Source organism: Ricinus communis, chromosome 4 (genome assembly GCF_019578655.1).
Source record: "Ricinus communis isolate WT05 ecotype wild-type chromosome 4, ASM1957865v1, whole genome shotgun sequence".
Lineage (NCBI taxonomy): Eukaryota > Viridiplantae > Streptophyta > Magnoliopsida > Malpighiales > Euphorbiaceae > Ricinus > Ricinus communis.
In genome coordinates, this window is record NC_063259.1 from 26443152 (window position 1) to 26512889 (window position 69738).

Sequence of the window (69738 nt, forward strand, 5' to 3'; positions counted from 1 at the left end):
AAACAATAAATATTATCTTATAAATAAATAATGAATATAATATAATATAATTAGCTGCCTAATATATGTTTGATAATTTAAAAATTAAAAATGAAACTTTGAAAAATTTATACTCCTCTATAAACTCTTAAATTATATAATTTTTTTTTTTTTTAGCGAAGTAAAAAAGATGGTTTTGTAAATAGATAATAGTTGGTTTATTAAGCTCCCAAGTTGAGGTAAAAAAACAAAACAACCATAAACCAAGGAACAACACAAAATTCACACATTTATTATCCTAAAATAATTTGTGATAGAATTTTAGAACAATTTTACTTTCGTGTACGTTCCTACTTTCTCTCCTGAAGTTGATCATTATCGTTGTAAAACACAGACAATAGATTGCAAGGTTTAATTTTTTCAAATAAAAGGGAAAAGAAAAACATGTTTTCTGTAAAAACGAAAAGAAAGCATTGACCAGATAGACAGTCAAAGAAGTAAAATAGTATTCAATGAACATCAAGTTTCCTTTAATCGGCTGCTAGCTTACATTAGCTTAGTTAACAATGCCAGGACCAGGAGCTCACCTGATGTACGCGATGGGCTCAGGTGTGGCTCTCACCACTATGACCAAAGGCAGGTTCAGCCCTCACCACACCCTCACCTACACAATCAACGCATTTTTCGGACCAGATATTGGTTCATTCTCCGAGTGGCTTGGGTCAAATCTTGGATCCTCAGCTCAGCAACTGGGATCTGCTCTAGCTGAATATATTCACGATCCTTTCTTCTATGTCTTGATTCTGGGTTTTCCTTTATCTGTTTTTTATTCTTGGGTTTCTAAAGTTTTGCTTCAAAGAAAGTTTCTTGATTCAGTTTCTGGGGTGAGTCTGATTTATTTATGTTAATCTTATGTGTGAATTAATATGGAAAGTAGTTGGATCTTTTGGAATCTTAGTTTTCCTTTTATTCTTTTAGCTTTCAGTTAACTTATTACATTCTCTGAGCTTTCCATTTATGTGCTCATCATTCAATCCTCTACACTGGTAGTTTTTTTTTTTTCCCCATTCATTGGGTTTGAATTAGTGATTTCGGTTCTATGATTGTGCAATCTAATTAATATTTCAAAGCACATTAATGATGATTTAGTGCTATGGTTTAACTCAATGAGATTTTGTTATGCTGGCTTTTCTTTAAAGTTTAATGAGTTCTATTCGTTACTTGGTTCTTGCAACTCCATAAGCAATTCACTTCAACTGTTCTAGTACTGTAGTTTATTCTTTCTAATGTGAATTCTTTCTGCGTTTTTGCCGTCTTATATTGCAGGTGCCCCTTTCAAGGAGGCAGTGCTTCTTATTGGTGTCTGCTGGGTGTTTATCACACTTTTTCCTAGATCACCTGTTTGAGGTAAATTTAGAGATTTACTTGCTATGCTGCCCAGATTAGCAGGATATGCGCTTTGACCAAAAGAGATGGATATGGATAAATGTCTTGTTTGAGTGACCATTTTTAGCTTTTTCTTTTTTTATTGATTTCCACAAATTCTACAGATGGGATGGGGGTTTCAACATAAATACATTTAGAGATGTTCGCAGGAAGATATTACTTAAAATAAGTTGTTCAAGGAGATAAGAGTAAGACATTTTAGTCAAGGTGTAATTAGAGAGAGAAGGTAGGAAAATAAAATACCCCAATGGGGAGAGAAAATCATAAATATCTTTTGTATCTTTTCCCTCATAATTCAATACATTTGATAGTGATACATCACAGATATATGCACCTAATATATGTGACATGACAAGCTGTCACAAAATCTTTTTCAATCAAAATTTGAATTCTTTGGAGACTAGATTTCATGGTAGTGAATATGCTCGAAATTCATTTCTATGATTGCCAGGAGCTGTCCTACCATGCTACTGTGTGAAGGTGACAGACTGCAATGAATTTTAACGTCCTGCTATTTCTGGATTTACTGCACAATTTAGCAAGAGTAGTGGTAACTTTTGCAATAGCAATGCAAATGACTTTTTGAGTGTCTGATTAGTTGACTATAGGCCATAGTTGCTTTTTTCTTTTTTGCAAATTAATTTGATTACAGCGGCTATGAGCTGAAGTATTGTAGGATATGGCAATGATTTAGCTTTAGAATAGGTCATAAAGCTGAACTTGCATATGTATAGTCGGGTTCATTGAGATCCATCTGCGTAATTGGAGTAAGCTATTATCGTCGCAGACATGGTTATAATTAGTTAACTACAAATATATTCCATTCTCTTTGTTATGGATCTATTGTCAGCTTGAATACTACATCCAGTCTGCTCCATGTGATCTGAATGTCAATGTAAGAGATTCAAAGCAGTGACGCAAAACAGTGCGATACGGATTTCAAATCCAGAATGGGCAATCTTCACTTTGATGCCTTACACACCCAGTACAATGTTCTTCCACGACTTAAAGCAAAAATCATTAGAAGTTAAAGTTCGAAATCAATGCAAAAATAGGATAATTATAGGTCTGTTATGGGATTTCTTCTAAGTCAAATTCTGCTGTCAACAGAGGAACTTGATTTGCTTTGAGACAGGTTGTTTAAGAAAATAATTCACGGTCTTTTTAGCTGATAAATAGTTGAGCATCACCTGCAAGAAATTATGCGTACATTTATGGAAGGCCTAGTTGTGACTCTGTTATTGATAACTCCTTAATTGTGTTCTCTTTGTAACTTTGGGAGCCAATTACACCTTTGTTTAATCATTTTAGAATTAATGCGCCCGAAGTTGATCAAGCACATCTTGCCATCTTAATGTACAGGAAAATGGACATTCAACGATGTATACCTGGATATTGAGCACAGGTTGGTGGAAGAATCGGGCCGCTGTCAATCCAGATGCTGTTATAGTAGTCGGCTTCTTATGCACTTGCTTAATTGGTGGTTTTATATACATTAACAGGTCTATCTTTTTTCTTTGTTTTCTTGTGTGTTATTTTCATTTAGTTGTACTATAGGCATGAGAGTGCTCCTTGACATATATTTCGCATTTCAAAATGTTTTGACATGCAGAGTGAAATCTTTGAAGTCCACCAGAAAACAATCATATCAATCATTAAAATTTATTCTGGTCATTGCGAGCCTCTACTGTTTGTGGTGTGCAAGCCAGATGTACGGAGTAAATCCTCCTAGGCCAGCAGTTGGTGAAGAGGCTGATCTCGGAGTACTTGTATTTTTAGCAACTTACTTCTTTCTCCCTCATTCTTTGTGTATAATGTCCATGAACACAAAAGACCACGAAGCAGAGCAACTTCCAATTTAAAGAATCACATTGGTAAGATGGGGAATTCCGCCTGGTTCTGCAATTCGTAATCAGTTTCCACAATCCTGCAGGCATACTTTTTCAGTCATTCTCGTCTCCTGGAACTGGCCTATCTTGACTAGTTATTTTTTTTATTTTTAATATTCCACTTGTATTGCATGCTAGATATTCTGTATATAGAAAGAGTTTATGACTTCTGTATACGTCAACTTTTGGTAGTGCAAATGCCAAAACACATTATTTGAATAAAAAGAATATAAGGCTCCAAATTCAATGGTATTCACGACAACTTGTCACAAGCAAGCAGCACTATATTAAGAGAGAGAAAGAAGCTTTGCTGTGGTTGATTGCATTCTGCTACTTAAATCAGTGTATAAATTTTTCGTTCTTGGAACTACTTTATATTAAATGAAAACAAGGAAACTAGCTATTATCAGATCTCATTCGTCTTGTTAGTCAGATTTTGGAACCAAACATCTTCTTCTTTGCAAAAGATGGCAGACAGAACGCAGCAGTATGAATCTGGAATGGCAACAGAAAGCAGTTAACACATAAGTGATTGATAAGATGAGCAAGTGATTGACAAGATTAGAATTTCAGAACGTTTCAGGTCAACAAAGAAATACCTCAGAGTTGTAAAACATGGGAGGTCCTTTAGCCACACCATAATTCTCAGGATTTAATGGATTTATCGGGTGTTTGAAGTCCACAGGCGGCCCCTCAGTTGAGCAAAGCATGAAACCAATCATCCCACTGAAATTAAACTGTACTCATTATTAATCAAACTCGGAATGGTAACAAAAAGTTTGTCATTAGAAACAACCAGAACTTGAAGCAAAGTCTCGTGCCTGACGTATGCAGGAGTTGTGCACCAAGCGTAGCTAACAGAACCTTTAAACTCCTTGCGGCATCTTGCTATGCAATCAGCAAGTGAAAATTCTCTGCGCCACAAGCTGTCTGCTTGGCAAGACATAACCCCTCCCGATCGGAGAGCCCTCACCACCGATTGCAGGAAGCATTTATCAGCAACTTCTTCTTCTTCCGGTCCTGTATGATATATAACATAACTCTAACATTTACTATACATTCTTGAGATCTTGCCATAAAAAATGAAACAAAACACAAAAATCAAAAGAAATTATAAAAAAGATAACAAAAATAATGGGTAAGAGGAAGAAGAATACCAACGCATTGGAATGCGTCCAATATTATAGCATCATAAGTGCCTTGGGTTACCTTCTTCAGGAACTCAATTCCTGCATGTTTGAAGAAGAAATCAATTTGAAGATACAAAAAGCTAAAATTTGTTTCCTTTGTAGGACATAAAAATCAGGGTAAAAGGATCTTCTTTTCTTCTTCTTTTTTTTCCCCTTCTTCTCTAACCGTACCATTGCCTATATGCAGATTAACTCGAGGATCCTTGTACCCAATTGCTATGTCAGGGAAGAACCGCTTATAAGCCTGAAAAGATTCATACCAGTAGAAAATTATTTTGTAAATAAAAATATCTTTCTAGCTTTTAGATATTGCTCTTTTTTTAAATTTTTTTTTATTAAAACTTGGAAATCTTAAGAAAACGAAGAGAGCAAAGTAATGGAATATATTGTAGTAGGGTTTGATTTGGGTGATGTTGGAATTAGTGGCATAGTTCGCTTCACTTACATCAATCACCATTTGGTCAATTTCACATATATCAATCTGCTCTACTGAGGAATGTCGAGATATTTCTTTTAGAATTCCACCATCTCCACCCCCAATTAGCAATACCTGAAGACCACAAAAGTGGGTGCATGTTAGAGAATAATTACACTGATTGTATAATCCTAGTGGCAGACCACAATATGCAAATTGCCAACTGCATTCTTTCCCTCTTTCTTGGGGCACAATCACTGCTATTTGCACGAAGTTTTTTTTTTCCTTTTCTTTTTTTAAGAACTTCCTATTTGTGTTGTTCATACATGCACTTTGGAATACAACCTCTAGAAATGGTTGGTGCAACGATGATGGACCAGCCAAATTTATATATCATTCTCTTCATATAATACGTTTATTCGTTATATCATTAAAATCGTATTTATATTAATATTGTAATCATACTCATATTTTATTGAATCTCATTCAACGTATTCATCCCATTAGACCACTATATGAATATTTAAGTACATAATATTCGAAAAAGAAGAGATTTTTCTAACTTTTAAAGTTAGAATTCTAAGTGAGATCATTGGGTCTCTACAAGAAGTACCATTTAAGTTATAAGAGTTTATTTATTACATTTAGTGTAATGTAATTGCCTTCTTCACTTATACATATAATAAAATCTCGGGTATATAGAAAAAAAAAACTAAATATGTCTATGTATGAGATCTTACATATTATATTAGCATCTTTAGATGATCATATACACTACATCGGTCATGCTTGTTTTGCAGCTTTTTAATCAATAAGCTTTGGTTTAATAGTACTAGATTCGTTTCAGAATTGTGAAATTATGAATTTAATCTGAATTAAGCTCAAAATAAAGTGAAAAGAGATTTTGTATTCTGCTAGTTGCTCAATGACAAAAGCTCAGGAATTCGATTCTCTTGGCAGCTCCACTTCATTTTGAATAAATATTCCGAGTACCAGAAAGAAACATAAAACTTGAAAAAGATAGGGAAAATGACCTTCTTTGGATTTGGAATGGAGCAAAGTGGGAGGTGAGTGAGCATTTCTTGGTAGGCAAATTCGTCCTTCTCAGTAAGTTGAAGAGCCCCATTCAATATTACAATCTTGCCGTGGGCTGATGACTACAATCGGATTCAATAATCGAAAAACATAAATACATCAGGAAGAAATGATTTCATTTTTATTTGAGCAACTAGTACCTGAAATACATAAAGGTCTTGGTACTCTGATTTCCCATGAAACAAGACCTTTTCCATCTTATACAAGTGAGCCTCTCCTGCACACCATTTTCAACTGACAATTAATTAATGGAAACTCGTTATAATTAATGTCCTCAACTCAACTCAATCAATCTTCCAAATTTATGAAATTTTTTCTTGTTAAATGAAATGCATGAATTAATGGAATCTTGAAGGAGCAAGGAGAATTAACAAATCAAGTGGTGGATGGAATAATATTTCCTTGAGAATAAAGTCAAAAAGTATCATAATTATAATACTAGACAACCACCATTATATTTTATGATCTAAAGTTTATTTATTTAAGACCGACAAGTTATGAGGAGAAAATATTGGAGTATCTGATCAATCTTAAAAGTCATATCTAAGTCACCAATCTTGATTACTTTAATTAATACATGCCAATTGGAAATCAAAGTGTTTTATTTGGTAGGTAGTGTCTCCAAATCTTGGACCTGGTAAACAGACAAATAGAGAAGTTTTCTTTTTTCAACTGATGCAAATAGTTTGATTAGAATCTTAAAAGAAATAATTCAGTGTAATTTAATTAGTACTTTATAGCTGCCAATTCAAACCCTAATCAGAGTAATTTAACCAAAAAGAAAACGGAAATTGCCCAACATGCATACATTTTTATTATGAATATTTTGTTTGTTATGATTTAAAATTACTGCATGTTGATTAAGCAGGCTAGTTTCCTTCTTTTCTTTTTTGCTATAGATTGATTCCCTGGAAGCACATTAATATCCAGGCATAAGAATACCCAAATTTGGATGATGTCAAAAAAAGAAAACAAAAAGAAATTACGGGTTGGAAATTTTGACAAGCATGTACTATAAAAAGAATAGAATGCAATGATAAAAGTCTTCACAACAGAAATAAAAGTTAAAGCTTTTCAAGCTTAAAGAAGATTGCTGATCTGATAAAGTGAAGAGGATGAATCTGACATATGTTAAATTAGCAAAAACATCGCAGACCTGCTTCAGCCTTATTTCTTTTTAGTGCTGTGACACAAAAGATTATGTAGATACTTTCAGAATTATACACTTAGTAATAATTTGTGTTCAAACATTGTTAATATTTTTTATTATTGAGTTTTAAGTAAAGTTAGATCCCTCTAAAATTGATCTTGTTGGATAAATAGTAAAATGTAGAGCTCTCTCTAGTTTTATCTAATTATTCAAAACTCGTCGAAATTGATTAAAATTTTTTAAAAAATATAAGATTATTTTCTTTCCTTTTAATTTTTTTTTTTTAAATTTTATAAGAATTAACATGGATAGTTTTAAATAAAAAGTAGACAAACAATTGACATCGAATGATTGAGCTACAATTATAATTTTTAAGATACTAAAATATATATATATAAAAAATTCGACACCTTTTAATTTAATCCAGTTTTATATTCTTATATGGAAGTAATATTATCAAACAAAAGATAATAATAATAATAATAACCCAGAACTGAAATATTAGTGAACGATTTGGTATGCAACCAGAGCAATTGAAATGTGCGTGTTTAGATTTGATGGGAAACCAAAATGAATGGACTTAGGACATGCTAACACATGTATAATATGAATCTCTTGAATAGACCCAAAAAAAGATATATAATGGAGAAGAAAATAGAGAGAAGAATATGTATATATGAAAAAATGATATATATAATATATATTATACCTGGCCACCCGCAGGGAACATCAGCATACCAACCTGGAATGCTACGCAGAGATTTATAGCTATCCATTTCAAGAGTAGGAGCAGCTGCTGCTGGGGACAAGACAGTGATATGATCATCTCTTGCTATCTCTTTGACATGTATTATGTCAGAGATTAATCCATGATCTTGATGATCAGCACTCCCAAAACCATTGTCTCCAGCCATGTAAAAATAACAAAAACAATTTCTCTCCTTAAGCAGTGTTGCTCTATAAAAGATAAGTAATTTGAGGGAAACCAAACCTCATGCATGCACCAATAAATAGAAGAATAAGCACTTAAATTCCATAAGCATACAAAATCTATATGTGGCCCTGCATGTTGCCTAATTGTATGCTTTGCGGGTCCTGAGTTTCTAAGAGTACCACTCCAGGGTTCAGATATTCAGGACTCTAAGATGACTTCAAATTTAATTTCTTGGATTTCGTTTACAGGTGATGTTATTTAATACATTGTTTTGTGTTTTTTTCCTGTAAACCTATTAAGAGGTACGTACCTATTTATACAAATCATATATGAATGTAAGAGACAAGTAAAAATAGTTAGATACCCATGATTCTTGATTTCAAATTATATTCTTGGATTGCCTTTTAAGTGTAGTTACCCTCTTTTTTCTTTTCCTTTCTTTTCTCAATATTTTAGTAAACCTTTTCTGAAGTTGGTATTTAGAACTCTAAGTAACCATGAGAAATAAATTTTTCTTTTAATTTTTTTCTTGATAAATCTAGAAATATTATTATATTCTACGATTAAATAAATGATAATATAAAATAATTATAAGAAATTTAAAATATATATCACTCTTTTAATCAAAGATAAAATATTTGAAATAGTAAATACTCATGAAATAATTGGATGTAATAAATAGAAGTAGCCAGAAACTTTTCAGTAAATAATAACACATCAAATGTGTAAAAATGTATACAAATTGCAGATGGTGATATTTGTAATCGATGTTATGGTTTTGAATGGTAATTTCTTTTAAGTAATAATAACAATAATAACACATTAAATGTGCAAAATAATGTACGTTTCAAACTTCTAAAATTTTAAATGTGAATTGTGTTTATTTCTCAAATTATGCTAACGATGAGCATGCAACATGCTGAATGGTGAATTGCACACTAATTACTTTCGAGGATTTAGATTCGAGAATTCACAGGTTTTGGAAATAACTTTAATACTATTGAATTACACCCTTTAATCACACCAGGTCATGTTTAATTAGCTTAAAAAAAAAAAAAACATTTTACATTCTTCATTTTCCTACACTGCTGGTATCTGATTTCTTACTAATAAGCCAAGTATTTTAGGTATATTTTCAGGTGAACAAGTTTTCTGACATAAACACTGCATATAGCTACAGAAAATCGAACTAGATTCTAAATCTTGGGTTGTATCTATAATTACAGTTGTAATAATAGGACAGGATGGATGTGATTTTGCTTGCATTTGGATGTTGGGTGAGTTAAAGTTTAATTAATGATATAATTAAGAGGTAATAAGCTAGATCAACCCACCATACACTAACACGTGATTTGTTTCTTGTTTATTTTCCAAGGATGTAATTATGGTGTCATTAAAGCTTTTGGTGGTCAAAATACTCACAATCTTAATAATTGGATTGGATTTAGAACAATAAAAAGAAGATCAACACTTCAACCCCACGGAAAGCATCACCAGCTTCATTTTCACACTTGTACATCGCCATGCAGCTTCATAGATCAATCTGCTGAATTCACTTCTTTTCTTTATTAAAAAAATTAATTTAATTTAATTTAATTTATTATTTTTTTTAATGTCTTTTGGCTTATTTCTAAAGTTTTCATTCTTTATATGATCATTTACAATAATAATAGTAATGTAAAAGGGACTTTATTTATAATTTATCATATATACTTTTTAGCATTTAAATTCTGAATCATGCAATTATATGTGCATTTCTTTCTCTGCATAAATATTGTCTAATTATTATTTTATTTAACATGATACTCTAATTTACAAGTAAATAATTTTAGTAATGACCATAGTATTACTGAAACGACTGCTATGTAATTTATATATTTTCTTTTTTTGTTTCGTTAATATATCATTAATCTCATATATATTCAGTAATCTTATGCACACCACTTATACTATCACCAGCATCCCACTAGATTGGACAACACTGCGGCTGCAACCATTATTCACACATCTAACTGTGTTGTGTGGCAATGCAGCATGATTCCTGTATCAGTACAACTAAATATCCATAATTACTGATTTGAACTGCTATTGTCTAACACCAACTGTACTACTCCATTATGTACTGTACTGACAGAATAAACCCACCATTTCTAAACAATTTCTTGTATAGGTAGGGCATCATCAGTCTGACATTAGGGTGACATACTGAAGACATGATAAGATGGTGCTTCCATTGGTCACTTATTTGTGGATCCCAGTTTTCGCACCTCTATTATGGTATACCAAATTCTCTCCCTCCTCTTTCTTTCTTTTCTTGGGTTACAGGTACACCAAATTTTGAGTTCATGATTCTTTGTATTCTTATCATCTAAAGGGGAGGCCAAGTTTTTTGACAATGTTCATTACCCAATCAGATAAAGAAAAAGATGATTTATTTTCTTTGCTCATTCTTGCAAGTGGCCAAATTCAATCATTAGTTGTTGCTGCTTCAAAATGAAAACATATTAAGATACTTCTGTAGTTCTACGGACGATTAATTTGCTCAATTATCTTGTCGGGTTATTGTCTTGTTTCCTCACCAAATTTTCACATTGATGACCCTTTAGGCTATCATTAAATTTAGATGGTGTAAGACAACCCACGGTTTCTAGACTATTTGAGCGAGCAACATATAATTTTTCTTCTTTTAAAAATTAGACCCATGAATTCAGAATTACTACTCCAAAAGCCCAATAAATCTCACATATAATAATAATTTATGATTTCTTGATACGAAATAGACTCGATTCATATGTAATATAAATACACTTAAAGAAATTAGACGGTGAATAACAAATTTTTTAAATTTTTACATGATGTAAGAAATAAGATGTTACGCATTCACTAAGTCTAGTTTTATATAAGATATAAAACTGAAGAAATCGCATTATCATAAGTATAGTGTTTATGATTAATTAAATTAGTTTAACTTCTTAACCAAATTCCATATCCAAACAAACACCTTATTATTCCTTCATTTTTATGCAGAACAAGAGTCATATACATGATATTGAGCCACTTAGTTGTTGGCTGTGGGTAGATTTATATCGCAGCTCTTTATGTAATTTTCATTAAAGAAGTAAATTTATGACTAAAATAAAAATATATTATTATGTAAAAGAAAACAGTAGTATATGAACGCATGAAAGCAACTTTTCTGTAATTAGTGTAGCTCTCTGAGATGAAAATCTCCTAAATCATGCAAACTAAGAAAAAACAGAAGATATAAAATAAAACCCACTCCGGCCCGTAGCAACCCATCTTGTCATTCACTGCAGCATCTCAATTGATTTTTGCCATCTAGTCTTAGCCCAAATTTGCCTAGATTTCTAGTTTTTTTGGTGCATAAAGCAAAAAGATTTTACGTATAATGGCTTTAAATGAAATGCTAAATAAGCAAGCTTTTTCCTTTGTACATGCCTCCTCATTCCACCCTTATATTATATCTATTTCACCATTAATTATCTTCTTCTGAGAAACAATTAGCCAATTGGAAAGGATTTAATTAATAATAAAAATTACATAAAGAAATAGAATTTTATAGCAGTTTTCTTTTTATGCATGCCATGTCCCAAAGCCAAAGCATATTGGCAAATTTAAGATCCTAATAATATACATAGATGTGTGATATCTTAATAGTTGATGTTCAGAATTCTTAATTAGTAAGGATTCTGACAATAAATCCTGCTATGGAGAAGGATCTTTTTGTTGTTTACATTATATATATCCAAAAAATATATATTTCATTGATAATCAGATCAATTGTTATAAATAAAAATAATTTAAGAAGGATTCTATTTTACTTGTTTGAACCCATATATATTCCATAAAGAACAAGATCTTTCTACGCAAAAATTAACTGAAGAATATACCTATATAAAAGGCTTGTAATTTTAGCAAAATATTTAGTGCTAAAATGTTACTAAAGCCATTTTTGGAACTTCTCCGCAAATTTATCAAAACCAATAGCTCCTTCCTTCCTTCTCCATGATCTCTCTTTTCCTGTCTATATCTTTCTTTTTCTCCTTTTTCTTAAAAGAAAATGTACAACCTCCATTCTTACACCTCTGCAAGGTTTCGCCATTTTCCGACAAGATTTTCACTTAGAAAAAAAGTGTCATGGTGGAATCAAATCCTAGACCCAGGAAGCGACTTTGTCAACAAATGGAACCACATTTTTCTCGTCACTTGTATGATCGCCTTGTTTCTTGACCCTCTCTATTTTTATCTTCCAATAATAGGAGGTGATGCTTGCATGGACATTGACATTACCCTTGGCATCTGGGTCACCTTCGCTCGAACCGTCACTGACTTGTTCTTTTTCATGCACGTCGTTATTAAGTTCAGGACTGCTTTTGTTGCACCTAGTTCTCGTGTTTTCGGTAGAGGCGAGCTTGTCATGGACCCTAAAGCTATTGCTGTTCGATACTTGAAATCTCAGTTTGCTGTTGATCTTTTCGCTGCTCTCCCTCTCCCTCAGGTTAGCCCCTTTTTTTTTCTCGTTCAATTTTGTTACTAAATGTATTTTCTTTACAACGTTTCAGAATTTCTTTTTTCCTAATGTTTTCTTTGTTTTAGTGTTGCATTTGGGTTTAGCTTCGAGGATGAGATTAAATTGCAGTATAAGGAATTAATTATAATCTATATTCATACAACAGAAGTTTGAGTAGAGGAATTTTAAACAAGTATGAAATATGCATTTATATGATTAATTAGGAACTCTAATTATATGATTAATTAGTTTCAATTGTTACAGCCAGCTTCATTAAAAATTCCACAGATTCTCAAAAATCTTATTCCAAAATGGCCGTAGTCTCTATTCTTCATCTCAATCCTAGTTTGAACTCTTTTTAATAGCAAACTCAAAATTGGACTAAATTGGAAATGATCTCTCAATTAGAAAGCTTAGTAGTAATTCAAGTTGTAAGTTAATTGTATTTCAATTTTTATACTAAGCAAGTATATTACCAGCATGGCATCTAAGAAGTCGTTCAATTTGCTATGGCAGACTATAATTTGGTTTGTAATTCCAGCAGTGAAAGCTCCAACAGCTAACCATGCAAATCATACAGTGTCTCTAATAGTACTCATCCAATACATTCCTCGATTTTTCGTTATGCTTCCTCTGAATCGCCGGATAGTTAAATCCACTGGAGTGGTTTCCAGGACCGCTTGGTCAGGGGCAGCATATAATCTCCTTCTCTACGTACTTGCTAGCCATGTAAGCTCTCAACTCTCCACGTTTTCACAGCCAAGAACGCATAATTAACATCTTGTAATTCTTTTCTTACTTATATTTGTTTTAACCAGGATTAACTGTCAACTGTCAGTGCAGATTTTGGGAGCATCATGGTATCTTGCGTCCATTCAGAGACAGTACGAGTGCTGGGGAAGACAATGTAATCGTGAAAGAAACCATACACATTCTCCATCTTGTAGCCATGTGTTTCTGGATTGTACTACCAAGGATAACCCTGCACGCGATGCTTGGTTTAGAAACACTCGTCTGCTTATTAATTGTGATGCCAAAAATGATGAAAATTTTCAGTTTGGAATGTTCGCCGATGCCTTTACTAATCATGTTGCTGAATCACATTTTATTAACAAATATTTCTACTGTCTTTGGTGGGGTTTACGAAACTTAAGGTATACTTATTTTGCTTATTTTCCTCTTCATTCCTTAACCTTAAAATTAAGGGCAACAACTTGCAGCAATATGCATATATACATTTTTATTTTTATTTTATGGGACATGCATGCAGTTCCTATGGACAAAACTTGATGACAAGTACTTTTGAAGGTGAATTACTATTTAGCATTGGTATTTGCATCATGGGTCTAATTCTGTTTGCACATCTCATTGGCAACATGCAGGTATCATTTGCTTTTTACTTCAAAAATTATTGGCTTACGTACATTTTCCTATAGAGTTGTTCAAATAACAAAATTTGTTTTCCTGAAGACATATATGCAATCCACGACGGCTAGATTAGAAGAATGGAGGATTCGACGAAAAGATACAGAGGAGTGGATGAGGCATCGTCAATTACCTCCAGAACTGCAAGAACGTGTTCGTCGTTTCGTTCAGTACAAATGGCTGGCAACAAGAGGTGTGGATGAAGAATCTATCCTGAAAGCTTTACCTTTAGACCTGCGACGACGAATTCAAAGGCATCTTTGTTTAGCTCTTGTTAGACGGGTGAGTAATATTGTGGGTCAATTAGCATCATCAGAATGACTAATTAATATTGATATAATGTTCCTTCAGGTCCCTTTCTTTGCACAAATGGATGATCAATTACTTGATGCAATATGCGAACGTCTGGTTTCATCATTGAACACTAGAGACACATACATTGTGAGGGAAGGAGATCCAGTGAATGAGATGCTTTTCATCATCAGAGGAAATCTAGAGAGCTCTACAACAAATGGTGGAAGGTCAGGTTTTTTCAACTCTATTACGCTGAGAGCAGGTGATTTCTGCGGCGAAGAATTATTGACATGGGCATTGATGCCGACCTCTCGCTTAAACCTTCCTTCATCAACTAGAACAGTGAAGGCACTGACTGAAGTAGAGGCCTTTGCTCTCAGAGCTGAAGACCTTAAGTTTGTTGCTAAACAGTTCAAGCGTTTACACAGCAAGAAGCTGCAACATGCTTTCAGGTATTATTCCCATCAATGGAGAACTTGGGGAGCTTGCTATATACAAACAGCCTGGAGGCGGCATACAAGGAGGAAACTGCAAATGGAATTGGCAAGGCAAGAGAGCCTATTTGCTGATCAGGTCCTGAATGATCAAGGTGAATACAGTGGAGATGGATCGGTGGAGAATGCTAACAGCGCACAACACCTTGGCGTTACAATACTTGCCTCCAAATTTGCAGCAAATACAAGAAGAGGGATGCTTACCCCGAAGCATCATGATGTTTCCACCTTAAAAATGCCCAAGTTCTTTAAACCAGAAGAGCCTGATTTCTCTGAAGAACATGATGATCTATAGTTGAATTGTATAAAACAACACCAATCTATTCCTAAAACAGAGTACATATTCTGCACATACTAATGAGTAAAGAAAGAATTTCTAGTAGGAAATATACTACCATTTGCCATTTTCTCTTTGTTATATAACCTTTTTTTTTTTTTTTTATAAATCTTTTGTTGTATAATTGGATTAATATCAAAATAGTTCTTATATATAAAACTGGTTCTACAATAAACAAAATTCCTAAATCTACATAAATAATAATATAAAGTTTGGCCGTAAAATGCAGTTCACAGAAAAAATTGATAAATAGCACTCCTCTATATAGTTAAAACAATAACTTAATTTATTCATCTGAACACGCGAATTAAATATTACTCATTTAAAATTTTGAAATTACTAATTAGTACTCCACTAATGTATTATTAATTTGCACAATTACCTGCCCATTTTACTATTTTGTATCGTGTTGGTCAAAATTTGAGCATCATTACTCGGATATTATTTTATTAAAATGAATTTAATGTGTTATTCATATATTAAAACAAGAGTTACTTATAAATTAAATTCTCAATTTTATATTTTTTAATAATTTTATCTAATTATTTTAAAATTTTAAAATAAATATTTATTTTTTTTAATTTATTTTTAAAAATATATTTTGATGGTAATTTTAAAATTTTTACAGTAAAAACATAATGTAAAAATCTATTATACTTATTAAAAAATAATAATTATGAATCAGTAAAAATAATTTATCCTAAACTTAATAATGTAATTATTAAAAATCTCATATATATGCATTCTTTATATTTTACATCTAAATATAATAAAATTTTAATTAACTCACTAATTTTTATGTTAATAAGTAGAATTGAGTTGTCACATCATTTTCCTCGTTATAAAAATTTAAAAATTATTTTTAAAAATAAGTTAAAAATATAGATATATATTTTAAAATTTTGAAATAATCGGACAAAATTGTTAAAAAGTATAAAGTTCAAGATTTAATTAGTAATTAGATCTTAAAACAAATAATAACAAATTTGACTTTCTTTTTCTTGAAAATTATTGGCTTGGTGTTTTAATATAAAGTTTTTAAATTATATATTACAATTGTTACAATAATATGAGTGTCTCTCGGAAATACACATAAATTACAAAAAGAAATTGCAGGTAGTTGAATATATATCAATAATCAAGTAATATCATAAATTATCTCAATTTAATTTTTGTCTAGTATAAGAAGAGTCTTAATTTATTGTTATCTAACTAAGAAGTTATACTGAATTTTCTATTATATAATATAAATATTAGATTTAGCACTTAAAAGAAATTAAATAGTCATGAAAAATATTCTAATAAGTTTTTGAGCTATTATTATTTTTTTCATGATTTTTTATTTTAGTTACACCTTTTTTTCTTTCTTTAAAAATTGAATAAGACCAGCTTTACTTTTTATTTTCAATTTGAATAACATTTTTATCATTAACCTTCTAGTTATTAAATAATAGGGGTTAAATTATATTTTCTTAAATATAAAAGATTAAAATATAAATTTATTTTAAAATGGAGGATAAAGTAGATTAGAATGTATAAATTCTTAAAAACTAAAGATTATTTTTTTTCTGTCTTCGGGTAAAATGTAATTAAAATCAAAACTCAGAAGAAAATTGTAATTTGGTCTACGCTTTTCATAGTTTTCTTCTTTTGGTTGGATCCTAAAGAAAAAAAGAAGGTACTTATGCAGTAATTTTCATTTGATTGTTGACGTTTTTTTTTCTATTAATCCTTAAACCGTGGAAACGATGGCACTTGCACTCCGCTCACCAGATGTCAGAATTTAGAATTTTATATAAAGACGAAAGAGACAGAGAAACAAAAGCAGAGGCAAGTGTTTATCCCTTTTCTTGTCCACTTCCGTTCACTGTAAAAAATTATCATTTTTCCTGTGTCAGGATTTTCAAGTATAGAAGTTTTTTGAGACAGCAACAGAGGAGGCCATGGCAGCTCCAAGGATATCTTCTTTAATCTCCCGCTCTCTTTCTGCTTCTCTGCTCCTTTCTCTAGGTGACCACTATTTTCTTGTTTATTTTATTTTTCTCTGTTATTAAATTAAGAGTTGTGTTTCTTGATAATGATGATACATGTGTTTTATTTGTTCAATTATTATTGTTTTTTTTTTTTTTAAACTTGGTTTCACTTCACTGTTTTCTCGTTTAGTTTCAGTGCTAACAGAAAGTTAGTCCAGTGTTTCTTGTTCTTCCTTTTAATGCTCTTTATTTAAGGTGTGCTCGGTGATGATACCCTTTTAGTTGTTGGACAAGAAAGATGATGAAAAAGTGAAAAACGAGAAAAAAAGAATTCGGATAATTGATGTTGGGTAATTAGGATGTGTATTTCTCTTTTATCTTCTTGGAGAGTATTGAAATTCTCTAACTTCTACTTCCACGAACTTTGGAACTGCTAAAAAAAAAAAATATTCCTAACATGAACAGTTGCCTTATTCGTGTTTTATCCTATGTCTTGAATTTCATGTCCTTTCAAGATCATTTACCTTATTATCTCTTCACCTGGTGAACAGAACAAACTAAAAGAGAAAGAAGCAGGAATTTTTATTTTAATGCAATCTTGATTCTATTTCCTTCCTTTTTCTTTTTGTTTTTCTGTTTCCTATATTTATTCACTGAAAAGATTTATTGGTTTTCTCATTCTCGCTTCTTTGAACCTCAGGAAAAAATCCTAACAGGGGAAGAAGCATCTACAGGTTTAGTACTGCTGCAGTAGCTGAGGAACCAATCACCCCACCTGTTCAAATAAGCTATACTCAGCATTTTATCAATGGTCAATTCGTTGATGCAGCATCTGGTAGTCCTTGGTTCACTAAAACACCATTATGAATCCTCCTTTATATTGGCAGTAGTTAATTAATGCTGCATCAACTGGCTGCAGGGAAAACATTTCCAGCGTATGATCCTCGTACAGGACAAGTAATTGCTCAAGTAGCTGAAGGTGATGCTGAAGATATAAACCGAGCAGTAGCTGCTGCTAGAAAAGCATTTGATGAAGGACCATGGCCAAAGATGACTGCTTATGTAAGGAGTTCTGCTTTGTTCCTCTAGTGCTTTGCAATACAAGTGACTTCTTGTCTGTCAAATTACTTAATTGCTTCTGGGTTTTTGTTTCAGGAAAGGTCACGGATAATCTTGCGTTTTGCTGAATTGGTTGAAAAAAACAATGATGAGCTTGCGGCTTTAGAGACATGGAATAATGGGAAGCCTTATGAACAGTCTGCTAAATCTGAATTACCACTGCTGTCCCGTCTATTTCACTATTATGCTGGTAAAATTCATAGAATGCTTGCAGTAACAACTGGATTTGCTATTGTGTAAAGAATGATTTTCTTTTGGATTTATTCAGGATGGGCTGACAAGATTCACGGGCTAACAGTTCCAGCAGATGGTAATCACCATGTTCAAATATTGCACGAACCTATTGGAGTTGCAGGGCAGATAATTCCATGGAACTTTCCTCTTATCTTGTTTGCTTGGAAAGTTGGTCCTGCATTAGCTTGCGGTAATACTATTGTTCTTAAGACAGCAGAACAGACTCCTCTTACTGCTCTTTATGCAGCAAAGCTATTTCATGAGGTAGGATTTGGAAGATTACATGCATCATTGATTTTCGGACCAAGTGTGATATGTAGACCATGATAGTATCTCAATGATTATACATTGAAAAATGGTGAGGATTTTTATGCTCTACTTGAAAGGTTCCTCTCTAATCAATGCCATCCATGATTGGGAGAACCAAAAGAAGAAAAGGAAGAAAAAGGCTCATTTACAGCTTGGTGCTATATTTTGGATGATGAACATTGCACATTTCTTCCTTTTCCTTGAAATCTAATTTGCATTATTTGTGACAGGCTGGTCTTCCTCCAGGTGTTTTGAATGTAGTTTCAGGCTATGGTCCGACTGCTGGGGCAGCCCTTGCCAGCCACATGGATGTAGACAAGGTATTTACAAATCTTATGTCCTGTTAAAACGTTTCTGGAGTTGTATATTGTAGGGCTAGAAAGATTTCTCTACCGAGAACATCTTTAGGAATACTTGTGGAATACCACTGATAAATACGGTTTATACTTCCTCCTGTATAGCTTGCTTTTACAGGATCAACTGAAACTGGTAAAATTGTGCTAGAACTGTCTGCAAAAAGTAACCTTAAGCCAGTTACATTAGAGCTTGGTGGAAAATCGCCTTTCGTAGTTTGCGAGGATGCTGACGTCGATAAGGCTGTGGAGCTTGCACACTTTGCTTTGTTCTTTAATCAGGTCTGCTTGCAAAATTTACCCACAAACAGAATCTGAATTCATTATGAAAGCATTACTTCGATGCGTGTGCTTATTGTATACAGGGTCAATGCTGCTGCGCTGGGTCTCGGACATATGTACACGAGCGTGTGTATGATGAGTTTCTAGAGAAAGCGAAGGCCCGTGCCATGAGACGTGTAGTTGGTGATCCTTTCAGAAAGGGTGTTGAACAAGGTCCTCAGGTAGTTGGCATCTGTAGCTTATAAATCTAGCACATATATTAATCTGAATGATGGTTATATATATATGTTGATAATTGCCTAATGTGGTTTTCTGGACTTTGAAAACTTCCAGATTGACTCGGAGCAATTTCAGAAAGTTCTTAGGTATATAAAATCCGGTATTGAAAGCAATGCTACCCTTGAATGTGGAGGCGACAGGTTTGGCCCCAGGGGCTACTTTATCCAACCCACTGTTTTCTCAAATGTTCAGGTCCTAATCTACTCGATTTCTAATATTACTCCAATTGATATGTATAAGATTACACTAAGATTTTTTCCAACAGGATGACATGCTGATAGCACAGGATGAGATCTTTGGCCCAGTGCAATCAATCTTGAAGTTCAAGTAAGTCATAAACCTTACCAACTTGCTTAAAGGCACAAAACAAATTCAATTCTAACTCGCTAGTGCTTAATTTTCAAATTGATGGTGCAAGCGACATTATCCAATTCTGAGAATTGTCTCCCCTATCTCTCTACCAGGGACCTTGATGAAGTAATAAGAAGGGCAAATACTACACGTTATGGTTTAGCTGCAGGAGTTTTCACCAATAACATTGACACTGCCAACACATTGTCAAGAGCACTGCGAGCAGGAACAGTGTGGGTTAACTGCTTTGATGTGTTTGATGCAGCGATACCTTTTGGTGGTTATAAGATGAGTGGTATAGGCAGGGAGAAGGGTATCTACAGCCTTAACAACTACTTGCAAGTTAAAGCAGTTGTTACTCCATTAAAGAATCCGGCATGGCTGTAAGCTACTAAGTTCTTTTTAAATCATGGTCCAGTCTCATCTACCTTTCTGTTTTCTAGCAAGTACAGCTTCAATGTTCAGTTTCAAGAAAGAGAGAAGGAATTTGCAGGTCAAAACATACTTGTTTATATCTCTGGACTTCTCAAGGCTTGCAATTTGCATTGTAAAAAAAATTAGTGATGCGTGGTGTTTCTATCTGGTATCTGTTAGTGAAGTCTTTCTTGATTGGAAAGGTTTAGCTATCTTATTATCATGGTCAATGCAAACTGATAGAAAATGTTATGCCCTTAAAATTGGGAAGATACTAAGCAGTTGTTACTTGGTAAATTCTTGTGCCTGGCAGCACAACCTTACAGCACAAGGCACTAGAGTGAAGAGGTCCAGAGTCCAATTCCATTGACTATCAAACATGGAGAAAACTTTTTTCATTAGCAGTTGTTAGATATTTCTGGTTTATCCTGATCAGAAGTTGATAGATGCAATTGCAAGATCTGTGGATATTGCAAGTTCAAGAAAGATTGGTCCTGAAACTATATGGCAAAATAGGATCAGTTATAAAATAAATAAATAAATCCCAGCCCCATCAACTCCCAATAGGCATTAAGCAGGATCACAAGTTCAACAAGTTTAAAAAGGAAAAGCAGAAACAGGACAGCTTTCAAAAATAACCAAAACCACATCCTCAGAGCGTTGAGGAGTGAACAAGAAAGCAAGGGCCTTTCACAATCTTAATACATCAGCTTGCCCGATGAGGGGCTTTTATGGTATAAGAAACTTGAAACCCAGCAAGCAGCTTCACATAAATTTTAAAAGTGTTGTCAACATTATTTAAATTTCACAAAATCCAGCAGTCAGAGGCCTAGTTAAGATATTTAACTAAAAAACCTAAATACTAATATTTTGTCTGTGCATTATTCCATGACTGCAACAAGTGTCTGAAATCCACAGGCACCGTTGGGATTAGAAATTGACAGCTTAATTTCCTAGTCATATATATATATAGAAATTTGATAATTTATAATAATCTGAGTTTTTTACTATAAGAATATCTTTATATCGCAAGCACATTGCTTATCCGTCGCTATAATAAGATGAAAATGAATTAATTCATTTTGAGAGAAGACACGTACTAAATCCATGAACGTAAACGCACAACGTCCGCATTTACAATCACAAAATCATAATCATCATAATTATAATAAAATTAAACAACCCCTTAATTATTGCAGAAGAAGAGATAAGCAAACGCGTATTATTTGTCCACAGTTGGTTGGTCCACGTATTTAAGGATTGTCTACCGTCGGTCAATATCATGCCTTTTGTTTTTATATTATTAATAAGAAATCATCAACTAATATGGGCTGTCCTGTGGCCACAAATTAGAGTGATTAATTAGTGACATATTGGTCATGTTCATGTGTGAAAACGAGTAGCCAGGCCCGGCATGCACCAGGCAGGGCGAAATGACTCCTTCCAGCCACATTACTTGAAACCCTTGTGGAACCTTTTCAAAAAAATAATATTTTATTAAAAAATTTAAATCATTAAGCCATATGTTTTACGAATATTTTTATATCTTTTAGAAAAAATCTAAAAGAATTTTATATAGTCAGTATTTAAATCATTATAAACGAAAACATTATAGATTTTTCTTTTAAAAAATAATATATGGTAGACGGATCTAAGATTAAACTCTGACCCACTTGCAATCAGTTATAAATGTAAGTACGAATGAATTGAATTAAATTCAAATTTGGACCAAAAGTACCATATAATTGATAACAATTTTCTCCCACGCGTTGGGTTGTTGTTGATGTTATTGTCGTGAGCCGACACTTGAAAATCCCATAGCTTCCCGAGTCTCTGGATATGGAGACGTTGTTTAGGTTGACTTTGTGGAGGGTTTCAATAATTCATGCAAATAATTCATGAACAGTGAGTGTACTTTCTACTTCCTTCCAGATATTATCAAAACATACAATTTTAGACAACCAGCCACATAAATCTATGAAGGATGCCGCCGTCAATGCATCCTTACTCAAAATATCTACACCTACTTTTGCGTTAAATTAACACCGCTATATTTTTTATGTTTAATCACATAAAATATAAATTCGTATTTTACAAAATGTGAGAATTAATCCAATTTATAATTGCATATATCCATTAGGGACCACTGTATTCTTAGTTTGATGCTACGGTTGAATTTCGTTTCAATATTCAAGAACTAATTTTCAAATGACAGACCAAATAAAAGATGTGCATATTCATTGAACATGAAATCAATGCACACAATAATTCTTTTCAGAATTGAAACCCCTTTTTTCTTTTGCAAAATGTTTTTCAATATTAAAAAAACTCTTTAATATCTTTTTTAATGTCATTTATAACTTAATTTCAATTTAACTATTGTTTTTTAAATTGAAAGGTTTCTTTCTAAACGTCCAACCACACATCTATATCATGCATTTTCTAGCGGAAGACTTCACATAATTATTCATTTATTTTACAGTAGCAACTGAATTTAGCAGCCTTTGCTCATCCATTCATTCAACGGCCTTAAAATGTTTGTTTTCTTTTTCTTTTAACACAATTTCTTCTTTTAAAATAAAGCTTATTTAATATCTTTAGCCCCGCGCAGCTTGCTTTGAAAACATTGACGCCCCATTCCCCAAGCAAGATGTTGTCGTTCCGTTAGCCCACGTGTCAGTGTCGGTTTGTAGGCCCTACAGTATGAGCTATCCGTACATTTAATAACTTAAATCCGAAAAAAAAAAAATCAATGACCAGGATCCAAGAAGCAACCTATTGCCAAACCCATCCTTCCACGTTTCATTGTACACGTGTTACCAAAATTCTTTTACCGCTAAATCTAGCCGTCAACTCAGCATCCTCAAACTCGTAATCTTCTGCCACGTGTGCTGCAAGATTTTATAGTTAACTCGCTTCCTATATTAGTACGAGACTAACTGAAATCCTTACCAGTTCTATAACTATTAACGTTCAAACACATCTCCCCTGTTCTTAACTTGTTCAAATGATTCAAAGACTTAACCAGAATGATCGCCGGATTCTTACATTTCCGGCAGTTCATCCCTCCGAGGGCATTTCACCGGTGACCCTTTTGGATTCTTTAATCACTCTTTCCCAAAATATATGCAATCATCAATCTAGCTTCTTTCCTACTCAGAAAAGGAATGCTCGGCAAGCCATCCGACAAATCGGAATTCTTCTTATATTCTTCGAGGAGATTAAGGAACTCCGATTGCTCATGTCGGAGTCTATTGTGCTTTGCTTCTCGGAAATCCACCACATCTTTCAAAAAGTTCATTTCTTGTTGCAAGATTGTACGTGTGAAGCTGCCAGGCTGTGGATTTTAATGAAGTCTCAATTTGTTGCAACTCAGTTTCATGTTCTAACTCGAGCAATTGCTGCAGCTCTTGATGTTTTGCCATTGAATTCTATAGATGTTTCTGATGAAGTAAAGGAATTAGTTGAATTAGTAGCTAGGCAAGCACGCAAAGCGACGTTCGAGCTTGACCCTGAAGATGAATGGGCTTCAAAACAAGTCCTTTTGGTATTGAATTATTTTGAGAAGGGAATTGAGCCTGAATTGAATGTTATGAAACGGGTTCTTGATTATTTGGAGATCAGAAGCTGGAGTGGCTGTGCTAAGGAAATGAAGCTCTTGGAAGATGAGATTAGTTTTCAATGCTCAGATTGTGATGAGAGAGAGGTTCCGTTTCTGAGTAGTTTATTGGGCTTCATGAGCTATTGCAGAGGAGTGATTTTCGAAACAGTGGATCATCGAATTAATGACCAAAGTGATATAAAATGCAATATGGAGACTCTTAGTTGCTTGAATCCTGAAGATTTTCGGTGCCCAATTTCACTTGAGCTAATGACTGATCCAGTAACTGTATCAACTGGACAGACTTATGATCGTTCTTCGATTGAAAAATGGCTCAAAGCTGGAAATATGACCTGTCCCAAAACCGGAGAGAAACTGAAAAGCTCAGAGTTAGTCCCCAATGCCACTCTTCGGAAGTTAATTCAAAAGTTTTGTGCTGATAATGGCATTTCTTTATCTAAATCAGGAAGTATAACTCGAGATATAACCAGAACTATCGTTCCAGGCAGTCTTGCAGCTGCAGAAGCCATAAAACTCCTTTCAAGGTTTCTTGCAAGAAGGCTGGTTTTCGGGCCGAACGAAAAGAAAAACAAGGCCGCTTATGAGATTCGATTGCTTACCAAGTTGAATATATATAACAGAGTTTGTTTGATTGAAGCAGGCACAGTCCTACCTCTCATAAACCTTTTGTCCTCTTCAGATAGGTCTTCGCAAGAGAATGCTATTGGAGCTCTATTAAAGCTCTCAAAACATACTAGTGGGAAGGTAGTCATAATTGAGAGTGGTGGACTGAAACCAATTCTCGCAGTTCTTAAGAGTGGATTGAGTTTCGAAGCAAAGCAAACAGCAGCTGCAACAATTTTTTACCTTGCTTCAGTGAAGAGGCACCGAAAATTGATTGGAGAAATGCCCGAAACAGTTCCTGCACTGGTGGAACTGATCAAGCATAGGCCAACTTGCGGCAAAAAGAACGCAGTGGCAGCAATTTTTGCGCTACTTCTAAACCCGGGGAACCACCAGAAGGTGCTTGCATCTGGTACCGTTCCATTGCTGGTTGATACTATATGTTCCTCAGATAAGGATGAACTTATAGCAGATTCACTGGCAGTTCTTGCAGCCCTAGCTGAGAATGTTGATGGAGCATTAGCAATCCTGAAAACTTCAGCTTTATCATTAATTACTAGATTGTTGCAGTCGTTTCCATCTAGAGCTGGGAAAGAGTACTGTGTTTCAGTCTTGCTATCTCTAAGTAAACATGGAGGTGCACAAGTGATTGAGGTATTAGCAAAGGATCCTGTTCTTATGAGCTCACTATATTCGCTTCTAACAGATGGCACATCTCAAGCTGGCAGTAAGGCTCGCTCTCTAATGAGAATCATGCATAAATTCCGGGAAACAAGCTCTTCCGGATCGGTAGCTGCAGCTCCATGTGAACGACCAGTTCATGTGTGGTAATTTTGTCCTAGATTTGTTTTTGTAAATACATACGCTTGTTACTTTTAATTGGTAGATATATAAAGTGAATGGGGATGGGGATGCAATTAGCTCGATTTTTGTAAGAGCTAATTGCCATATCATACAGCCGTAAGATTGATTCGATTAGATACAACTGTACTGTAATTTGATTTTTTTTTTTTTTGGAAGTATAAATAAAAATGGAATGCAATGCATATTGTTCTTGCTCTATTGTATATGAATGTGTAACTATTACGTATAGATCTTGCATGGACCCTTTTGGAAGAGGCACTTAAATGAAAGTGTAGCTACCACCAAAGAATGTGTTCACAGATTTCTCTTACAGTTACGAACCATGATGGACGTTGCTGGCGCTCTAAGTCGGTATGTCAGTTACCTTATTAATTCTCATATTTAAATATTCTCCTTCTTTAATTTCAAATTTTAAAAACGTATTTTGTATAAATAAAATTTAGTATAATCAGAACCTTATAATCATAGAAATCAGTATGGAATAAATAAATAAAAATTACAATGTAAAGTAACATATTATTGATTAACATTATTGATTAAAAAAGAGAAATAATATAATTATTGATTAACATTTGAATTGAAAAGGTCCTGAAATACAAATCTAGACATTAATTTGTAAAAAGTTGGAACTCGGTCTATTCGCTCTCCTGACATAAATCAGAGAGCAAATTGACGCTTTTATCCCATTTTGGTACGTGGTGATAGCCACATCAGCCATCGCCTCGCCACATCATCGTAGCCATGATTCTGGAATCTTCTGTCTACCTGGCATGTGTGCTACATCCGTTGATCTGAGAAAAACCCCAATTGTTCGAATTTAGGGTTTGGCTGTGATCTATTACTGAAGTCTATTGATTCTCCGCCATCTTCAGGTAACATTTGATTCTATCAAATTAACTAGCGGATGTGTTTCTCTCCCCCAGTGCGAATAATGTCCGCTTCTTGGATATTGTAGAGTTGAGAAAATGGCGACTGAACCGAAAGCAGCAGTTAGTGAGGACGTTAAGATGGACCTCTTTGAGGATGACGATGAATTTGAAGAGTTTGACATCAATCAAGGTTCGATTTTGCTAGTTCCTTATTTGTGATTTCTCAATAAGATCCTACTTCAATTTTATTGAAGATAATAGATGCTATTTAGTTTTTTTTGTTTTTTTTTTGTTTTTAATTTTAACGAGGTTAAATGATTTAGTTTCAAATAAAAAAATTATGTATGTTTTCCTGTTTGATACTCTTACTTCACTTCCATTAGCTTAAATACTTGAGAATTAATAAAATTATGATTAGTTTAAAAAAAATATCAGGTTCCTGTTAAATAAGGCATTCCTCCTGTATTAATTAGTTTGGGACTGAAGCTCATTCACCTGTAATGAATCACTGAACTTTAAGCAGCAGATTCGTTGCAGCTGTAAGAACGATAATACATTTGTTTTATGTCAATTTCGGTGATTGGATTTTGTATTGTATTTCTCTCAAAAGCTTTAGTTATTGTTTGTAATGTTAACTGATAATGACAGAGTGGGAGGAGAAAGAGGAAGGGAAAGAGATGACACAACAGTGGGAAGATGATTGGGATGATGATGACGTCAGTGATGACTTCTCCCTGCAGCTGAGGAGGGAACTGGACAACAATGCTGATAAAAACTAAACTTTCTAGCTAGTCTCTGTATTGGTATCGTTTATCAGCTGAAGATAGTTGCTTTTCTCCATATTAGCCCGGGGAAAGAATGTCTGATCAGAAACAGGAACTCTTTTCCAATTTTAGGCTTTCCTGTACCTTTCTGGTTTTTGAAGTGGAACTTAATTTGATGCACTAAGCTTTCTTTGCACCGGGCAGCTCTCCTTCCTTTCGTTAGTATGCTTGTAAATAACATGCTACCATGGTGTTGAACTTTTCATCTCCTTCTGGAGCCAGCATCACAGCTTGTCTGTCTCCGACTTGATAACGGAAGTATCATGATTCATAAGACCTTTTGATTCTTGCATGCTATACAATAGAATTAAATTTCATTTTCATGTAAACAACCAGTATTCCACTTTCCTCTTTAGGGGAAAGCAAGTGCTGCATTGGAAAGAGTCGAGGGCTCGAGCAAGCCCTAGATGGTACTGAGGCACTTCAGCCAAACCCTCCTGCTTAAATTTGCCTGACATCTCCTAGTATCTCAAATCAAGCATTCTATGTCCTGCGGTACCGCATCTTGGTTAGGAAATTGTGTTTCCGTAGCTTAGAGATCAAATTACAAAAAGCTGGTGAATTTTACGAGGAACAAACAACAGTGGTAAGTCGATAATGATGAGAAACTGATGACACCAGAGATTAAGTTCTACGAACAGCGGATTTTATCCCAAGGTGATTGTCCTGCTTCATACAGCACTCTTGCATAACGAGAAATCCTAGGTTGGTTTGTGATCATATTCCCTAAAATCCAGCAATGATCAGACAAGACAGACTACTTTAGCATGGAGAAAAAAGAAGCAAGAAGACAACAAAAACCACCCTGGATAGCATGCGTAAAGTAATACAAGACAAGAAAGCACATCGTCCCGAGTTCAGCACGTTTGTCTAGGAGTAACTTGCCCTCTTCCATACAGTACCTTGTTTAGAAGCCTTATGATCAATAAATTGGTAATGTAATTAACTAGTTTAACAACATAATGACACCTTAAATAGGACACCCACCTGAACGGCATTCAAACAGATGATCAAATATTCGTCTGTCTGCAAGTCTTCAATGGCGCAGTTGGTAATGTAATGTATCTAAATATTAAAGATCAAGCAGTTTTGTTATTCTTCTATTGAGAAACCGAGATAATCATATCCTAGCAGAGTAAGTAACTTATCAAAATTTGTTGCAAATTAACTAATTAAAAGCAGATTGAACTTGCTATTTTAATTGAGGTGCAAACAACAAAACTAGAAGCTGGAGTTCAAGTAAGTCCTAAATGACAGCCAAATGCTGTGTTGCTATGTTACTTCAACTCCAACAGCAATGGAAATGCTACTTTCTTGCCTCAAAACCAGACCAACCTTTGGAGTATTAACAATTGTTCGGCAGATTGGACAAATAGGAGTCTTCACCAACCAAGAATCTATGCATTGAGAGTGAAAGCTGTGCTTGCAATTTGGCAATAACTTGCATTTATCACCTACATTGAAGTTCTCTAAGCAAACTACGCAATCCGAAGAGCTACTCCCTTCTTTCTCTGCTGCCTTGTAATCAAAGCAAGGGAGATTCTTCAATTCCTCGTTTGAGATCTTTTTGATTCCATATCTGCTGCTGCTGAAACTTCCTGGACCAATTTCCTGACCAGTCTCATATCCTCTCCTGAAAGCTCTCCCTACTATACAAACATGAATCGCTACTAAAACAGCAATACCCACAAACAACAGTACCACAGAAACGATAATCTCCATGGCCATAATCTATTTATTTATTGCAAATCCGCAAACCCAGATTGAGATTTCTTTACAGCATTCTCTCTCGCTCTCTCTCTCTCTCTCTTCTTTGAACCGCCAACAATAATTAGTACACAGAAAAGGCTTATCAGAAGAGTTCAAGACTCAAAAGCTGAAAACTTTGTGCAAAAGTCATACGCACAGATAAAAGTTTCTAATTTCAAGCACCCAATTGAAACCAATTTTGTCTTTCCTTTTAAGGTTATCAAGAAATGGTTGAAACGAAAGTAATATTTAGGAAAGCCTTACTTACTTATATGATTTTAATTAAGAGCTAAGAAGTTGGTGGGCAAGCAGAAGCTGAAAATGGTATTTCGTTACATGTGGGCTGGTGGTGTTGTTTTCTTCTGTATCTAAATAAATTTGGAGGAGCATCTAGAGCTCACTAAATAATGCTCTATTTCTCTAACATCAAATTCAAGAGGTGTTTGCTGAGGAATTACCCTGTATTTTGTGAAATCCAAATCATATTAAGGGACTAATTTTCTGATTATGAATTGATAGCTTGAATCAATATATTTCATTCTTTGTGCTACAAGACCCTATTATAAAACTAAATTAAACATGTTAATCTAAATTAGTGTGTGCATATCCAATAAAACTCACTCAATAGAAAAGAAAAGATTATAATCATAATAACCCATTTAACCATTATAATTTTAAGTTGATTTGGAAACTAAACTTGAAGTATTGAATTAGTTTGCCTAGTCTAGATCATCATTTTAGCATACCATGTTACACTAGACAGAATCAATAACCTATGCTATCCTTTATTCCTATTGTGGTAAGCATTTAATTTCTTACTCCAAAAGGCTAGAATTTAAAGCGGGTGCTGCTTATCTTGATGGGTAAGTCATTTGGTTCTTGTCTTAAGAGACTCAGATTCTTCTGATTGATAATAAGGGTATGATTACCCCTTCTACTATGCTGCCACTAAAATTAATTAAGTACTAATTAATCAATCAGCGTGTGATTTGGCAATGAAATTGGAAGAATAAAGTGTTATTATCTTTTTAATTATTAATAGAGAGGGAGACAGGTGCTAACTCAACATCATTCATTATTTTCCTTTTCTTGCAATAAACAAACATGTCAACTTCCAACTTAATTTGTAAGATTAACAAGGAAACAGTGACAAAAGGAAATCTAACAAAGTTGTCCTTTGTCAAGGTAATGCTCACAACTCCAAATCTAGACCATTAATTCATATAATTAAAAAGGTTAACTTGGATGGCCAAGATCATTTGAGGCACCTAGCTAGCTGAGGTTAGCTTAAGGTTGCTTATGCAAATTTGGTTATGGAGAAAGGATAATCAAATTACAAATAAAGCTTTTTTTTTCTTGACATCTACTCAAGCATTTACCATCACATAAACAGTGACAAGATTTATTTGGCTCGATCAAAATCACTACCCTAATCATAATTTGTCATAGTAATGCAACCAAAGTATAATTAATGAATAAAAACATATCATATATACCTATCATGTTACATAAAAAAATGCAAATAAATGTCACAATTTTTTAAGTTGAATTTTCAGCCACTAATAGTAGCAAAAAAAATAATTTAATTAATTAACTTGTTCCCTTTAGAAACAAAATTCTGCTTATTGATTTAACAGAATCTCCAAAGGGAAGATGAATAAAATAACATCCAATTATGCGTATGCCACCACCCAAATCCTTATCCTAATCGATGTCTTGCCATCAAATGATTGAGTCCTGACACCAACATGCATTTAATTTATACATTCTTCTACGAGATTGATTGACCCATAACATGCTTTCTTCTTCCTGCTCTACATTTATCCAACTCATCTTCGAACGAAAGAGTGCCACGACTCTTATGTGGATGGAGATTGCTTGCCATATCAATGTTATTACTTATTAATTTAACACCTCTTTCTTCTTCTTGGTTTAAATGGTGTATTATGGCCATTTATTTACTCAATTTGCATTTTGAAATAATATAATATATCCTTTAAACACTGACTATGTTAACCAAACTTAAATAAATAATATTAAAATAAATCCAATCATCTTTGTACTGACCTTATTTGCTTATAGATTATTAGTACTTTAGCTTTGTGGTAAAGTGAGATTTTTCAGGAGTCGAATGTCAGGGATTGCATTGCATTAATTTAAGGGGTCAAAACAAAGGGGAGAGAAAATTCTCTTGGCATAATTAGCCCTGAATGTATGGGCCAAACCTAAATTAAAATTATGATCTCCATTCTCAGTCCAAAAAATTGGAAATGCTGACTATTTATCACCAATAATCAAAATTAGATCGAGAATTATGGATGTAATTAATTTTCATTACAAAGAAGCTACATACACGCACACACTAGTAAAAGCGGTCCATGATATACATGCTAAGCCTGGACAAATAAGGGAAAGGGAGTGTGGTGTGGAAGAGTAAGCTAAGCTAAGCCATATTAACCATCGCTAATTGCGTTTAGCCAATACTTTTAATCTTACAAAAATACACCAGTTCAACCATTTTCTTCTTCTTTCTTTTCCCACTACTTCACTGGAATAATTAAGTGTAAATAAAAGGGGGTTTTATTACTTCTTCAATTTCTTTTCTTTCCTCAGAACTGTAGCATCAAATTAAAGATGAGTGCCATAGAAATTCCTAGAACTGTCCTTGGCATCATTGGTTTGTCCTACAGATCCTAATCCTACAATCTTTCCTTCTTTTTTATTTTTATTGTATACATCCTTGGCATCTCTAACATTATTATTTATATTTTTTTATATAGGAAATATCGTGTCGCTGATTTTATTTTTGTCTCCTATGTAAGTCAATAATTTTTTTATTTAACTAGAAGCATGCCGGTGTTAGAATGTATGAAAATTTAATCACTAAAAATCATTCTTCTTTCAATGTAATATATAACGTAATGTGATGAGTAAATGGATTGCAGACCAACATTTCGCAAGATAATTAATCAAAAGGCAGTAGAAGAATTCAAGCCCGATCCCTACCTAGCAACAGTTCTTAATTGTGCAATGTGGTCATTCTATGGCCTGCCTATTGTCGAAGAAGACAGCATTCTGGTCACTACAATCAATGCTGCTGGTTTAGTCATAGAGCTCACTTATGTTGCCATCTTCTTCGTCTTCGCTCCTTTCCACAAACGGGTATTATATATCTGCTACGTAACCTACACTTTGCATTTTGAAACCCTACTAAAGTAATCCATTTTCTATAACATTAAGTTTTCTTTGTTTTAGTATGTACATTTTAATTTAGTTTTTATTGTACTCTATCTTGTTCATATATATTTACAGAAGAAGATCGTCATAGTACTTGTTCTTGAATTGATTATAATGGCGGGTGTTATTATCATTACCATGGGGATCTTCAGTAGTATCAAGAAAAGAGCAACTTTTGTTGGGATATTGTGTATCATCCTCAATGTAATTATGTACACTTCTCCATTGACTGTCATGGTAGGTCCATTTTCCTATTTATATTTATATTAATTGTCCTAAACATGTTTTTGTATGTTAAAAAGAATTGATGTCTTTGTCTTAGCTATTGCAATCTGATTGAGATGATTTATAATTTCTCATTAAAATACTGATTAATAAGATTTTATGCAGAGGATGGTTATAAGAACAAAGAGTGTTAAGTACATGCCATTTTACCTTTCACTGGCTAGCTTATGTAACGGATTGATTTGGGTGGCTTATGCAGCCCTTAGATTCGATATCTACCTTGTGGTAAGAAACTGTATTTTCTTTCCTTTTCTCTTTTTTTTATTCGGCATCATTATGGCTTCATGTTGCCTAAAAGAAGTCATTTGGAAACCAAGTTCATTTTCTTTTCTTTTTTCTTTTTTTTTTGTTCATTATTTTTCTGTAGCTTCCAAATGGTTTGGGAGCATTATCTGGATTGGTACAGATCGTACTCTATGCAATATACTATAGGACAACTCGATGGGAGGATGATGATCATGAAACTTCCAGACAACCTGAGGTTCAAGTATCCAGTAGGGTTTAATCTCAACTTTTGTAGTTTCTCTTTCAATTTTTTCCTTTTATCATCTTCCCGTACATTAAAATTAGTGTAATAGTTCGGGTTCATTTCTTTTAGCTAAGAAGACAAAGATTAAGACTCAATTTTTCCTTTTGTTCTTGAACGCAAACTAAAAAGAAGTCATGAGCCACTCTGAAACAAAATAATCTGTGTTCCAGGAAACTGTGAAATAAGACAAGTCAATACTTCGTCTTGATGCATAAAACCACCACATTCGGAAACCAAAACCAAGTTTAATTCGTAATGGAAGGGAAATGGGATGTCTCTCTTATTTCATTGTCTTAAGGGATAGAGAAAATAGAACTTACAATATTAGAAGTTCAGCAAAATACAATATGCAGATTACCTAGATGAACACAAGATATACACCAAGTGAATGGTAATACAGCATCAATTATCTTCAATATTTGTTATCAATAATATTCACGAATAGCGTATATATAGAAAGGGAGACTTGGACATGGAAGTGGTCGTGCCAGTTGAACATGCTGGCAACCTAAATAAGTACAGGTACAGCAATACCTCCAAACCCCCCCAAAAAGAAAAATAATAATGAAGAAAAGAGCAAGGAAAGAAAAAGCTTTACATCATCCAATAAAGTGAGATGCGATGCAGCTGCCAATCCTAGAATCCACCATTATCCATGCTTCACCATGTTATATTCCAAATCAACTTTTACCTTTACAAATACAATTACCAAGCTCAAAACAATCATATTCTAGTTGTTCTTCTGGCCAAAGAAAGTATATCATTTAGGGACCTCGAACCCTGCGAAAGCAGAGACAACCACCCTGTTGATCAGCAGGAATCATACCCCCACCTTTTGATATGTCAATGGCTTCCAACATGGAGACAACCTCATCCATTTCAGGGCGCTTATCAGGGTTAGCATCCCAGCATCGCTTCATTACATTTGCTAGAGAGCTTGGGCAACACCTTGGTATCTCTGGTCTCAAATTCTGCAGTACATATGATAATTGTCAGCCGAGAAATTGTGAACTTGATGTTCTTCTCTTTCCGATATGAAATGAAATCCCCTCATATTTCAAGAAGATTTTATTGGGATAGAATAGTATACAATACCTGTCGGACAACAGCTGATGTCACTTCCGAGAAACTAAGGTCAGGATATGGCATGTCACAGCAATATATCTCCCATAAACAGATACCAAAACTGTACACATCGCATTTCCTATTATATGGATTGCCATTGAGAACCTGTAGCCCACAAATACCATAATTCACTTATCATTCACTCAATTAAGGCACAAGTTCAACAACTAAGGGTTATTCAAATGGATTCTCTGGTGAAATATAAAGAGGTAGCAATTGCGGCGCTGCCTTTGTACCACAGGGGGCCTCAGCATCAGTATAGACATACTTTCGTACATAAAGAATTGCTTCTATTGATTCTTTTTGGATAAGAGAATTGTATTAATTAAAATAAAAGAACCAAAGAGCACCGCTGCCTGTATTTTACAGTCATCAATGAATCAGGCTATACATTCCAACGATCAGAAAGATTAGCTGTACTATTGTTAGAATGTTTTTCACACCAAAACTTATACATGATGCATTCTTCCGACTTTTGAAAAAACACTCTGTAACTGTTAACCTGCTGCTATTAAAAAATTCTCTGACTCCTAACCATAGAAAATAGACACAGGCCAAAAAGGCTTATGTTGATTTTGATGTGAATGAATTTTTTTTTTAAGAAGAACAAGAAACTGCAAAGTCCAACTCAAATGGAAAGAAAAAAAGATAGAAAGAAAGAATAACCTACCTCAGGAGCCATGTAACCAAGTGTTCCTGTCTCCCCAGTCATATCATTAGGATTTGAAGCTTCCACTCGAGCAACTCCAAAGTCAGCAATTTTTACAGTTCGTGTCTTATCCAATAGCATGTTTTCTGTCTTTACGTCTCTGTGAACAATCTTCTGGGAATGAAGGTAACTTAACCTACAAACATAGTCAATGTGCATTCCAAGCTCTCAGTTACTGTAACAAGCTACATACAGATCACTAATAAACTCCAAGAATATAAATACCTATAGAATAGCATGAGACATAAGTATAAATAGAGAAGGAATGGAAATGTGGGCATACCCTCTGGCAAGATCAAGTGCCAACTCAACAACAACCTTGAAAGCTAGCTTCTTTCTTCTGTTCTTTATAAGGTAAGATTTTAGGGCACCTCCAGGTAGATATTCCACAATAACACAGCATATATTACTCGGCATGCCAATGTAGCCATTTTCAGTTTGTATCTGCAGCTCTGATGAACCCATTGTTGCCCCTATAAACTGGAAGAGAATGACAAGAGTCAGTACCAAATAATCACCAAGAAGCCTTACCACTTTATCATGCACCATAAATACTGCTGCTATTTTCACTAGAGCCATTATCAACAAACAGAAAGCCTCATGTATGTTGATATCTCCCTAGCTTGCATAGCCTCTTCATTAAAATGTTAAGTACTAGCAATCTCCAAATAAAAGTCGACCCAATTTCAACAATTAAATATGCATCTCCATCTGTGCATAAATATTAACTCTTGAAGAGCATTGCCAAGCAGCGAAAATTGCATTATATCACCACATAAGCCCAGACAAACCTCAAACCACAAAAATTATAAACTGGACCTTGACAAGATAAAAAAGTAACAAAATAATTAATGGACTTCCACTTGGATCAAATGAAATATAACAAACCATAAAACTCTGGTCTGTTGCTTTTTGAACTTCTTCTTCAGCAACAGTTGCATAGATTTGTTGAGCTAACCTAGGGAGGCAAAATAATTGATGTTGTTGAAACACCTGAATGACTCGCAATTTTGAAGACATTGAAGAACTGAACAGAACTTATAGTCCCACTCAGGAGGAGTTATTGAAATTATATTCAACTTCACTCATTCCCAAAGGCAGTATTTTGTAAAAAGGCTTTGTATTGGCTACGTTCATTAAGTATCACCATATAGCCAAAACAGTAGACTTCAATCTCTATATCCTATAATACGAAAGGCTATGGAATGGCAGTCTTTGAAGCTAGTTTGTTAAATAAATAGTATATATGCAGAAAAAAAACAATAGGAAATGATTGATCTTTCAATAAGGCAATGGACTAAACAATAAATTAGCATTAATGGCCTTAAGATCATGCTTCTCAGAATAGAACCAAAAATAGCATAAGACTCAAATGAATAAATTTATCCCCAGCAGCAAATTCAAAGCAAGTTGATTTCAAATGAAAAATCGAAGTAGAGAAACACTTATCATGACCACTGTAAATACCTCTAGCTCCTTTCTCAAGAACAAAAATTACAACCAAAATAGAACATTTGACTGGCACATAAAGCTAGCTTATGGGACAGTAAGCAACTCCCAACCCTCCCCTCTCCGCAAGAAGAGGTGGGAGAGGGCAGCTAACTGATTTTACGCTCGCCAATGGCTAGAAACTCAAGAGATGTGTAATACACAGAAATGCCTTCTTTTTCTTGTTGAACTTTTGATTACTTAACCTTGCGCTTAAATAAATAGAAGAGTTTGCAAAAGGAGAAACAGACCTTAGTTACATTAGGATGATCAAGTTTATGCCAAACAACAACTTCTTGAGTAAAAGCTGCCCTGAGTGTGGCAATCTCAGCCTCTGTCCTGTGGCCCTCTTCACCCCAATCGAGCAGCTTAACTGAGGATAAATGTAGGAATATAGTAAGTAAAACCAGAACCAAGTCATATAAGCATCAGTTGTATCAGAAGCAATCTACTTCTCACTCTTTGAAATGAAACAATTAAAAGTGAATAATATTACAGGAAAAAGATTGGGATTAAATTTTTAAAATAATTATAGATGGGGATCATAACTTCCTGCTACAAGATCTATTTTTTTTCATAATTTTCCCTTCTTTGTTGACTTGAAGATAATAAACAGCTGGAATCACATGAAAGTAACAGCATCATCCAGGTTATTGGTGAAACCAGCAATTCAACCCTAACCCGTGTAAGAGTCACGGATTCCATCAGAATACATTTAGTACACACAACAGGCAACATCCCAAAAATAGTTAATTGCAATAATAAAATTAAAAAAAGAAAACAGAACTTTCCCAGAAAACCCTTTCATTATTGTAAATTTCAGAACTAAAAATGCCTAATATAGGCAAAAGAATTAGGACATTATATCACCTGGATAAATGAAGTATTATCACAGCTCCTGAAACAACAAAACTGAACCTCAAAGTGGTCCACCTGATCCAATACTAGACCGACCAAATTAAAGCAAACATTACCATTAAAGAAAAAAGGAAAAACCTATCTTTCCTTCACTGAAGAAAACTAAAGCACTTGAATTGCAAGAGGAACACATGTTCTTCACCGGCACAGAATACAAATTCAAGAAACAAACTGTGTAATGATCAAGTCCAATGGCACAAACATGAAAATACTATTTAGACAGATGCGTAATCAAGTAGTTAAAAGCAGGGGAATTTTGTAACGTATAATATGCTATAATTACAAACTAAATCCAATAAAAACAAAATTCTAGAAATGGGAAACTGACCAGCAACATCCTGACCGTCATAGATTCCCCGGTGAACAGTGCCAAAAGTACCACGAGCAATGACAGTCTTGATTATGAGCTTAGAAGGGTCGATCTCCCACTCCTGCCTATCCTTCTTCAAGGCGGTAGTAGTCTTGGTGAAGGTGGCGGTGGTGGTGGCGGAGATGGCGGAGTCATCGGCGGAAAAAGCAAGAGGTGGTCGAGCGATGAGATTATTATGATGATTGTCAGCTCTTTTGTTCTTGTCCATAGTCCGTACTTTATTGAGATGTCTCTCTAATTGCTCATCTAAACTTTTAAGATCAATCTGATCTGCTCTCACAAACCCGTCACTGTTTTCTTTCATATTTGCTAAAGAAAGATTGTTTCTTCGTCTCTATCTATGTCTTTCTGTGTTGCTGTATGCAATTCTTTACTCGGTTCTTGATTGTACAAGAAAGAAAAAAGAAAAAACAAGAGAAATGGTAAAAGAAAATTCTTTAAAGGAAGAAGAAGAAGAAGAAGAGTGTGTAGTTAGCGATGAAGATGTTGTTTTTGTTGTTCTAATGAAGCTGCAATAGGCCATGTGGGCACATGCAATTGCCTCCTCTTCACAACGTGTTGCTGTTTCTCTATTCTGTCCCACTTTCTTCTTTCTCGGTCTCCTCCTCTTCCTTTCCTTTCATTTTATTACAGTTTTCTTACCCAGAGAAATTATTATTTGATATTTTTTTTTAATTCAGACCCAATGTGAGTGAACAAAAAAAAAAAAAAAAACTCTGTTCACGGTCATTGAATTAAATTCTTACTAATATCGACACGATGAACAGTGTATATGATCAAGTTGAGGGGCTTAAATTGGGTTTGATAAGGATTGAATTTTGTCAAATATAACTATATACTGTCTTCTTATTAAAAAAAAATAGTCAGTTTTTAATCCCTTTTAGATTATAATTTTTCTTTAACTATCAATTTAATAAATAATTGTAATTTTATATTTCAAAAATTGTAACTGTTATAAGAAATTAATTGAAATTATTATAAATAAATAACAGTAAAATTATATTTTTTAATACAGGTAGAATGAAGAAAGCATTCCTATATCTGATTTTTCTGAAAAATTGTCGCGCGACACATAAATGTATAAACAGTACAGAAAAACTAAATTTGAAGAAAGAATTCAGTTTTTATAGACGACAATATTGACCGGACTGGACAGTTATTATCATTTTCTCTCTAAAGCTAATTAGAGATTCTTGCAACTTCAGTGAGGAACCTCCCTTTTCTTGGGATGTTGTTTGTTACTTTGACTTGTCTTTCATTACCAGTTATTTGTTTATTATTTTATAATGACTTGGGATGCTGATTTCTCTTTTTGTGTGGCTACAGCTTATTGGTTCGATACTTTTTTTAGGTCTGTTTCATTTGAGATCTTTGACTTTAATTACACAATAAACTAACCATTTCAAGAAATTTCAACTTTAAAGTTCATTTGCCCAGAGCTGCAACTTTACAATTTTTTTTCTGTATTATTATGTTTTTTATAATGAATTATTCTTATTTTGTTCTCCCCAGTTTTAGGTATAACTATCAACTAATATGAAACTCTGGATTGATTAGAATTTTATAAAATTAATTTGCTATTATAAAATAAATATAAGAGCAACTTAGTAAACAATTATAAAATCAGGATAATTACTCTGATTTTATCATTGTTTATTAATTTTTTCTCACTCTCTTCCTGATCTCTTCATATTCCTATTATAAGTAACTGTAATAATAACCCATATTTTAAAATAATTTAAAACTCAGTTTTAAATTTAATTAAAATACATATATGAAAGTAAGATTTTTCTCTTCATAATAATTTTTTTATAATTTTTAATTTATTTATTTAATTAATTTGTGGTGAATTTAAAAATTTATTTAAAAAATAATAATTGTATGAGTATTAAAAAATATATTAACTGTAGAAAGATATATTAATTAATATTAAAAGTGTTATAATTTTATACTTAACCATTTAATTATTTTAAATTATTTTTTTCATCCTATCATCATAAGAATTATTGTAAAATTTTTAATTCACTTATTATAATTATAAATTTAATCTAATTTTTATAAAAAATTTCTATAATATTTCTCTTAATTATTTATTTATTTCAAAATTTTTTCCTTACTCTCTTTCATAAAGATTATACTAACATTTTAATATTTATTTAATTTAATTTTTATATATTTTTTTGTTCAATTTCACAAAAGAACTCTAATTTAATATTTTAATGTAAAGATTTTTATATGTATCTAAATAACTTATGATTAATAAACCACTATATCCATGTTAATGTCTAATTCACATAAATACTCTATGGCTAAATACATAAATGGATCCTTGAATTTGTTTCGTTTTTGCAATTGGCCCTCTGAACTTAATTTTGATTCAATTAGACTTCTCAACTTTATGGGTTGTTATTTTTAACCACTTTACTAACGGTAGTAATAAAAATTTAATATTTTCACTAATGAAATTACTTATAATAGAGAAATACATAATTAAACTATTGAACTGTCTTATTTTTGTAATTGGCCCCAAAACTCTATCTTGATTCAATTGCACATATAAACTTTACGAGTTATTATATTTAAAACCTTCTCAAACGGAAATTAAGTGTTTTAGATTAGTCTCTTGTGAAAAGTATGTTCCATTAATTAATTATTTTTGTATATTAAAATTATTTCATTAATTTATTAAATAAAATAAAAAAATATATTTTCTAAATGACTAAAATAAACCATTGTAATCCATCAACTATAGTAATGAAATATTTAACAGATATAAAAAAATGACAAATTTTGCTTTGAAAACTAAAACTCATTATTTTACTTTTTATTTTATTTACTTATTTTATATTTTAAAAATATTATTATTTTATTTGAACTTATGTGTTTTTTAGATAGCTTAAAACACATATGCTCTTAATGTATGTCATTGAAGAATTTAAAAATAACAGCCAGTAAAATTAAGAGGTCCAATTGAATTAAAGTTTAGTTCGGATGGCTAATTGTAAAAATGAAATAAATTTAAGAGGTCATTTATATATTTAGCCGTTATTTTATATTTTAAATATATTATTATTTTATTTAAAGTTACATGTTTTTTAGATGGCATGAAATACACGTGTACAATGTATGTGATTAAAGAATTTAAAACTAATAATATTAAAATTAAAAAGTCTAATTAAGTTAAAATTGAGATTGTTGGACTAATTGTAAAAAACGAGACAAGTTTAGGGACCATTTATATATTTAGTCATATTTTATTTAAATAAAATAACTTTCGCAAAGAACGGACACTAAATTATTTCATTACTTTAATCAATTTATTAATGAATATTTTTTATTTATATATTCTATTTTCATCTTTAAATATAATTAAAATATAAATAAGAAAGTTTTAAAAAAATTATTTTTAAAATTATATTATAAAATTTATAAGTTTTCAATTTGTAAAATAATTTATAATTACTCATTTTGATTAAAAATTTAATATTTTAAGTTCAATTTCATAATTTATATAAATATTTTATTTATATAAAATGACTCTGTCTAAACGAATGGACCAGTGAAATTAATAAGTGAGAACGTGGACTAATCCTCTAGGTATCTAAGAATACAAATAAAATTAAAATACGCTGAAAAATAATTGTAAAGTAGAAGAACAGTTCATCATTCAAATTCTGGGTATCCAAGAATTTCTATTAAAATGAAACTGAAATTGATAAATAACATGAACCTAAAATCCCGAAAAAGAGAGGAAAAAAAGAAGACAAAAAGTTAAGAAATCATGATAACATTAACAGCAACAACTGATTGTCCATCGTCACCAATAAAAAATCGTGACAACACTAACACCAATGGCACATTGCGATTGCTATTTGTTGCCAGTGTTGGCGGCGTTACTGTTAATGTTTCCAACTGGTGCTGTTGTAACTGCCAGAGGGAACGTTGCCGTTTTAGCAGTTGACTATTGTCGTTGTGACTAGTGAAGGCGGCGTTGCCGGTTACAGCAATGTTGTCGGTAATAGCGACAGTGTATGCTGTAAAAAAGCTCAAGATTTTGTTTGGATTGAGTTGAGTTGGAAAATGGAAAAGAGAGCAGATTTGGAACAGGAAGAGAGAAAAAGAAAAAATAAAAAGAGAAATAAATTATGAGCAAAAGAGTTAAATATTTATTTTTAATTATTATTTAAATTTCATCTGTCAGATAATTATATTTTTTTAAGAAAATAATTATATACATTAATAATTTTTTGGATAATATTTATTAAAATAATAGCAGCATCTCTTATATATAATTTAAGTTGGTATATAATTTTATATTTTTTATTAATTTTAATTCTTTTTGTTATTTTTAAAATGTGAAAATGATTAACAGGATTTTTTTAATATTAAAATAATTATATAATAACAAAATTAATAAATTTTTAATATTAATTAATTATATATATGATTATATATAATTAAAATAGTAATAGTAATATGGATAAAATAATTGGAAGCGGTTGGTGGTTAGATTTCCTTTTGTCATTATATGAACCTATTATTTCCAGATCTATCCATCTTCCATTTGCAAACTTTATAAGTTGTATCCGTACACTGCAATTTGCAATTTTATAATAATTATTAAAAGACAAAACATATAATATAAATATAACTGCAGAGTTACATTCACCAAAAAGATAAATGCAGAATTACAACATATTCGTGATAACGGTCTCTATTTTATAATTTTGTTGCTGGTGCTGTGACTTGGAATTTAGCAATAAATAAACTATACTCTTCTTTATAAATCAAATTATATAAAAGTTTTTCATGCACCATCAACCTTCTTCTGTTTTTTTTTTTCTCTATTATATACCAACAAGCTTAATTTAATAATAAATATATATTCCTATTTTAAGTGAGTTATTAAATTCAATTGTAATTATGAAAAGAATTTTAGTTGTATTTGAAATCTTCCATACTTTTTTAGAAGATTAGACAAATTGTTATCTAAAATAATTAAATAATTTTTGCTGAGAAAACTGATAACTCTTTTTAAAATAACCCTGATAAAATACAATAAATACTATATATTGATAAAAAAAATTAAAAATATGTATTTTTTAATATAAATAATTTAAAAAAGAGCCATTCTGTATATAAAAATGACTAGTGATGAAAATATATATTATGAAAAAAGTTTTAGATAGACTACCATATTATAAAAGAAATGAGCCACATCACCTAAAATAACTGATTTTAATTAATTGATAGCTATATAATTACTAAAAATATTTAAACTTTATTATGTTAGTTGACATTATATTATTTATTGGCGAGACTCATTTTTTATTGAATATAATTATAAGTAGGTGATATAAGCATTTATCTAATTAACTTTTTAAATAAATGCATTATTTTTAGTGGTCGAATCAGTATATCAATTATTAAATTATCTGGATGATTATTAATTGGAGGTTTACATCATAAATAGGATGACACATTGGTGACTTAATTGCTAATTTCCTTCAAAGAAAATCAATTAATGGTTGTTATATGTTTCATTTGTATACTTGTTATCATCTATTTCCTAAGGAGTTTTCAGTAAATACAGCAAATGATAATATAAGTATGCATATTTAAGGAATAAAAGTAGATAATTAGGAAATATCGAACTGGGTGAGTACCCATATGAAACTTTTCAAAGCGATTAGTCACTGTCTTGGTCTCCAGTCTTATACGGAGTGAGTGGTACACCGTCTATTGGCTGCTTACTGCTATTCCATTCAATTATAGCCATCAAAATGGTGATTTTGAAAATGATTTTGCTGTGGAAGAGAAGATAACTACAAGAGATCCTCTGTATTTACATCACAACCAAAGTCGTGTTGAAATTTGTTTTTCTGATGCTTTTTTTTTATCAAGTAAACACTCTGTGTCTGAGATACTCACTTTTCTAATATTTAAATTGAACTTAACTGGCTTTAAAAAAAAAAAATTATATCATAATTAATAAAAAAATGATATAATATATCTAAGTATTTATGTTTTTGATATTGAACGTGTTTTTATCTGAACTTAGTATTGGTCAAAGTCTAATAATTTGACTATATCTATAGAGAAAGTCTATTTAGTATTTTATCCAAATTCTGAAGTTTATGCTTTTGGCTTATTGTCGGATTCATAGCTCATTAGTAAATTCTCAATTTTTTTAGTCCGGAAATAATTAAAAATTATTAATATATGATAAATAATAAATCAAGAAAATGGAAAGACAGTTATAAAGTATTCTGAAAAATTGCAGTATGTTCTTACAAAGTAAGAGAAAAAAATTATAAGTATAAGATAATGAGGAAACGATGTGGAAGAAAAGAAAAAAATACATTTGTGTGATGTGAGAATGAAGTTTGTCAAAACAAACAAAATAAGGAAGCAGAATGAGATATAAAAAGTAAATTAAAAAGAGTAAGAAAATAGACATATGGGTACATCCTTATCAATATGTGTAAAATATTAAAAGATGAGTAAATACTCGTAAGTAAGTAAGGTGTGGAGTTAATTTATAATAAAAAAAATTAAAAAATATTTTAAAAGCATATTTCGAATCATAAATATCTATCTATAAAAGACAAAAACCTCCTAGTGGTGCAAATCACAACCATCTAACTAACTAAATACAAAATAAACTTAAAATTTATAAACTTTATCTTTATCAAATTAGCAATTTTTAGTCAAGTAATTCTTAATTATTAATTTACATCCTCAGTAATTATTTACACTTCTGCAAGTGGTTTATCTACGCAGTCAATTTTTTAAGCCTGACAGTTACTGTCTGATCTCATTTAAAAGCCCATAATTGGAAGTTACATATATATCCGAAGTCCAATTGGGTTGTCGTTTGTAGTCTGGACTGCATACTGCTTCTGCACGATGAAAAAAAAAAGAAAAAAGTGGGCTTTGGTCACCTTAAAGACTGTTTAGAATTAGGATTGGCCCAATCTCATGATATCCATCCATCTATTAATGCAAATCAAATGTCACGTCTGTCCTCATCAAAATACAGGACTGCCATTTTGAGATCATTGCAGACAGATGCAGTAAATGTAAATATCTTACTGGCTTATCTGTTTGCGTATTTTTTTACCAAATTAAACCATCAAAAACATTCACACACACATGACAATGACAAAGAAAAAGACAATCTTTTATTGTTTCACAATTGCAATTGAAATTATGATATAATCTAAAACTATTAAGATTAAGAGGACGAATGAAAGACTAATTCTGTAATGGTCCATACAGAAATTTTACAAAAACTATTGCATATAAAACTCTAATATATAATTTCTTCCTCATTATTCTAACTTTTTCTGTTTTTTTTTTTTTTTAATTCATATTGCTTTCTAGCTTTTTAAATACATATACTAACTTCTCTTCGATGGCATTCTTAAAAAAAATAAAAACTACAAAGGCATGTGTTTAAGGATCAATGTTAGGTTGCCTCTTTTTCTCTATCTGTTTAAATAGCTTCACTGAATACCAAGAAACATATCAACAAAATTTAAAAACTATCAATTATATTATATTTGTCATGTCATGGCCCTTTTAACTGTAGAATGGGATGAGAAGTAGGAGTAGGTGTGCCATATGGGTGAGAGGTACTTAAACCATTAAATATAGGGTGAGCGCCACATGTTGAGATTTCCTTTTTTTTCTCTAGCCAACATGTTTAGCATGTTAGAATATTAAGTTAACTCTTTTTTATAAAATAAAAAATAAATCGCTATATAATTAAAAAATTCTCAATAATCTAATTACAAGTATATGGCTACCGTATAAAAAATATAACGATTCATGTGGAGATTTTAAATCTAACCCTTTAAAAAAAAATTAAATAGAATTTTAATATACAGAAATAGAACAAAACCAACCTCCAAAAGTGGGAAATGTTGACATGAATTAGATCTCTCCATTTTTACTGTAACTGTTCCATTAAACCATTCAGTTTATATCCTTTTTCGATAGATAAAGTATTAGTCATGATGTAAAGCTCTCAACTTTCTATTTTCTCTGCACGATTCTTGCCCGTGATTTGTTAGTTAAATTTTTGACAGCTATTAATATCGTCAAAATATCATAATGTGCCACAAAATTAGCACAATTCCTTAATGGGTTTCACAAATGTATTAGGATAACCAAAAAAAAAAATTCCAAATACAGGAAAAGCAATGGTCCCCGGATGCGGCTTTGGCCATATCCAAAATGTATGAAAGGCAAGCATAAGCATGCTTGCTGCGCAGACGGGATGGATGGTGATGATGCAGAGAAGTTTGAAAACAAAGCGTCCTTGCTGTCTGCTTTTGAGGTCATTTGGTCAATCTTCTCCTCCCTTTAACGTGGATGTTTTTGTTCCTCCTCTTAGCTTTCCTTACATCCATCTCATTTCATTTGACTAACATGACATTAGAATAATTTTGCCATGCTTATAAAAGGAAGACAACCATGAGCTGAAGAAGTGTTATCCATTTTTGATGGGTCATGAAAATCCAATCTACATGGAAGTAATTGCTCTACAGGGGGCCTGTGAGAATAGTTTATTAATCTCTCGCTTATCATCTGATTCAACGATCTTAGACAAGAGAAAAGTGAATAATTTTCTTTAAAAGAAAAATCAGTCTTTCATTATTACTATTTTCTTGATTTGCTTTCTTTTTAAAAATAAAAAGATTCCATCAAAAAAAGAAAATGTAACCACGAGTCTTCTGTAGTATTTAAATGATTACTACTATCCAAATTATCACCTTGCAATATTCTAGCTTGCTAGTTAACAGGACTTTTTAGATTAAGATCAATTTGGTACTTTTAACAAACACCTGTAGACTAAAATGATATACATAAATGTATAGATAAAATGTAATTAATATTAGTTCTTTCTTTTCTCTCCAAGTAGGAAAAAGAAAAATAAGCTTAAATCAGTAACGAAAAATGAAAAAGCCTAGATCTTTTACAAGTAATGTAAAAATAATAGTGAGATTGGAGAACGAGGTCTTTCTTCATAAATACCCTATTAACAAGCTGTGGCAATCTTGGAAGAAATTCGGGGTCGTTGATGGAAATCGGGACAATCATAGATGATATAAAGGAAGGGTGGTGAGTGTACTGTGGTAATAAAGTTGCGCATCTTTTAGCTGCAGAAACAAGTTCTTTAGTTTCGGTGATCAGCTGCCTGAAGCTTCCAAGGAGCTGTCGCGATTAGAGTTTTTGTCAGCTTAAGGATAGGCTAGTGCGAGCAGTTCTTTTGTTTTGCTTCCAAGGAGCTGGCTTTGTTTCATTGTGTTTTTTTCTTTAAAAAAGAAAAAGAAAAGAAAAACGTTTTTCTTATATTAGAATTGATAACCTGTGTTAATTATTGTCTACATATAATATAACTCCATTTAAATCACTTCGAACATTATGATACACAGCTAATATTTTTAAATGAATTAATGTCTTAGTATCTGGAATTGGTTAAATTTTATATAAATTCAATAAATCTATTTCATGAATAGATTAACGTGTGAATATCTCATACTATAATGGGGTCGATATTAATAGTAATAATAACAATAAATTTATTTCATGCTATAATGGATCTAAATTTGCTATTTCCGTGTTAACCAGACATAAAATCCATGTTGTTTCAGCTTCTAATTTCTCAGATTCGATGTTACCTACCCACAAAATTAAACGTAATAAGGTTTTGTCTATGCCAATGCCCATGTCTTCATAATTAAAAGGGAAGTGGCTCTTTGTTTCTCCGAAATGAGGCACGTGAAACATGCGGGCATTGACGAATTGCCCTAAACGCGTGCCTTTTGAACGTCGTTCCAAGTATAAAGCTGACTTTGACTGACTTCACTCCTTTCTCAGGGTTACACTTATCGATTCACACATGCATAAATAAATGGTTCCAGCTGAAACACTGTCTCCACTTATTTTTAATATTGATCAATGATTATATATTTATCAATTTCAAATAAATAGATATATTAATTAAGAACTAGAAAGTGAAAGTCTGTCTTAAGGACTAGAAAGTGAAAATCTGACAGTTCTAGTATTCTTTGTGGAAGAAGCTCCGACTTCGTGTTAATAATACTGAAATTTAAAATTTGAAAAATTCTTATCTAGTTTTAATATATATACTATAACTAATAAAAATGCAACAGCATATCTTCTACTATTCAAAATTTCATTGCATTTTCATATGCAACTCCAATCAACTAATTTCTGCAATCTCTGGCATACCCTTGAAGTCTCCACACCAACTCTTGAAATTTTAACCTGAAACAAAAGATTTTCCGAATAAATCCACTTGAGAGACTTCTTCAATGAATTATCAAGGTGCAGCCTTTAGACAGACAGACAGACATAAGTATAACTTGGCAGTGGTATGGGGAGTAATTAGTTAAAAAGGCCATTATTGAGTAGTGCGGTGGTGCAAGAAACAAGATATAATCTCATGTCTTTTCCATTACTACAAAGAAAAAGATCTTCCTTTTCTATTATGGTGAGAGAAAATGAAGGTTGAAACTTGAAATCTCAATTCGACTTTTAGCAGCAAAACACAGTAATAAAGAAAAATATAGCTAAAATGGAATTTTATTCAGCAATTACTCACCTGAGCATGGATGATGTGAAACACCTTATCGCCCACAGTAGAAAAACTGGCACTGACGACTTCAGCTCCTTCTTCCTCAACAATGGTGATAACTTCATACAACATGAAGTTTTTCTTCAAGCCACTTATCAAAATGACTTCAATGCTGGAACCCAAGTCTCTAAGTTCAATCATTGGCAATCTCGATCCCATCGTCGTCGCATCCAGTGCATTATTGTTAGTGCTATTAGTTGCTAATGATCTCATTGCTTGTTCCTTCATCTTCTTCAATTTCTCTATTCTTTCTTTCAAGTGTTTTATGTAGGCCGCGGCATGATCTAGTTGATCTTGCTGCGATAACGTGTCCTATACAACAAACAATCAATATATAGCTGGGATTTTATTTTTATTTTTTTTTAAAGAAAATTAATATTAGCAAGTCACGTGAAGCAATCGGTATAAGTTGAGACTGAAACAATACTATAAAGACATAAACAAGCTTAGTAACTAGTAAACTGTATTAGAGCTCATTTCGGTATCTTCACTGTACTAAGCAAAACATAAAAATGGCACCATTGCTTACGCATTGTGAACATAATTCTGTTCAATAGTAATCTGTTTATTTCTTTTACGTAATATAATGAGGAGTACAGCAATAAATTTGAATGGATAACTCATCGACTATAGTACTGAGTTGCTTGTCATGACTGCAGTACGTACTCAGAATTAACTGCATACTGGACGCAAGGGAAAAAGAAACCCATTACTGTTACCAAAACCTGCGTAACAGATGTGCGGTTGGTTTTAATCCCAAAATTATCATCTATCTTAAAACTGGACCCCCTACTGCTTCAATTCTTGCCGCAAGAATTTCCTGACTTGTTATATTGTGTCAGGCATTTGATTAATATTAATTGGAGTTGATGATAAAAATTCATTGAATTTGGGGCGACCCTAGTAACAGCAATAAACCCAAATTTGTTGATCGATCTGATGATGTTATTAGATGCTTAAAAACTTAATGATTGAAGAATAAAGGAATTCCCAGTATACACACTGTATAGGCAATTTACCTTGGAATGCTTTAAGTGATGAGAAGGAATAAGAGAAGCAAGCTTGAAACATAAACCCTTCATATGAATTCTTCGGTTCCTCTCGACTGTCTTTCGATCAAGTTTTGGTGACCCAGTAGAGTTGGTTTTCTTCATCTTCTTTGTGAACTCTCAAAAGCTTTCTTAATATCTTGATTTTCTTTTCCTTCACTCTATGTTTATATACTGAATCCCAACACTAAGTGAAAAGAAACTTCAATTAATCGAACCAAGGAACAAAATAAATAAATACAGAAAGCAAATTTGTTTTATTCCATTCCTTTTGTCTGAAGGGTGTTTGCAGAAAAGAAGAAAAATAAGAAGAAGGAGAAAAATACTATAAAGAAATAAATAAAAGAAAAGAGGAATGAGTTAAAAATGGAAAAGGGTGTGGATCCACACGGGGAGATATATAGGCGAGGAAATGAAGTGTGCAAAGTGAATGAACATGTTTGAAGCTACAAATTCAGATAACCAATAAGGAAATGACAGGGGAAATATCCGCAGTCTATTGTCAAACAGAGAACGTGGGACCGTATGCAATTCGGCAATCAAAGAAGCAGAAAATGACGCACCTGAGACTTAAAAGCAGATTTTTCATTTTCGGAAACAGCGACTAGCGGCTGCAAGAAAAAAGTGTAACCACTTCTCTATATGTTAAATCATAATAATAGGCTTCCGTTGAAAGTGAAAATTCACTAATTATTCCATCTTTCCTATGCACACGTAGTGAATGAATTCTCATAATAGTTTAAAGAATAAGTTCCCATTTGCCAATGATAAATTAAATAAAAATAATTTTAAATTTTAAATAAAAATACCATTAATATCAACATTATAATTTTTTTCTTGTATTAATAAAATTTAAACCCAATACTTATTTTTATTTCTAAAATAGCCGCATATTTTGCCATTGTTATTGGCTGGCATATTATGGTTTTATTTATGAGAAAAATCACAAGCAGTGCAATAATACCTTAACGTCAAGTCAGACAAAAGGAAGAAGAAAACTGGTTGAAGAATTAATGGAAAACAAGAATTAAAGAAAAGAAAAAGGGTGACCAAATACTAAACTGGATATATATGTATAATGTGATGTTGCAGTGTAAAAGAAGGCTGAATCCAGAATTGATAGTTTGAAGACTCTCGACTATTTGATATCTATACGTCTTGCCACAATCACAAGTCAAAGCCGCGCAGTCACCGTCCATAATTTCTACTGTAAATTCTTCTGTTTCTTAAGAGCCTCGACAGATAGGATAGCAGAAAATTGAACATAAATGTGTTAGCTAGTCACAGATTATTGTATCTTTCGCAGCACCGGCCACCACCAACCCTGAAGGATATTGACTCATTCAACACATAATATCATACTACTTCTTCTTCTTAACTATACCATGCTGTAATTAGCTCTTTTCGTAGAGCAATAAAATCACCTGCTTATTACCAAAAGCCACAAAAGGAGAACAAAAAAAGCCATGTAAGCATTGTACCATGGACGCCTTATATAAATTTTCTTTACCAATTTGATCTACTGAATACCTTACCTTAAGTAGCATGGTGGTATTGTCATTTGTTGAGGTCTGAGTTTGGGGTTTTAATAGCCATCATTTGTATTGTGTTTTGTTAAAATTTATAAAATTATTTATAAATATAAAATCTACGCGTTTTGAACGAAGTGAAAGTTAATTTATAATTTTATATATTTAAAGTTAATTTTTAATTCTTTACTACTGTAAAACAACGAAAATCTTCACAATTTAGAGAATTAGTGTTAAAATTTATACAAATTGCTAAATAAGAAAGAAAAAATTTGTGTAAAACACAACTTTCATATATATATAAATTCTATCAACCTTTTTTTTTATATAATAAAGAATTTTATCACCTTAAAATTTTCAATATTATTAAGGATAATTAAACATGACTTGCATATATTCCAATTAGGATGAGGAGATACAAATAATTTGAAATTATGACAGATCATCACATAAGTACAATATAAATAAGAATTTATAACAAAAAAGAAGACACTCTACAACCAAGAAGATAGTCATATTCTTATAAGAATAAGGACCAAACTTAGTATTATGTAAGGAAGGATTGACCTACGATTTAGATATCTTATTTTCATTTCATATTTTCACATTCTTTAATTTGTTTCTCAAATCTTTGACTTAAGTATCAGAATATATTCAGGAGATCCACTTTTGGTGATTTCTTCATTATACTTATTTACATGTAATTATCTTTGAGGATCATCATGATAGGAGTTCGTCTATCCTATTAAGTGATTCATCAAATACTGAAACTAACAGTTGCAGGAGGCTATAACAACCAAAACGAACATACATATTTTACTTTTTTATATCTTCGTGTACATTTCTTGTTGCTCTATTGTTGAAAACCTGAATGGTCATACTTTGAATGATAATCCATCAAATTATATGGTTTTTGCTTTGGTAATAAACTTAGGATTTCAACCAGACAATGGATGTTAGGCTTGTGTACTTTTGTACTTTTATTAAATCAAAAGTTAACCATTTTTTCATACCATATTTTAGTTTACTGATTCTGCCCATTCAACATAACCAATCTAAAAAAATAATCCTTGTCTTAACAATTGTTACATGCTATTGTCACCTGATAGGATTCGGACAACACTAGATATCTGCTAAGTAAAGAAAATAAGAAATGAGTTGGATTTTTGGCCTGAAACTCATTCTAATGCTTAAGTTAATAAATATATAGGCTTGGGATAAATTATAATTGCATTACCTGAGAACGGCGAGGACTTTCGGCATTTATAGTGGTTATCTGATATTAAGATAGTGGAGATGGTATCCTGAGTTATAGGAAGCATGCATGTCGGAGATGGAGATTCTGAATTAACGGATCTTTTACCAAATTTCTGTGCTTAGTTGGGATATTTAACTCGCCATGGATTTTCATCTTGGACGAGAATGCATCACGTACGTACCATTCATAAGTTTGTGCGATTTAATTTCATTTCCTTCTGTTTTCCATAAATGGCATATGTTTATAGAAGTTGCAATCACATTTTTATAATAAAACTAAGGAGTTCATTCGTCAACTCTACTCATTCTACATCCGCCTTAACATTTTTGATCCGATCGATTTGCCTTTCTCCTGAGTGGTGAGACAATTACCATCTGATTATTGGATATGCTATTGCTATAGCTTTTTCTCGCCGACTACGGAAGCATAGCCAGAGTACAAAACTTCACGTAAACACACTACCCCCGCCCCTCCTTCTTACATCTCTTGCTTCACTCTTATGTTCACCTAGTGGTCCACTAAATATAAATGTACTACTTTCTTCTAGGCTGTGCCTACCATCAAGCTATTGCTTCTTACTTGGTCCTTTTAAATTATAACACTGGCAAATATAGCACTCTTACCAACATTAGAACTTGTTAATTGCCATGTGAGGCAAGTTGAAGCCCTTTCATCAGCTTGAATTGTTGGCTCAAAGATTAGCAATATAAACGCCGCTACCCCTTTTCACCAAATAACGTAAAGAGAGTCTTTCAGTGTAAATTATACTATAATTTTCTGCCATAGTGGAGTAGTAATTACCGGATTGAGACCAATTGCAATCTCACGGTTTAACTCACAAGAGTTTTATTATATAGTATATAGATTGCACCAACAAACTTAATTAAAAAATATATAAAACTAAACTCAATTAAGCAGGATGAATTAAACCAGAGACTAGTGTTGGAGTGAAGAATAAATTTAGGGGCCAAAATTTCACAAGAAAATTGAAATTTAAAATATACATACACAAATAAATAGTACCCACTTCTAAAATTTATCCCATTTGGCACGATTCAATCTCTCCCGGCTCCGCACAATGCTAGAGAAATTCAATAGTAGGGACAAGTTGGGTAGTAGCTGTAGCAGTCCAAAATTACTTCTAGACCAAAGTTCGATTTTAACAAAAAGAAAAACTAAAAAAAAAAAAACAGAACTGAAACATTCAATAAAAAGATGGTTTCGATTCAGGTTCAAGAAAGAAATCATTGATTATATGTAATCTGACTCGTTCAGTTGAGTTCACAGAGCATACCTACTTGTGGTCAGATTTAGATTAACAATTAATGTCAAATTGGAAGATTCTCCTTTCTTTTCTCAGACAATCAAACGTTTGTTTGTATGGAAGAGATTATATTTCTTCTTCAATCCTTCCTACGTGTCATCTACTATGAAAGTACGGCTCCATGCTTATACACCACTAGATTTTCTTATGAAAGTACATCCCCACGCCTATAAACCACTAGAATTACTCATATTTTCTTACTTATAATCTTAGTATGATTTGTTCTCTTAACATGAAATAAAATAATTATGCAGAATTGATTATACCTTTTTTTCAAAATATTTAAAATAAAATATCTTTCAATTGTGTTAATAAAATTCTCAAAATTAGTAATTAAAAATAATGTCTCTTTAAATGGCAATAAGAGGTAAAATCTTCACTTCTACACCAAATGAGTCATTACTTTTATAGCAGTATATTACAAACGATTGCTTCCTATTTGCAGTTTTAAAACTAATTAGATTTTTTATGAATAAAAAATGTATAGATTTCCATCTAAAATAAGAAAAAAGATTGATCAGATAATAATAAATATAAAAAAAGAAAGATTAATTTATTATACAGTAATCATATAGAAATATTTTTTTTAATATTTGAAAGGAGTCGGGACAAAGAAATGAAAGGAAGATATAATTCTTAAATTTGATTTCTTATGTAAATTTTATCAAACACATCCTGAAACTTGTTATGTTAATTTGACATATTAAGTTGGTCTAAAGATAATATACAAGATCAGAACGAGCAATTAATGAGTATTCAATTATTGGACTATCCATCTCCAAGCACATGCATTTCTATCACAATTATTAATCAAAACGAAATCAATCGAGTTGTAGTTGACTGAAAATAAGTTTCTTTTGTTCAGGTTGCACTGACTGGGTTTGTTTCTTGAATTGTGCATTCCAAGGTGTAAATTCTTGGTACACTATGAGTGTAGAAGCTAAAGATTATTTTGAACGCCCGGACCCTTCTCCGGCCCCTCTCTCTATTTTCCAAGAATTTCAGAGGAGGAGACAAGCATCAACATCACTCGCAATCACTTGCAATTTCCATCTAATTTTGTGTTGACTGGTAAAAATCAAAAGAATGTGATTGGTCCAATTTTCGGCTAAATTATTAAGAGATTTGAATGTAATTAGCCCTGATTTTTTCTTTGATTTCCAAATGGTGGTCCAACATCATTTATTTTTATTTGGTCGTCTAAGTTTTATAAATATTAAAATGATTATCGAAATCTCGACATAGGATATAAACTTTTAATATTTCACTAACAGAGTATTAATAGAAATTGAATTGAATGTGTATGTACATGCATTCAACCTCAAATCGGAGTCCCATCAGAATTGAGTAGGTTAATTAAGCCAACATTGAAGCTGAATTCCTCATTGAGCATATTGTGCCTTTCTCCCTCTCAAGTAAAAACAATATTACTGGTAATAAGTTATTCTAGGAGCACCTGTTCGTGTTCTTCAAAATTGAAATACCATTTTCAAGGGTTTGATTGGAGAGAAGGTGTGATGCACACAAAATGGTCCCGTAGGAATCCAAGAGACACATGAAGAGTATAGAAATTCCTTTGTGGTGGGGTTTAGTTAGTGTGACATCTTTAAAAAATTAAAAAATTATATGACCTTTGCTCTACCTCTTAAGGTATCAAGGTAACCAATGGAAGCACCCTAAATTTTAAAGACCACATTGAAAGTTGTGCATTTATTCATACTATTTCACGTGATTGTTTAAGATTTCTTCATGATTGTTCTTTAATTTAAGTTTGAAAGATTTTTGTTTATCTTTTCTTCTTCTCTTTTCCCCCTTAATCGTGCACTCACTTTAGGCATTCGTGTGACATTCAGTTTCTCTGTTGTTAAGCCATGTGACTATATTCATTGTTTTCAAATATCACATTCATAATTAATATCAGTGGTAGTGGTAAATTCGTACTGCTAAATTAAGACATACATGATTGATTAATCAAGTTACTGTAATGGAAGTGAAACTCTTGCTTTTATCGCATTGTATAAATCAAAAGCCTATCTGATCCCTTGTTAAACTACACAGCATTAACGTTAACCCTCAAGGTTAAGAGAACTTGAACTTTGGGCAGATAATGAAACCTTTTCGAATGCACTATGCGAGGATACGCCCTTAAAATGAGCAAAAACAAAATCAGAAAGCCAAACAAGGGCAATTATCCTCAAGTAAGACACCTTCACTTCACATCCTGAACCGAACTCCCAAATCTTAGTAAGAGCAAACAACAGACAAGAAAATAAAGGAATTATTGAGACTGAGAGTGGTCCGTTTGCTCTTAATCTATTAGATTTAGACAGATAAACGTGATAATATGACTATTGACCAACCCCACCTACTATGAATGCGACAGGCAGCTACTTTTCTTTAATTATATTTTGAAGAAAAATATAATTTACATTGTCTTTCTAAAGTAAATTTATGAAATGTATTTAAGAATTCAAAATATATGTATTCAACTGAAGTCGTCGATATTTATTTATACTTTTATTTACTTATATTTGTAGAATTAGTTAAATAACTAAACTCAAATTTCAATAAAAAAATGAATCTTATATCAGTAAACTAATGCATTTCATAAGCTTCCAATACTTGTTTCAACATTATTAGTTCATTTTATCTTCATTATTAGTGCAAAAGATGAATTTTCAAACCCATAAAGCCATTTTTTGAAAACAAAATAATGTTGCGTGTAACCATATCAAATGCAAAGTTATTTCATATAGAAATATGTCCAGCTGGTATAAGACAAAATGGTATTCAGGTGATAATATGATTAATCACAAATGGATATGGAACTAAAAATGACCTTGAGAAATTTATTTCCCTTAATTTATGTTAAATAAAATAAATAAATTCATGAGCAGTGGCTTGAATGGTATTCCTTTTTTATGAGAAGTAAAGATAAAAGATAGAGATGGAGGATGGGGGATGGGGGATGGAGGCCATGGCTCTTCTAACTTCTTAAAATCTTAGTATGTTTCTATTTTTTTAATAAAAAGAAATTAAGTTGGCTCCCCTTAATTTTATTAATATTTTAGTTTATTCTTATAATTTCTTTCAAAATTCTTAGTTTGATCTTTTTCAATATTTCAGTCTGACCCTTTTAAATTGCTTTCAAATTTGATGCCATCATCAATCAATGTTAATATGGTGAATGTAAAATAGTTAATATGGGGAACATAAAATACTATTTGTTATGTAACCGATGACTCAGTTGATCTCCTATGAGTTAAAAGAAAAAATAATAATAATGTCTTATACTTTCTGTGCATAATTTATGTTTTAATTTTCCTATCTTATTATTATTATTATGGGTAAATACATAATTCAGCAATTTTTAGCAGTCAAATGATTTTGGATTCCGAAATTTCCATAAAAACACATGGCCACAGCTCATCCCAAGAACAGCTGCGTACTCGAACATCGACAACATATTCAAATTTTCAATCGTCAACAAGGAAACAACTTCTAATAAATCATTGAAATACTTTTTTGAACTCTTGTGGTGCTGCCGTGATTGGAAAAAAGGGTCGAGTTTCCAATGTTATTATAATTCATAAACTTTCAATCTTCTTCACCCCTTCAGTTATTTTCAGTTTCTCTATGTCAGTTCAATACATAAAGCTATTTTTATTATAAGTTTTGATCTCTCTCTCTTTCTCCTCTCCTCCACTAATTCCCTTCTTAGTAAGAATAGGTAGCTGCTACATGATACCTCCATGATCTCTCTTAGTGCCTTTTTCCCTATCCAATTATCAAAAGCCTAAGCTAATGATAGAACTTTCAGAAAATCTGTCAAAATTTGTTAAAAGCTATCCATTTATAAACCTAAGATGATAACAAAATAGCTCAATTTTAATGGGTTTTTTTTATATCTTTTTGTAATTTTTTAGATCTAATCTTATTTTACTTTGATGATTTTTTCATGTTCGAAATTATTATAATAAATCTGTTGATTTGTCTAAGTTAGTACTCGCAAGTGCACAAACTGTTCTTATAATAAGGGTAAGTTCATAACGAGATTGATCTCTCAAGAAACTATGAGGCCATTTATTATAAAGACAAATTATCAATATAAAACAATAAAAGTAAATCTAAACACTCTATAGCAGTATTTTTTGAGAGAATAATATTTATAAAGTAAATTAAATAAACTATAAAGTGAATATGCAATGATGTAATGTATGAAAATTATATGTTAAATACAGTATTTAGCCTAGTCATTTACTTAGTAATCACTTTGTTTTACTTTAAAGCTAGATCTAATGAATGAGATGGTGATGTGTCTTTTTCTTTAGCCACTCAAACTAATTATGTAATTAAAGTTTCTTATACCTATATAGATTGAAACAAAATTGGTGTTTCTAATACATTCAACCTAAATATGTTCATAACAATTGCTATTGCTAAATTAATATTGATAGTTAACTAACAATAATAACTGAAACTAATAAAGATATGAAGGTAAAGAAATTATTATTAAATAAATAAATAACAATATTCATACAAAAGTAAAAAGGATAAACTAAACACTTTGAAAACTAGCCTAATATATTTAACTCAATGGTCATTATAATTAAATAGAAAGACATAAAACAATAAAGTAAAAGCTCCCTCTATATCAAAAATTTCTTCAAATAGGAAGATGATTGGTTATCATTCTCTACTTCTTGAAAAGGTCCTAAGATCTTAAATAGAATAATGAAAAACTAAATTAAAGTGTTTATGGAAGAACTATAGAGATAATGATGGGTAGATGTAAAGAGCAGATAGGAGAAAACTCTACTCCTCCTTTAAGAATTAAATTTACAGAGATATATATAGAGAAAAGTCATCCTCTAAGTAAGTATTCCTAGAGATAAGTATATTAATATACGTATAACTGATAGATAAGACTATATGTATCCTTATCTCCATCAAGTACTATTCCATAAATAACTCTTAATATAAACAAATCCTAATAATTATACAAAATGACTAAAATGCCCCCCTTGGGCCTTGTAATTTTTGACTAGCATAGCAAATAGCAGGTCCATATGTCTTAATCTTGAGCGTTGACACAAACATATCTAATTAAGTTTATTTCTGAGTATTTTCTCCTTTTTTTTTCTTGACCAATATTACCTGAAAATAGAGAATTAAGTTTAAATGAGGTATTAATACTTATTTTTACCATATTATATATAGAAAATATATTATTAAAGTTCTAAAATATCCTAAATATCTATATATAATTTGAATATATTATCTGTTCTTTTTTAATATAATTAAAATGCCTCTAAAATGGTAGAAAAAGTAATTAAAGAAAAATTAATATGAGAACAAAAGAATAAAATAAATATCGCTGCAGCGACCTCATTAATAGTCATTGATTAGAGTTAGAATAAAAACAACCTCATTGATAGTCATTGATTAGAGTTAGAATAAAAAGATAATCTTAAATTTAAGTTTTTGAGGAGAAAAAAAGAATGTCTCTTGTAATCTTGACCCGATTGGTAGGTAGCAAAATATGTCCTTAGAATATTACAATTGGATAGATAATATTACAATTAAAGTCCTAGATAATATGATAGTTGAAATTTGAGAACATATTTATAATTGCCTTTGATTTAATTCATGGCAGGAGTCCGTTTTCTGAATGGAATCATGGATGTGGTGGACACATGAATGGATCCCTTATTTATTGTAATTTGTAAGTATTTGTTGTTCTGTTGCCATCTCAGACCCAGAGGCAATGTATAACAGCCACTCCTTCAATATCTAATATGCGTTGAATAAGATGTCCCCTGAGCCTATTAATATTATCCCGTCTCAATCTCATCTGCGACCCCATGTACAAGACGACTCCCAACAGTGCCCTTTGCTTGCTATTATCCCCTCTCAAGCTATTGAGTATTTTCTTGCCTAATTTTTCCAACGGAAGGCCGAAGAGAAGAGCCAAGTTGTTTCATGGCTTTCCCAAAGAGCTTTGTGAGTCGCATGCCATTTCATTCCATGACTTGGAATCAAGGTCTCTTGGCTAATTTTTGGGCCAATGCCTGGGATGATTGTTGGGTTGAGCCTCATAAGTGCTACCAAACTTTCCTTTGGTAGAGCATCTAAGACCGGACATCTAAACAAAAAATGGAAAAACTAAAGTCAAGCTATTCCTACTATAATACTAATATTAAATTTTAAAATAGGCGAAAAATAATAAATAAATAGGTATAGCATAGAGATTATTAATAAAATTTGAATTTGAATTGATAAGCAATCTAACTTTATTGGGTGTGAATCCACCTATTATTAAGATAATTAAAACTGTTCATTTAAATGGATGGTTTATAATACTTATAAACTCTTTCATATCCTTAAATATTTATTTACTTTAAAATATGATATATTTTAGATTCTTCCAACCTAGTGTAACTGGGACTAGATATTAAGTTGTGTAAAATAAATGTCAAGCGCTCTTTTCCTAAAATGCGGTAGCGAACTTTTGAGACTAGACTTTCAAATAAAAAATAAAAATAAAATTATATCCACTCTAATATTATAAATAATATAAAATAAATGAGAGGTGTCCGAATAAATAAGTAAAATATAGACCTAATAATAATTTTTAAATTAATAACAATTGAATCTTATTAGGTTTAGATTCAACCATCGCCAAATAATTAAACTTAATTACTTAAGCTGATAAAATATATTATTGACGTCATGCATCTTAAATTTTGATACAAGTGAGATGATCAATCAAACGAAGTAGAGCCCATTAATAAGATTTGAATTAATACTAATAAGGTTTTATTCATGTTAGCTAACTTACCAAATGAGTAAACTAATCACTTATATAACTCGATAGGCTTCCACTACTAATTAATTAATTTATTTTAGCAATACGGGGTACTATAACAGTACTGTCTTAATTAAAAATAATAATTCAAAGAGCAATCATAATTTGAAAACTCAGATAGGTGATTAGACCAGTAAACTACTGCATAGTCGAATGGAATTAGAATAATTGCCAGAAAAATTCATAAAATTAGCCGGTAGATTCACTACTACCCGATTATTGGTGCAGAAAAAATAAATAAATAAATAATAACTCTAACAGCAATTTGGACTTGTAAGGAAACTGAACGACAGACAATTGGTCTAAATAGGTCATATTAATTGGAAGTCCATAGAGCCAAAAAGGAAGCATATTTCTTTTCTGACATTTTTATGTATATTGTTTGTAGATTAAAAAAAAAAAGGAAAAAGAAAAAGAAAATGCCAAGGAAATAATAAATAGCAAGTGGTAGTTTCAAATTTTCTATCTGTGTTGCTTTTTGTCTTGTCTGGACATGAACTCTCTAATTAAGAAAAGAAAAATCTCTTACCATTTTGAGATTCGTGTTTTATTTGAATCTAGCCAACTGCCCCCTGGTTTTCCTCAGACACTGCGCTGTGGTCTACTGTAAGAGTTTCAGTTTCCTTCCCCACTAACACCTTATTTATATACTCTACATTGCTTAATCCTGCTCGGTCCACCATTCTCTAAGTTTAGTTATTTGATCAACTCCTATAAAACAATGGCTAATGATAAACAGATTACTCAAACCTATGATACTGAAAGCTGTTTTCAGTGTCAGGTTAAAATCTCAGTTTATATATTTGTCTAGTTTCCCGCACCAAATTTTTACTGTATTGTCAGGTAATGGCCACCATTTTCTTTGTTCAGTTTATTATATCTGATCTATCTAGATGTTAGAGCAAGGCCTATTTATGTGGAGCTTTACATTATAATATATTTAACCAACATCTTCATTTTCATTATATTATATATAGGCTTATAGAAAAGAAGAAAAAAAAAAGAATTACTATTGAATGTGGGTATTCTTTTTCAAATATATACTTTCCGTTATGATGAATTTGACTTATTATTGATCTCGATTTTTAATAGTAATTAGTAGCCAATATTATTAGTTTCTTTCATGTACGGACGATTATACATATGTTTACGCAAGGTATAAAGTTGCACCTCTCTCACTTTGTTGTTGTTTTTCTTTGCATTTCAGAATGGAAAAAGGGGCAAATTAAGGAATTTTAAACAAAGCAAAAGGAATAAAAAGTACTTGAATCCTTAATTATTTTAAATAATTATTTAATCACTCATGTCATCAGTCCCCAGTTGACATATTGTCAACAGGATTTACATTCAAATTTCATTGATGAAAAGGTGAAATCAATATTGTTCGTTAGAAGATTTGAACTTTGGCTCTAAATTTATAGCAGAATCTCCTTTTGTTTTAGCAATTATTATTTCTTTGTAGTATTAATGATAATCTAAAACAAATCTGCAATGAGTTGAATAGGACAATTAATGAAGATCTGATATAATATCTAATCATATATCATTTTAAATCTTTTGCAATTAAGGAAAGAGCTAATAATCTGCTGTTATGGAATAGGCAAAATCACTTGCGTCTCCTAATGCTTATCGACTGTGATCATTCTGTGAATATTTTTCCTACAATAAATTTTTAAGTATATTTGTTTACAAATCTGGAGAGATATAATTATATAGTAGTATTGATTGCTTTTTAATTACAAATAATTAATAATTATAATATATAATATTATATTTTATCTATAAATAACATAGTAAATCTGGCCTATCTCATAATTTCTCCCTTCCGGAATGTCAAAGATTAATAAATTTGAAGCGGAAAATAGAAAAGTTCAGAACCAAATGGGCAATGATAACAGAAAGCCAGAAATACACAAGTATGCCACTTCTCTCAATAGATTACACGACTAGCTTTTCTATAAAGCAAAACTTGGCGGAAAAGGAAAGTAGCTTATATCTGTCTCCTCACAAGGACCTAACACACACACACACCAAACGATGGATACACAACTCACTGCTCACCACATGACTGTTCTCTTCTTCTTCTTCTTTCTCTTCATATCAATATCATCTTCCAAGGTAATCACCATCTCTTTCTCATGTTTAATTTTGCTTTCTTCCTTTTTTTCTTTTCGTATTTTTCTAGCAATTAATAGGATCACATGCATGTAAATTTTGCTTATTCTTCTTGTCTTGTTGCAGCTCTCTTTGGCAGCTCCAAGCAGTACTGCACACAATCCACATTCGCCACCCGAGTTGAACCCATTTTCTCCTAAAGCATCTTTGATCCGTTATTGGAACAAACACATCTTTAACACCTTGCCTAAATCACCATTTCTCCTCTCCAAAGCTTCTCCACTTACTGCGATAGACTCAGCGTTCCTCTCCAGACTCGCTACCCAAAACTCACTCTCTTCGCATTTTGAATCTTTCTGTTCCTTAGCCAATTTATTCTGCTCCTTTGACTCAAAACCAATGAATTTAGGCGATAAAAATGACAATAAAGATGCAAACTTTGCACTATACTCCAACAAACAGTTCGCAAACTATGGGAGGTCTCAACTCGGAGGGGTTGACTCGTTCAAGAATTACTCAAATGGCTTGAACTCTGTTTCTGACTCGTTTGTAAAGTACAGCCGCGACGCAACAGGCCATAGTGAAGCATTCACAAATTATGCTACTGATGGAAATGTTGCCAATGCAACCTTTGGCAACTACGGCGCTGGTGCAACTGGAGGCTCTGGCGTCTTCAAAAACTATGACGACCGAGTCAATGTACCAGGTCTGCGTTTCACCACATATGCTTCTGATGGCAATAACCATAAGCTATCATTTTCAAGCTATAGTGGGGATACAAATTCCGGGTCTGAATCGTTCACTAGTTATGGAAAGAAAGGAAATGGGGTTCCAGCGGAATTTGCAACCTATAGTGGAGATTCAAACATAATTGAATCTACATTTACTGGTTATGGGGAATTAGGTAATGTAGCAAATGATAGTTTTGCAGGGTATGGTCTCTCGGGTAACAACCCACATAATAATTTCAAGAGTTATGGCACTGGTGGAAATTCTGCTATTGATAGTTTCTCTAGCTACAGGAATGGAGCTAATGTTGGTCAAGATTCATTTCAATCTTATGCCAGGAATACAAATGCAGGCAAAGTTAGCTTCACTAATTATGGGAAAACATTTAACCCCGGTAATGATACATTTAAAGAATATGGTAAGGGATCAAAGGGTAACACTGCTGTTGGTTTCAAAATTTATGGTCCGGATCGATCTTTCAAGGAATATATTCAAAAAGGTGTAACTTTTGCTGCTTACGCTAACACTACCAGTACTAGTGGCAGTTTTGTAAATAGGAGATGGGTTGAGCCTGGTAAGTTTTTCAGGGAGTCCATGTTGAAGCAAGGGAATGTTGTGGTCATGCCCGACATTACAGACAAAATGCCAAAAAGATCGTTTCTGCCCCGATCCATCGTTTCAAAACTACCATTCTCGTCCCCTCGTCTGTCTGAGCTTAAGGAAGTTTTTCATGCACTTGAGAATTCAACCATGGAGTGTGTGCTTGTCAACGCGCTGGCCGAATGCGAGAGAGAACCCAGCCAAGGTGAGACCAAGCGGTGTGTGGGCTCGGTGGAGGACATGATAGAGTTTGCCGTATCAGTCTTGGGCCATAATGTGGTTGTCAGGACCACCGAAAATGTTCATGGGTCAAGTAAAAATGTGATGATTGGGAGAGTCAAAGGAATCAACGGTGGAGAAGTGACTAAATCTGTCTCTTGTCACCAAAGCTTGTATCCGTACTTGCTTTATTATTGCCATTCAGTTCCCAGGGTTAGAGTTTATGAAGCTGAAATTCTTGACGTTGAGAGCAAAGAGAGGATCAATCTTGGGGTTGCAATCTGTCATATTGACACATCAGCTTGGAGCCCAAATCATGGTGCGTTCGTGGCATTAGAGTCCAGCCCTGGGCAAATTGAGGTTTGCCACTGGATATTTGAGAATGACATGAGTTGGACCGTCGCTGATTAGGGCTAGTGGCTGCTGCTTAATTTGAAATATTTGATTGAATATCGTTGTTTAATGAATTCTTGTGCCTGGTGATATGTAATCTTTTTTGGTTTCAAATAATTATGAGAGTAACCAAGAGAGACATTTTGCGAGTTTGTGACAAATTTATGTCATCCTTGAATTAGTTTTCTTTTTGCCTAACTCAATCTTAATCATTTCCATAATCAATCAATAACTATCCAATAATCAATGTATCCATAACCCTCACCAGTGTACACAATTTATAATTCTCGCTTATTAATTTTTTGTCTGCCTCCCACTCGGTTTTTAATGAATTTAAACCCTAATTTCTCTAATAATTTCTATTTAATCATAAAATAATTTAATTTTAACTTGAGCGAGTGAATTATAAATAAAAATAAATTTTATATTGTAATAAATTATAAATTCTTTTAATTTTATTTTTTATATAGTAAAAATTATATATACATAAATATATTTATATATATATATATATATATATATATATATATATTAAAAATATATTCAAATTACAATAAACATTTAATATAAAATGAAATACTTAATTTGTTATAGTGATTTATTTTTCTAAAGTTATTATCCGATCTAAATTTATTTTTGCATAATACATTTTTTATTGCAGACACTTTCTTATTGAAGCTAAAAATATTAAATTTTTAATGTATAATATACGTTGTTATACAAAATTATGTTTTTTTAATGTAAATACTTAGTTTTGACATGCGCCATTAATCATATTAAAATATTACACATTCAAATACGATAATGTCGTGTATTTAAGAAACAATGCAGAAGCATATAAAGTTGTTTGGTATCTTGGAAGCTTTCCCTCTGCTAAAGTGCAATTCTTATAATAGTCTTTGATGCTCGCAGTAGCTCATCAGGATTTGTTTCTTTTCCAATTCCACTCTCACTTTTCCTTACGTTTGAACACGAGAATATATATTCCTTTATCCTTTTCGAAAGCTGATTTTGTGTTGTTTCTTTTTGTAAATCTACATTTTTATTCTTTACTTGCTTGCTTTAATTATATTTCCCAAATATATTTTAAAATAGAGGTTCTGATTTGACAGAATCTTTTGTAAGATATGTATGTTCAAATAAAAAGAGAGTCCAGGCTGAAAAAGAAGATAAAAATCTAAAAACAAAATAAAAATAAAAATTGAAAAAGGCACATGCGTAAGATCCATTATGAATGTCTTTTCTGTGTATATATATATATATATATATGGTGACATAATACCAGTAGAATAAATAAAGAAATTCAAATTATCCATAGCAGAAAGTTAAAGAGCCAAGGTTCTAAATTGGGCTGCACGAAAATCTTTGATGGGTATGGGGGTACAACACTGTCTTACATTGCGACCAAATGTTCATTATGACTCCACAGCTGTGGACCCAAATTAAACAAAACCTTACATTACCAAGTAGGATTGAGGGGTTAAATGGACACCAAGTATCCAGTTTCTGCTAAATCAGGGAAGAAAGAAATCACAGTCATTTCCTTTCTTTGTGTTTAGGGTAGGTGAAGTCCACTTCACTCTTAGTAATACAATAGACTTTGGCAACAAAGATAAAAAGGAAAAAATAAGTGCGCGTGTTTGTGCAGTGAAAAAGGAAAAGGCAAAAGCATGCAATAGCAAGAATCAGGAATTGTGGTGTAGTGTAGCAGCTTTGAGTGAAAACCAAGTCATGCTAAGCTCTTAATGGCCTTTGATGGGCATCATTTTACAACCCATATGCAAAGTTTTTGGTCGAGTATTTTCTCTGGACTCCACTAATCAATGGTTCCCTCGTAAAGGGACACATTCATTCTTCTTTCACAGCCGTCCATCATGCTCTGCCCTTTTCTAAATTTTAGACTTTCTACTCTTACCATTAAACAAAGAGTTCATAAATTAATTATAAAATTTAAACTGTGTGTCACTATTTTTTTATCTAGATATAAAATACTCAAGATGTATATATTATTTATCGAATAGTTAAATGTAATATACGGAAAATACCTCACTAGCTTTCCGAAAAAGAATTGTTGTCAGCGAAATACTTGCCCACTCTTACTCTCTATTGTATATCGGCATTTTGGCAGTAAAGCCTATGACAAATTTGATGAGTCTTCGCAATGGATTCAAGATCTAATGTCAAGTTGGGCAACCCTTCGTCCTGCTAAAGTATGAACTTCAATATTCAATTTTCGGGCGGGGGTTGCAAAAGGACTCATGTTTTAGGTCTAATCCATTTTCTGAATATGGTCTTTCCATAGAAATCCAAGTTTGGCAGCCCACTTTCTTTTAGTGCAACAAAGCCATTAGCCCATTACTCATTAGCCAATAGAAAATGTAAACTGGAAAAAAGAATGATTTCACCTTTCAAAAGAAAAAAAAAAAAAAAAAAAAAAAGAAGAAGAATGTTTTCACCTATTATAAAACTTTCAATAAAAAGTAAATAAAGACAAGCTAATCTTTTGCCAATAAAAACGAAATTATTGATCATATAGTTTCATTAAAGTGGCTAGGAAATGACTCGTTCCGTCCACTAATTTTCTAAATCCGTTTATAAGATATGTATCCGAATCTATTTTAAATCGATTTAACAAATTATTTTTATTATATAAATTCATCACAAATTTGAGTAGAAATATCTGCATAATATCCTAACTAGATTAAATTCGTTTGAACTAAATAATTATTAAATAATATTTTATTGATATTTAAATGAGTAACAATACTCTACTTATTTATCTAAACATTCAGATAACTAAATCGATATTTGTTTACCGAACCACTTTATGATAATAAAATTATAAACTACATAACAATAATTAATGAAAATAAAATAATATAAATATAATAATACAATCTAAATATAAATTTAATAAAATTTAAAATAATATTTCAAAAAATAAAATATAACATAATCGAATTTGGGTAATAAGTACTCGCTCAAGATTTGACACAAACCCATTTATTATTACTTAAATTCTTTCCTCTAGAATTTAATTAGATTAAATATCCACAAATATCCGCCCCAAGTAATTTAATAGAAATGTTTTTAAAACAAGTTTAAAATTAAACTCGAATTGAAAACTCATTTAGGATCTGACTATTCAATTATTTATATGTACAAAGAAGATTAAAAAAGAAAGAAATTAGGAATAGAAAATTATAACAGGAGAACCCATGAATTTTAAAACAAGTCCATCAATATTTATATTTGACAAGAGTTTGTTATAATAAAACGAATATAGAGTTGCATTGGAATTTGGTCTGTTTAGTTTGATCTGGTTCACTAGTTTTGTGCTGCTTTTTAAATTGGTTTGTCTCCAAACACTGGTTATTTCTGCACACACAAGGTAATGAAGAATGTGATGAAATTGGAAGTACAAATGCTAAAAGGAGTGAATTGAAGGACCCGACTTGGATACTTGCTGTCGGTTTGTCCGTACGGATATCCTGATAAAAATTCACATGTTTTCCTCATCTGTGACTGTAATGCAAATATCTTCAAAAGATTCTTTTTCAATGAGTTGCGACAAAATCTTAGTTTGGTTTACAAAATCCGATTATTGAATATATATATATATATATATATATATATATATATATATATATATATATTTGTGTTTGATTTTAATTTTTATTTATTAATTTGAGTTACATTAACAATTCTTATATTCTTTATTTTTATAGTTTAATATTCCTTATTCATTTTTGCTTTTATTCTATTTAATCTATTATATATATATATATATATATATTTGATGATTTATTATTATTAATAAAAAAATCAAAATATTATGATTATATAATATTTTATAATCTCGACATGCAAATAGACTTAAAAATAAAATAAAAAATATTAAACTATTTACATTTTTCTTAACCACATTAATATTTTTCTCTTCGTATTTTTTTATTTTAATTTTAATTTTATTTTTAAATAATTATTTTTAAATTTTTTATATTTCATAAATTCTAGTATTATTTATATTAATTTTCAATACTCAAATCTTTTAAACTAGATAAATAGATTTTGACCGGTTAATGGGAACCAACTTAGAATCAAAGATTGGTTGATGATTGATTTCTCCTCGGCTGGAATCGAGACTAGCAAATTTAATTCCAACTCAAAAGGATTAATTTATTTTAATTAATTTATTATTTTTTAAAAATTAATTGAAATCGACTGAAATTAGAACTATATATCGGAACTAGTGTCCTGTTGTCAAATTACCTATTTTTATATAATGGTAAAATAGTTATTATGTTATAAACTAGTGTAAAGAAATAAAATATGAGCACCTGTGAAGCGATAGTATTTGAATTTCTCTGACTGGAATTCATAATAGTTAAATTAAATTATTAATTAAAAACAATTTTAAATTGAGCCACTTAGAAAGGTCGAGCCTCTCGCAATATTAATTCTTTCAAACAACATAATTTATTTCTGTCTCTATCTAACAATAAGATAGACCCCAATTCAACCGGCCAGCTTTTTATTTTTATTTTTCCCCATTTTGAATAGGATGTGTGAATCGTGTAATGGGGTCTTCTCTTTTGACAGCCGGCAGAAAGATTCAGAATCAGGAGTTCACATGCATCACAATGACATTTTCTCAAATTTTGGTAGAACCCCAAACGAATGACTTCTTGCATACAATTAAAATATAAGCATTTTAACCTACTACTAATAAGCTTCCACCCACCATTATAACAAAGCCAACACCCATTATTCTAAAATTGAGACAGACTATGGCATTGGCAGCCCAAGGATTTTGACCCTGTTGCTCAAATCATATTTCAAGTCTCCAAATTTTGAACTTATTAAGCTTCTAAAACGCATTTTGGTAGACTGATTAGTATAGCAATTCTTTTACTCTTGAGGGGATGCAGAAAACCTGATGCTTTCATTGCATGGTAACAAAATCAGAGCTGCTAGCATTTCTTTTTGGGTTCTAATCTAAAAGTATTGATATGTGCAAGGAATATTCTTTAAGATATTAATAGACGACCAGCCATCAAAATATACTAACGCATTAAACAATTGAAATACTGACATTCTTTTCCTGTCTTTTTATGTTTCAATATAAACAAATGTTTTTCAACTGCTACGCATCAGAATAAAGTTAAAGTTTATTAATCAAATCAAACAGTAAAATTTCTCTCCTTTTCTTTTTCTTTTGCTTTTTGAAAAGTAAAGAAACCCTCAGCTGTGACCCTCGAACCGACATCATTATTCTACTCCTGCTACCCGTCGGAGTT

General features: G+C 32.0%; 11 protein-coding genes across 12 annotated transcripts; 7 read left to right on the forward strand and 4 right to left on the reverse strand.

Annotated features, from left to right (window-relative positions):
- Positions 1-387: 387 nt before the first annotated feature.
- On the forward strand, positions 388-3566 carry LOC8289034. The gene is made up of 4 exons (XM_002511381.4): positions 388-863; positions 1306-1386; positions 2788-2927; positions 3038-3566. The coding sequence occupies exons 1-4, from the start codon at positions 546-548 to the stop codon at positions 3285-3287; spliced, it is 789 nt and encodes a 262-aa protein (XP_002511427.1). The 5' UTR covers positions 388-545; the 3' UTR covers positions 3288-3566.
- LOC8289033 (spermidine synthase 1) lies at positions 3545-8688 on the reverse strand. The gene is made up of 9 exons (XM_015722848.3): positions 7874-8688; positions 6155-6231; positions 5954-6076; positions 4950-5054; positions 4676-4748; positions 4472-4543; positions 4136-4334; positions 3914-4040; positions 3545-3809 (listed from the first exon to the last, which is right to left on the reverse strand). The coding sequence occupies exons 1-9, from the start codon at positions 8076-8078 to the stop codon at positions 3744-3746; spliced, it is 1047 nt and encodes a 348-aa protein (XP_015578334.1). The 5' UTR covers positions 8079-8688; the 3' UTR covers positions 3545-3743.
- Positions 8689-12135: 3447 nt separating this feature from the next.
- Positions 12136-15359, forward strand: LOC8289032 (probable cyclic nucleotide-gated ion channel 16). 2 transcript variants are annotated; one of them, XM_002511379.3, is made up of 6 exons: positions 12136-12617; positions 13146-13358; positions 13473-13783; positions 13900-14011; positions 14100-14336; positions 14406-15359. In XM_002511379.3, the coding sequence occupies exons 1-6, from the start codon at positions 12180-12182 to the stop codon at positions 15135-15137; spliced, it is 2043 nt and encodes a 680-aa protein (XP_002511425.1). In that variant the 5' UTR covers positions 12136-12179; the 3' UTR covers positions 15138-15359. The 2 variants fall into 2 exon arrangements, with proteins under 2 accessions (XP_002511425.1, XP_048229124.1); XM_048373167.1 differs by having other exon boundaries at positions 12492-12617; positions 13171-13358.
- A 1601-nt stretch (positions 15360-16960) lies between these two features.
- LOC8289031 (aldehyde dehydrogenase family 2 member B4, mitochondrial) lies at positions 16961-20695 on the forward strand. Its single transcript, XM_048373046.1, has 11 exons — positions 16961-17189; positions 17853-17987; positions 18072-18214; positions 18308-18461; positions 18540-18769; positions 19045-19134; positions 19276-19449; positions 19533-19670; positions 19783-19920; positions 19994-20055; positions 20193-20695. Exons 1-11 carry the CDS (start codon positions 17123-17125, stop codon positions 20464-20466), a joined length of 1605 nt encoding a protein of 534 aa, XP_048229003.1. The 5' UTR covers positions 16961-17122; the 3' UTR covers positions 20467-20695.
- A 2741-nt stretch (positions 20696-23436) lies between these two features.
- LOC8289030 (U-box domain-containing protein 19) lies at positions 23437-25785 on the forward strand. The gene has a single exon (XM_002511377.4). It carries the CDS (start codon positions 23501-23503, stop codon positions 25547-25549), a length of 2049 nt encoding a protein of 682 aa, XP_002511423.1. The 5' UTR covers positions 23437-23500; the 3' UTR covers positions 25550-25785.
- Positions 25786-26293: 508 nt separating this feature from the next.
- On the forward strand, positions 26294-27411 carry LOC8289029 (protein DELETION OF SUV3 SUPPRESSOR 1(I)). The gene is made up of 3 exons (XM_002511376.4): positions 26294-26454; positions 26538-26641; positions 27100-27411. Exons 2-3 carry the CDS (start codon positions 26548-26550, stop codon positions 27228-27230), a joined length of 225 nt encoding a protein of 74 aa, XP_002511422.1. The 5' UTR covers positions 26294-26454; positions 26538-26547; the 3' UTR covers positions 27231-27411.
- A 148-nt stretch (positions 27412-27559) lies between these two features.
- LOC8289028 (E3 ubiquitin-protein ligase ATL4) lies at positions 27560-29584 on the reverse strand. The gene is made up of 2 exons (XM_015722290.3): positions 28611-29584; positions 27560-28340 (listed from the first exon to the last, which is right to left on the reverse strand). Exons 1-2 carry the CDS (start codon positions 29001-29003, stop codon positions 28227-28229), a joined length of 507 nt encoding a protein of 168 aa, XP_015577776.1. The 5' UTR covers positions 29004-29584; the 3' UTR covers positions 27560-28226.
- A 1851-nt stretch (positions 29585-31435) lies between these two features.
- LOC8289027 (bidirectional sugar transporter SWEET5) lies at positions 31436-33177 on the forward strand. Its single transcript, XM_002511374.4, has 6 exons — positions 31436-31701; positions 31805-31841; positions 31970-32186; positions 32337-32498; positions 32652-32771; positions 32914-33177. The coding sequence occupies exons 1-6, from the start codon at positions 31659-31661 to the stop codon at positions 33049-33051; spliced, it is 717 nt and encodes a 238-aa protein (XP_002511420.2). The 5' UTR covers positions 31436-31658; the 3' UTR covers positions 33052-33177.
- A 274-nt stretch (positions 33178-33451) lies between these two features.
- LOC8289026 (serine/threonine-protein kinase STY13) lies at positions 33452-38321 on the reverse strand. Its single transcript, XM_002511373.4, has 6 exons — positions 37644-38321; positions 36649-36770; positions 35193-35389; positions 34871-35045; positions 34171-34305; positions 33452-34046 (listed from the first exon to the last, which is right to left on the reverse strand). Exons 1-6 carry the CDS (start codon positions 37987-37989, stop codon positions 33840-33842), a joined length of 1182 nt encoding a protein of 393 aa, XP_002511419.1. The 5' UTR covers positions 37990-38321; the 3' UTR covers positions 33452-33839.
- Positions 38322-47723: 9402 nt separating this feature from the next.
- On the reverse strand, positions 47724-49827 carry LOC8289025 (transcription factor bHLH162). Its single transcript, XM_015723927.3, has 3 exons — positions 49374-49827; positions 48322-48666; positions 47724-47984 (listed from the first exon to the last, which is right to left on the reverse strand). The coding sequence occupies exons 1-3, from the start codon at positions 49506-49508 to the stop codon at positions 47904-47906; spliced, it is 561 nt and encodes a 186-aa protein (XP_015579413.1). The 5' UTR covers positions 49509-49827; the 3' UTR covers positions 47724-47903.
- Positions 49828-62235: 12408 nt separating this feature from the next.
- LOC8289024 (polygalacturonase 1 beta-like protein 1) lies at positions 62236-64599 on the forward strand. Its single transcript, XM_002511371.4, has 2 exons — positions 62236-62500; positions 62624-64599. The coding sequence occupies exons 1-2, from the start codon at positions 62420-62422 to the stop codon at positions 64454-64456; spliced, it is 1914 nt and encodes a 637-aa protein (XP_002511417.2). The 5' UTR covers positions 62236-62419; the 3' UTR covers positions 64457-64599.
- The last annotated feature ends 5139 nt before the right edge of the window (positions 64600-69738 follow it).

Excerpts from the sequence above, each read along its gene's own strand:
- LOC8289034 (XM_002511381.4), top strand. The coding sequence starts at position 546 with ATGCCAGGACCAGGAGCTCACCTGATGTACGCGATGGGCTCAGGTGTG. Across the intron at positions 1,387-2,787 it reads TCCTAGATCACCTGTTTGAG|GAAAATGGACATTCAACGAT; the intron begins GTAAATTTAGAG and ends CTTAATGTACAG. Across the intron at positions 2,928-3,037 it reads GGTTTTATATACATTAACAG|AGTGAAATCTTTGAAGTCCA; the intron begins GTCTATCTTTTT and ends TTTGACATGCAG.
- LOC8289033 (XM_015722848.3), bottom strand. The coding sequence starts at position 8,078 with ATGGCTGGAGACAATGGTTTTGGGAGTGCTGATCATCAAGATCATGGA. Across the intron at positions 4,544-4,675 it reads TAATCTGCATATAGGCAATG|GAATTGAGTTCCTGAAGAAG; the intron begins GTACGGTTAGAG and ends TCAAACATGCAG. Across the intron at positions 3,810-3,913 it reads CCATGTTTTACAACTCTGAG|ATTCATACTGCTGCGTTCTG; the intron begins GTATTTCTTTGT and ends TTGCCATTCCAG.
- LOC8289032 (XM_002511379.3), top strand. The coding sequence starts at position 12,180 with ATGTACAACCTCCATTCTTACACCTCTGCAAGGTTTCGCCATTTTCCG. Across the intron at positions 12,618-13,145 it reads CTGCTCTCCCTCTCCCTCAG|ACTATAATTTGGTTTGTAAT; the intron begins GTTAGCCCCTTT and ends TTGCTATGGCAG. Across the intron at positions 13,359-13,472 it reads TCTACGTACTTGCTAGCCAT|ATTTTGGGAGCATCATGGTA; the intron begins GTAAGCTCTCAA and ends CTGTCAGTGCAG.
- LOC8289031 (XM_048373046.1), top strand. The coding sequence starts at position 17,123 with ATGGCAGCTCCAAGGATATCTTCTTTAATCTCCCGCTCTCTTTCTGCT. Across the intron at positions 19,671-19,782 it reads GTGTTGAACAAGGTCCTCAG|ATTGACTCGGAGCAATTTCA; the intron begins GTAGTTGGCATC and ends GAAAACTTCCAG. Across the intron at positions 20,056-20,192 it reads CAATCAATCTTGAAGTTCAA|GGACCTTGATGAAGTAATAA; the intron begins GTAAGTCATAAA and ends TCTCTCTACCAG.
- LOC8289030 (XM_002511377.4), top strand. The coding sequence starts at position 23,501 with ATGATTCAAAGACTTAACCAGAATGATCGCCGGATTCTTACATTTCCG.
- LOC8289029 (XM_002511376.4), top strand. The coding sequence starts at position 26,548 with ATGGCGACTGAACCGAAAGCAGCAGTTAGTGAGGACGTTAAGATGGAC. Across the intron at positions 26,642-27,099 it reads AGAGTTTGACATCAATCAAG|AGTGGGAGGAGAAAGAGGAA; the intron begins GTTCGATTTTGC and ends TGATAATGACAG.
- LOC8289028 (XM_015722290.3), bottom strand. The coding sequence starts at position 29,003 with ATGGCCATGGAGATTATCGTTTCTGTGGTACTGTTGTTTGTGGGTATT. Across the intron at positions 28,341-28,610 it reads CAATTGTTAATACTCCAAAG|ATACATTACATTACCAACTG; the intron begins GTTGGTCTGGTT and ends TTTAATATTTAG.
- LOC8289027 (XM_002511374.4), top strand. The coding sequence starts at position 31,659 with ATGAGTGCCATAGAAATTCCTAGAACTGTCCTTGGCATCATTG. Across the intron at positions 32,187-32,336 it reads TCGCTCCTTTCCACAAACGG|AAGAAGATCGTCATAGTACT; the intron begins GTATTATATATC and ends ATATATTTACAG. Across the intron at positions 32,772-32,913 it reads GATTCGATATCTACCTTGTG|CTTCCAAATGGTTTGGGAGC; the intron begins GTAAGAAACTGT and ends ATTTTTCTGTAG.
- LOC8289026 (XM_002511373.4), bottom strand. The coding sequence starts at position 37,989 with ATGAAAGAAAACAGTGACGGGTTTGTGAGAGCAGATCAGATTGATCTT. Across the intron at positions 36,771-37,643 it reads TGACGGTCAGGATGTTGCTG|TTAAGCTGCTCGATTGGGGT; the intron begins GTCAGTTTCCCA and ends ATTTATCCTCAG. Across the intron at positions 35,046-35,192 it reads GCACTTGATCTTGCCAGAGG|GTTAAGTTACCTTCATTCCC; the intron begins GTATGCCCACAT and ends CTATGTTTGTAG.
- LOC8289025 (XM_015723927.3), bottom strand. The coding sequence starts at position 49,508 with ATGAAGAAAACCAACTCTACTGGGTCACCAAAACTTGATCGAAAGACA. Across the intron at positions 48,667-49,373 it reads ATCACTTAAAGCATTCCAAG|GACACGTTATCGCAGCAAGA; the intron begins GTAAATTGCCTA and ends TTTGTTGTATAG. Across the intron at positions 47,985-48,321 it reads TTCACATCATCCATGCTCAG|GTTAAAATTTCAAGAGTTGG; the intron begins GTGAGTAATTGC and ends CTTTTGTTTCAG.
- LOC8289024 (XM_002511371.4), top strand. The coding sequence starts at position 62,420 with ATGGATACACAACTCACTGCTCACCACATGACTGTTCTCTTCTTCTTC. Across the intron at positions 62,501-62,623 it reads TATCAATATCATCTTCCAAG|CTCTCTTTGGCAGCTCCAAG; the intron begins GTAATCACCATC and ends GTCTTGTTGCAG.